This window comes from Uranotaenia lowii, chromosome 3 (assembly GCF_029784155.1).
Source record: "Uranotaenia lowii strain MFRU-FL chromosome 3, ASM2978415v1, whole genome shotgun sequence".
NCBI classification, from domain to species: Eukaryota; Metazoa; Arthropoda; class Insecta; order Diptera; family Culicidae; genus Uranotaenia; species Uranotaenia lowii.
Window position 1 is genome coordinate 67,558,905 of NC_073693.1, and position 72,089 is coordinate 67,630,993.

At 34.0% G+C, this 72,089-nt stretch overlaps 1 protein-coding gene across 1 annotated transcript; it reads left to right on the plus strand.

Moving 5' to 3' along the window:
- The first annotated feature begins 6,685 nt into the window (after nucleotides 1–6,685).
- Nucleotides 6,686–27,471, plus strand: LOC129750502 (basement membrane-specific heparan sulfate proteoglycan core protein-like). Its single transcript, XM_055745464.1, has 5 exons — nucleotides 6,686–7,460; nucleotides 7,820–8,086; nucleotides 16,017–17,232; nucleotides 26,596–27,010; nucleotides 27,079–27,471. The coding sequence occupies exons 1-5, from the start codon at nucleotides 6,755–6,757 to the stop codon at nucleotides 27,151–27,153; spliced, it is 2,679 nt and encodes an 892-aa protein (XP_055601439.1). The 5' UTR covers nucleotides 6,686–6,754; the 3' UTR covers nucleotides 27,154–27,471.
- The last annotated feature ends 44,618 nt before the right edge of the window (nucleotides 27,472–72,089 follow it).

Below are 72,089 nucleotides of genomic sequence, written 5' to 3' on the forward strand. Positions count from 1 at the left end.
TGCCGTCCGAGATATTTTAATCTAAGTACAAGAACTTTTTTTATTTTTCCAAAATTTCATATTTGGAGCATAGCTCAAAAACGGTTCTACTGAGATTTTTTTGAATTTCATTTTCAAATTCAGCGCCCGATTTTACATTGGAAATGACCTTTAGTTTACTGAGTTCAAAAATGCTGTAAACTAGTGTAATTGTTAATTTTTATTCATCTTCATTAAAATTCTTTTCTTCATTTTCAACTGCAGGGTTGAGAGAAAAATCCTGCTGTAGTATTTTGAATTAAAACAAAAAAATATTTAGTCGCGATGTAAAATGTAAATTGTTAATAACTGAAAAAAATCAATTTTGAATTTTGAAGAATTTTTACAATGGTTGATGGTTTAATTTAATTTGATAGAAAAAAAAATAATATTATTTGAAAAGTGCCAGTGACAGAAGTCAGAGATATGACCATGTAAAAAAAAATCCTCCAGTTATCAAATTAAACGACTTAAAAATTTCATTTATGAAGTTCAAAATTATAACTTCATGTTCAATTGTACTGTAAAGGAAATGTAGGGGATGAGTTATTTCGTAAATAATCAATTAAAACTGAAAAAACAAAAAATTTCAAGTTTTGTTGTTAACATTGAAAGAACAAAGCAAATACAAAGTTAGATAACATTTCACATTAAAATTAAGTTTAAAGTTGCTACTTCGAATCATTTTTCAAACTTTTTAAGATTTATTTAAAATTCATGATCGATTCATAAAACACGATTTTATTTAAAAAAAATAATGAAAAGTATTCACATTTCAATCGCAGGTTTAAAAGTTTAAAATTACAAACTTGAAGTATTTTGTCACTCTTGATTGAAATATTGGGTCCTAGAAAGAACAAAACGTTGAAATTATGTTTTTCTTATTAAAAATTTATATCTAAGGGCTGACGTGTCAAGTATACGAAAATTTAGAATTAAAACACGAAGACAAATTTGTGAAAGCTATTTCTAAAACTAAAAATGCATGACTAGAAAATTTAGCAAGTTAATTAAAGAATTTTAAAATAAAACTGTTCTATAAGTTTCAATAAATTCATTTGAAAATTTATATAAAATATGAAAATGGAAAAAATAAGTGTTATAAAATATTTAAGAAGATTTTTTTAATAAACCCGTTTCGCCATAAGCTTTTAAATAATTTAACTGATGACTCAAGGCAACAGTATTTTGTTGTTTTTGATGATTGATGTGGTAGTTAGCGTCCTGAACTCGAATTTGGTTTATCAAATTTGTTCGAATACTTTTAGTTTTGGTGATAAGGAAGTTTTGAATGTATCAGTTTCAAGTAAAATCAAACATTGATAACTGTTTAACCAACAAACCTATAAATTATTGGAACAAAAATAGTCGGTTACTTTCGATAAGCAGTTGGGCTACTTTTTTTAATCGTTAGTTTTAGACTCGATGGTAATATTTGAAAAATCTGATTTTCTATGGAACTTCAATGAAAATTCAAAACATGGATTTCAATTGGTTATTTCAATATAGGTTGGAAATTAAAGAAGTAATAGTTATTTAACTAATTCAGTAATGTTTGCATTTTTGAATAATTTAACGAACCGCAGTGTACCTAGAATATGAATTAAACATGTTAAAGCTTACTCGCTCCAAGCTTAATTTGATTATGAGCTTACCAGAAGGTCTCATGCCAATTTTCACCAAGATCTGACTCCATGGGAAGGGGTTTCTTGAGTCTCTTTTTTTTCGGGATTTTAAGCATCTTTGGCTTATTCATCCCATATTCTTGAGTCTCAAGCTTGAATAGGATTTAAATGTACTTGACTCGGGAGAATGAAAAAATTGCTGTTTTTTCATGAATATTTTTTTTCTTCACTGGCCGGTTGCTTTTTATGAATCTTTTTCTAACCTTCCAAAGCTGTTCGGGTCAATATGATCCGACACATTTCAAACGTCTTCATCATCCTTCCAATATACTATTGCAATATATTATTGGAGATTATTATGTTCTTCTTATCAAAATCAAGATCAAATCAACGGCAATGAACTTAATTCTAAATTAAGTAATTAGATACAGCGAAGCAAAGCCAAAGCTGGAAGTCCTTTCTAAGTAAGATTTCATTCTACAGGAAGAGTCGAGATAGAAGCCATAGTTTTCATTGGATCCCAACATATTTATACATTGTTTGATAGAGGTATTCTTGGCAATTTCAAAAATGAATAAAACACTAAAATACAACAAAGATTTCAGAAGTTATGAATTTTTCCAAATTAAATTGTGTTTGAAGACTTTTTTTCTTTCAAAACCAGTTTTTTATAGCCTGGTAAAAATATTGACTATATTATCAAATTTTAGTAATTGGAATAAATTACCAGTACAATGAATCACATATCATCGGAATCGGTTAACATTTATGGGCAGTGAAACGCCAACAGCTTGCAGGTAAAATTTATACTAAACAGATATTTTGCGAACAGCTTTGGAAGGTTAAAGCCTAAGCAGAGACAAATATTTACCCGAAAACTACAACACGTTTGGACATAAAACTATAGTGGTTAAATGATTGTATTTTTTCCGCAAATTGTCGTCTAACACGCAATGAGAACATTTCCCCACATTTTTTTGAAATAAAATGGAATAATGTTTTTAAAACAGTCACCTTCTTAGAGTTAAGATAGTTTCCATCCTCTCTCTATTCCAAAGCGAAGCGAACTCACGAGCTTTCATAAAAACATTGTTTGTATCTAAATAATATCATAGCAGCGTTTGGGTCCATTTGTTTGATAAAATTTCAAGTTGTGCCAAATAAAAAAAAAGGAAAAAAAATTCTACTTTCCTACTCTACCCTGAAAAAAAAGGGTCTCAAATTATTCGTACGCAAACAACCTCTCTTATAAAAGATGGTACCTTTTGATTGATAAATTTAGTATCCGGGCACTTTATTTCGGTGATAGTAACGTAGCTTGGATATGCAAAAATTTAGCAGCGTTGTGTTGTGTATAAAAAAGACTATCTTGCCTATTTTTTTTAAGATTTTCAATTTACGTGTATTTGAGATATTTACTTGGAAATTCTTCATTGTCGATTGGAAAACTCATGATTTGTTGCTTTTTATGAAATATTTTTGGCCCAAATGGTTAAGAGGTATAAGAGGCCACGTTAGGATGCTCACGAAGTTCAAACCAAGCATCGGAGTGGAATCTTTGATCTCAACTATGGTAAAAAATCTATGGTTATTGGGGATAACTTAATGCAGACCCCTTAACTATAAAGTAAATCCGTTTCCGGTAGGCAAAAAGTGTTGCTTGTCTAGTAGACACCCAGCAAATAACTTAAAATGAGCAGTTTCATGGATCGCAATCTGTGCAACCGGTTTCTACGCAATGTGACAGATGTGTTCTGATGAGCAAAGAAATTAATGTTAAAAACGTTTTTTAGAGATCAAATTCTTCGAGATGCCTTCTCATGAAATGGTTCCAACCAGATTCCAATTGATTTTTCAAGGTGATTCAAGGTGAATTTTTGTAAAATATCATGACTTTACAGAGGTTTTGCTTCTGTGATAAAAAAAAAATAGATCAATTCATGGCTTAAAAAAAAGTGTGCAAAGATAAAAAAAGAGAATTTATGATAATGTAAGAGTATTTCTTAAAATCAACGGTAAATTTTTTTCTATATATTTTTACAATAAATATCATATAAACACCTTCATTTTATCAATGGAAAGGTTTTCGATCAAATGAGTAGTTTTAAAAATACACACGTTTGTAACTGTCCGGATTCTAAATGATCATAGCCTTTGGAGAACCAATCTTTTCTCTTTTCTATCCACCACTATTTGAAGGAGGGAGGCGTTTCTTATAATCATACCGATTATTTCGTACAAAAAATTCCTTTCATTTAAAATTTGGTTCCATTGGTTAAAAATTCTTGAGCGATACAACAAAATGCCCTCCCCTGTCCTCCCTGCAAGGCAGAAGAGTTTATAACAATTTTAGAAATATATCTTGTACCCAAATATCGTCCCATGCCAAATTCGATTCCATTAGTTGATGAATTCCCAAGCTATGTCAACAAAATTGTATAAGGGCCACTCTCCCTTCCTATACATGTATTGCAAGAAGAGTGGTGTCTCAAATTGTACTGGAAAAATTTCTAGTGCTCTAATACTTTACCATGCGAATTTTCCTATTCTCTTCGTATATTCCCAATAGAAGAATAAAGGGGATGCGAATAACCATATAACCATTTCTCGTATCAAATGCTCTCCCATGCCAAATTTGGTTCCATTTGCTTGATAAATACTCAAGTTATGCAAAAAAATTGAAAGGGGCTCTTTTGCCTTTCCTATCTCCCTACTGAAACAAGGGAGTGGTACCAAATGTCGATAGAAACCTTTTTTGTTTAAAACATCCCTCCATGCCAAAGTTGGTCCTATTTGCTTGAATTGTTCTCGAGATATGCAATCATAATTGTATGGGAGCCTAGCTCCTCCCTTCCTATCTTCCCAATAAAAGACAGATAGACATACAGAAATACATATTCATTTACACAATAAGGTTTTTTACGCGGTTTTTTGTGCATTTTTTTTCTACATGGCTTTTTCTACGCGGTATTCGGGATTTAACGAAGCAGAGGATTCAGGGAGAGTTTTTTGGCAAAACTAAACTATACAGATTAGGACACATTTAGATTGGTAGTAGGCACATTTTCGAAAACAGTAATAGGATAATCGTCAAACAAATTATCATACAAAATGTAACAAATCAAAAGATTTTCAATCTTAAGTTGCATAAATATACAAATAAATATATATCGCGTGTTTTTTACGCGGTTTTCGGAATTTACGCGGTATTTGAGAGAAAATATTCTGAGTCATTTTCTAAAGAAAACAATAAGAATATTTTTGAGACCTGATACCTGAAACCTCATGTCTCATGTGTCAGGTCTCATGTCTCAGGTCTCAGGTCTCAGGTCTCAGGTCTCAGGTCTCAGGTCTCAGGTCTCAGGTCTCAGGTCTCAGGTCTCATGTCTCAGGTCTCAGGTCTCAGGTCTCAGGTCTCAGATCTCCGGTCTCAAGTCTCAGGTCTCAGGTCTCATGTCTCATGTCTCATGTCTCATGTCTCAAGTCTCATGTCTATTGTCTTATGTCTCAGGTCTCAGGTCTATGGTCTTAGGTCTCTTGTTTCAGGTCTCAGGTATCAGGTCTCATGTTCTTGTCTCTTGTCTTATGTCTCAGGTCTCATGTCTTAGGTCTCAGGTCTCAGGTCTCATGTCTCAGGTCTCAGGTCTCAGGTCTCAGGTCTCAGGTCTCATGTCTTAAGTCTCAATGTCTTTATCATGTCATTGTCAATGTCGTCATATCATGTCATTGTCAATGTCGTCATATCATGTCATTCATGTCAAGTCCTCTCTGACCCAGCTTCAAATTTTTTGTTTTCCGCAATTATCACGGTTTTTTTTCGGGAAGTAACGCGGTTTTTTTACGCGGAATTTTATTAACACGGTACACGTAAAAACTGCGGCCCAAGATGCTCCGCTCTCTCCTAGTTTGAATATTTTGGTTAATGTAAATGAACATTTAATATGTTTAGTGAGGTACTTACAAACGAGAATAAAGATAAATCCAAATATGTTTACCTGAAAGAAATTAAAAAGAGATATTTGGTTGAGATATCTTTCACTGAATGTATAAGGTTTTTAATTAAATAAATAATCGTTTGGCAATTTCCTATTGCTAAATCATTGAAAGGTATAAGGCCGATTATTTGAAAAACATGCCTTCGTAGAGTTCTTTAAATGAAGTTTCGTTTGTGGAACCTCTAAACATGATTTTATTCAATTGATCCCATACAAAAGTTTGTTCTTCACGCCTTAATCTATCATTTGGAGGTTGAACCCTCAGATTCCCAGAACATCATGCAATTTTGGGACACCCTAATAGCTATTGTTCTTATGAAATTTGATGGGCTAGGGAGCAGGAACAGGGAACAGCTTTATCCCCGAAACGTTCAAATTCCGGCTTTACGCATTTTCTTCAAATATTAAGATGCAATAATGTTAACAGCATTAAGAACTTAAAACAATTATAAAATTTATTTTCTATGAGTGTGTCAAATAAAAAAACTACCGTTAAAAATATATAGCTGTCATTGTTTTGCTACTAAATTTGGAAATACTTACATATCTACCATTGTGAGAGATAGTGTCAAAAGTCGGCTTCTTGAGCTGGAAGGAAGCATGCCAGCTTTAAAAAAATATTGATTAAAGTTTTTTTCTTACAATCAGATGCGTTGTTAATAAAATAGATTCGCTCTTGCACGCTGAAGCCTATTCAGATCAGACTAAAACTTTATTGAAGATTTTTTTTCTCTTTTTTCATCTTCTCTTTTTTCTATTTTTTTTTTTAGAAAAAAAAACAAACCTCATTCATTAACTTTTGAGGGAGGAGTCGCAATGGTCGGTCGGTAAATCCCGCACGATGACCATTCATACGTAGGCAAGCAATCATTTGGAAGCGGCGCAACATTTTCTGAGTATCATCATCGTTCTTCCTCATCTCATATGTTTCAAGGTTATCGGCTGAGACAAAACAAGACGGCGACGGCGGGTGAACTTGCTGAAGTTGAAGCGCGATGACGCTCAATGAAGCCTTTCCCGATTCACATTGGCAGTAGTTCAGTAAGATCTTAGCATCTCGGTTGAAGGTTTGTCTGTGCACGTTTGGATTAATCAACTTGAGCCGGCTCGTTAAGCATGGTCGGGGGCGGATTTTTGAAGAGCTTTTCGGTGCTAGCTTGTTGTTGTTGTTACCTTTTGGCAGGGATTGTGGGAGTCCTCAGTGAAAGTAGTGTAGTGTACCGTGACGAAGTTTGCGGTCAAGTGCAGGTGGATTTGGGCAATCGAATCGGGAATGGGGACCTGGCTGAGGAAGGTGAATGGCCCTGGCATGGGGCGATGTTCCACAAAAGAAACTACCAGTGCGGATGTACGTTGATTGGCGAGTGGCTCGTGCTGACAGCGGCCCATTGTTTGTACAATCCGAACTCGAAAAACAGATACAGGACAAAAGAGCTGCGGGTGGTCCTCGGATTGCATGGCCTCCACGAGAGCACGGCACACACCAGGGAGTACGGATTGAAGGATACCCGAATCCATCCGTCGTTTGACCCGAGCGGCCACAAGCATGACATCGCGCTGCTGCTGTTGGATAATCGGGTGACGCTCGGTCTGTTTGTGCGTCCGATTGGGATCAACTTCGAGGAGCCACCCTGGATTGAGCATTTGGCAGGCCATTTGGGAACCGTCGTCGGCTGGGGATTCACCGAACAAGATGCCGTGTCGGACGCACTCATGATTGCGAGAATGCCGATTGCGCGCTACACAGATTGCGTCGAAAGTTCTCCCGATGTGTATGGCCATTTGATTCACAACGGAATGTACTGCGCTGGAGCGAAGAATGGTGAATTGACTTTTCGTTTGGCAAAAGTTTATTGTTTCGTTTGAAAACAATCGGAACTGTGTTCTTGTACTGAATGCATAGAACGACAATTTTAATTCAAATGAACTCAGAGCAAAATAGGATCGGCAAAACTTAATCGTTTCCTCTATCCACAGTTCAGTTCCTAAATAATTCCAGTTTATTCCAAACACATATTTACTTTTTACGACGACCGTAAGTCGCTTTTATGACGGTCGAGGGCTAATAGAGAATAGCAAGATTCTCTCCACCAGCAGCATTCAGTTCAGTGCAAGCACTCCCCATTGACCCAGTTTTCTAGGCTCACGAATAATTGCCTCTTCTCCCGTTGTTGGTTTCAGGCACAAACGTATGCAATGGGGATAGTGGCGGTGGAATGTACATTCAGCAGCAAAACGGCAACGGTTACGACGGAGGTGGCCAATGGACCATTCGGGGAGTTGTTTCGTTTGCTCCAGCTAGGGAGGGAACCAATCTGTGCGATTTGCACAGCTATGCGGCGTTTACAAATGTTGCATTTTATAGCGGTTGGATTCGGGAACAATCGAAAGAGCTGCTAGATAGTGTTTCACTAGAAGAGGGCCCAAAGCCGATGGAGCCAATTGGAGGTAAATTGAAAATAGCAACATGTTATGGAATCCGTATAGACTTCGTAGACAAATCAGAGCATTCATAGTGTTTTAGGTTCATAGTAACTCTCATTGAAATTTTATAACGTATTTAAAGCAAAATTTTGGAATCATCTTCAAACGTATGATGATAGTGTTTTCATCAGAGATGTATCGAATATTCGGTTGGCCGAATATTCGGCGCTGAATACCGCCCAAAAACCGTTAGACCGAATATTTGGCTCACCGAATAGTTGATTTAAGCTAAGTATTCGGCCGAATAGGCCGAAAATTTATTTTTAAAATTTATACTCCAATATCATAATTATCAAATTTTCCTAATAAATTTGGATAATTTATAAAATATCGAAAAATAATGTTGAAAAATCTACACAATCATCAAAAACTTATGGTCTCAGTTAAATATCTTAGGTGATCTGACGATTATCGCTTTATATTTTGGTTATGGCCGGGATTCCCTGATATTTTTCGAAACTTCTCGGATTCTGCCAGTCTATATTCAAATAATTTGCAAAACCAAAAAAAACTCTAATTTCTTTTTGAAAATTTCAAGATTTTGTGTTCAAAAACGGTTTTTATACAATTCGAAAATGAACATATATTTTTATTTAATCCTTGGATACGATTTTAAAGCTGCTTTTGCGATACAATGAAACATTAAGTTTCAAGTTGTTTATTTTGTTCATTTTCTTTTTAAGTTTTTTTGACCTTGATTTTGTTCTGATTTGCCATTTTTTTTACAAATTTTTCAAAAAATTGTCCTGAATTGCCCAACCGTGTGGTTGAAAGTATGGCATGCTTTAGGTAAAAGCACAGACTGTTAAAAATCATAGTACTTTTCAACAAATATTTTGAAGATATCTTTCTCAAATTCGACTTGCACCTTATTCGATATAAAATAAGCGATTTTAAATTGCTTGGCACCAGTTTCGACGTGTTTTTTTTCTCAGATTTCACAGGAACCCATCTTTTTGATGACAAACGTCCTTGAAGCTACAAATCATCTGATGTTTTTCAGTTAAAGAGTGTCCACGATGAAATTGCCACACTATGAAACTGCTCTAACTTTATAACGAAGGCTGGGCTTTGAACCACTGGACACCCTTCATTGATGTTTTTTTTAAATCAGAGAGACCCCTTCTTGAAAAAGATCTAGTGTATTATCTGGTTGAAAATTTTTGAGTCGATTATTGAAGGAAGTAAGGAAGGAAGTAGTAAATGGAAATTGAAATAATCGCTTTTGTATTTTTATTTAAAGCCCAACAGAATATTCGCCGAATATTCGTTTGGCCGAATCGTTGAAAAGGTCAATATTCGGTATTCGGCCGTTCGCCGAGATACCGAATATTGACCTGGATTGAGCTAAACAAAACGGTACAATTCATCTCGAAAAAAGTAACTATTAGCCGAACCCGTTTATTGAGGTTCAGCTGTTTATCGTTCAGGAAGAAAGTTTTGCTTCGTGCCCAATATGTGAAAACCGGAACAGAATGGTTAGTGTTTTCTTAGATATATTTTAGTTGTGCGAGAACCATGACGAGAACCATAATACTTTGCTTTGTTCCAGATAGGCCCACAGTGCTCAGAGGTGTATTCCACGTTATCCTCCAGATATCATTCCGGAAAAGCCGGACCTGACCGGATTAGCCGAACGGAGAAGGGCAAGAGTATGTCAATGGAATGCAGGAGGATTCAGCGGTCATGGTGGTTCCGAATAACGCGAAAGCCGAATCGCCACGAGCCTGGCGAAGAAAGCACTTGCCTCAACAATTTATATATTTTATATTTTTATATATGTATATATATATATATATATATATATATATATATATATATATATATATATATATATATATATATATATATATATATATATATATATATATATATATATATATATATATATATATATATATATATATATATATATCTATATATATATATATATATATATCTATATATATATATATATATATATATATATATATATATATATATATATATATATATATATATATATATATATATATATATATATATATATATATATATATATATATATATATATATATATATATATATATATATATATATATATATATATATATACATATATATATATATATATATATATATATATATATATATATATATAAAAAGCAATTTCTGTATGTTTGTTTGTTTGTTTGTTTGTTTGTCCTCTATAGACTCAGCCGTCTTTAGAGCTATAGGTTTGAAATTTGGCATAGATGCTCATTAGGACCAGGAATGATGAAAAAGGTTTTCAGATTTTCGGATGACCTCTTCTGAAGGGGATCGTCCATACAAGACAAATATTGTTTTCGCAATATTGACATTACTTTTCGTCGGATTGTGTTGAAAATTTGCACATGAGTGTGTTGAAAGACGAGCAATCGATTTCAGTTGTCAAATTTTGTGTAAGGGGTCGGCCAAAGTGGTCGTCCATATTAACTGTTCGCTGTTTTCGCGATACTGACGTTATTATACATCGTATTTAGATGAAAATTGGTACACGATAGTTTTGAGTGACGTGCAATCGATTTAGAGTATCAAATTCACTGTAAGGGGTCGGCAAAAGGGGTCGTCCATATTAACATTTCAATGTTTTTGTGATATTGACGTTTTTATGCATTGGATCGGGATGAAAATTTGCACATAGGAGTTATGAGGGACAAACAATTGATTTCACTTATCCAAATTAAAGTCAGGGGTCGGCCAAAGGGGTCGTCCATATTCACAATTCACTGTTAGTGCAATAGTGTCGTTATTATACAACGGATTCAGATGAAAATTGGTACAAGAGAGTTTTGAGGGACGAGCAATCGATTTCGGGTATTAAATTCAGTGTAAGGGGTCGGCAAAGGGGGTCGTCCATATTAACCATTCAATATTTTTGCAATATCGTTGTAATTATACATCAGATTGGGATGAAAATTTGGACACGGTAGTTTTCAGGGACGGACAATCGATTTCAGATGTCAAATGTTTTGCCAGGGGTCGACGAAAGGGGTCGTCCATATTTATTAAATTTCCACTGTTTTAAGCAATATTGACGTTAATATACAATGGATTGCTTTGAAAATTTTCACACAGGAGTTTTCAGGGAGGTGTAATCGATTTCAGACATCAAATATTGTATAAGTGGCCACCGCAAAGGGTTTAACTTTTTGGCAATAATTGCGTTGTTATGCGACGATAATGTCCAAATTTAAACACAAGGGTTTTTTTTGGCACGATCAATTGATACCTGATTTCAAACTTAGTAGCAGACGACAATAAAGGGATCGTCCACTATTTTTGCTATTATTACTTAACAATGAATTTGGAAGTGCATCTGGAAAATGCTTGGCAATTGACTTTCATACAAATTGTCCATGACATATTCCAAGTTGAAAGCGAAACGGAGTTCGTATGGGATCAGCTAGTTTCAAATAAATATCTGTTTTTGAATGAATTTTGTTTTTATTTTTCTTGAAGAAACCAATCAAACCAACTACAATTTATCTTCCAAATCAGTGAATGGGAAAAAAGGTTTTATTTACTGTTTTGCTAGGTGAGTGCGATAAAGGTAAAATTTACCTTTTTGCTAGGTGAATGAAAAAAAGGTAAAATTTACCTCGAAAGAGGGGTGGATAATAAATCACCTCGCTTCTCGGTAAATTTTACCTTTTTTTTATTTTCCGTGCAGGATTTTTCAGAAATTTCAAATCAAACTAGAACAAATTTCAGCTCATGAAATGAACATTTGTCTTTACTTTAAGCTCTTCTTTAAAAAAAACGAACACACACATATAGGATCTCAGTGAAACTTCATGTTTCTTTGAAGAGATCAAAATTCTACCTTAAGACTAAATCGTACATCTTTCAAGGATATAATGGCTAGCATCTTACTAATGCTAACACCACCAACCCACAGAAAGAGTACTATGTATGCCGTGACCTAGACTTGATCTCATGACCTCTGGCTTAGAAGACTTGAACGCTATCCTCTAGGCCACGGTCGGCGGCTATTTTCCATGGTCACAAGAGTTCACTCTTGGGTTTTATGGCTTTTTAAAAACATTTTCTAAATATCTTGTTTTCGACATTTAGTTTCGACGTATAATAAGCTTCGTGTGAATGCGCGTACGGTCAGAAGTGAAGTGGATGTGTTTTACTTAATGCAGTGAGAAGAGTGGCAAACAGTGATGCCAGATAATCATATGAATAATTGTTTAATAGTTTTTTAGTTCTATTTACAAAGTTATTTGTAAATAGAACTAAGAACGCCTCTCCAGGCGCGGGGCATCTCTGTGTTTAACACGAAGAAGGCATAACTTTGCATTTGATCGTTTTGTTAAACCTTTGGAAGTTTTCAATGAAGCAACTATCACTCGACCGTCTGGTCCTGATAATAGTTTCGATGATATCAATGGTTTCGATGGTTTTCATCAGGTAAGGACGTAAGGATGTTATTGGTTATCCAATGAGAAAATGTCCATGTGTCAATGGGCACGGATTCTGAACATCCATGGATATCGGTCTCAGATTAAGACATCCTTCAATTTGTTTTAACAAAGTAAGCATTTCTTTGTGAGTAGGAAGTGATTCCAAGATACCTTTAAAGGAATGTGATTGAGGAGGAATGAAAATTCATTCTATTTCTTCCATAGTGCAGAATGATTGAATATCAGCAAAGATCTCTAAGTATCAATATATAGTCGGGCTGTTGTTCTCTCGAACAAATTATTGGTAACATCGACATAATGTTTGTGGTCAGGTTCGACTTGCTCACTGAATTTTCTCATTCCTTCATTTCAGATCTGGGGCCTGAGAAGTTCGTAGCGTTATCACAAAAAAAATGGAAGCGCTGCGTCCGCGAACTCCAGAGAATCGTCTCAGTGCTGCAAAAAACGCTGCACTTGACAATCCACTCACAAGTTTCAAAAGGATTGCACAAGTTCGAAGCTAAATAAACAATGCAAAATACGCATTAATCGTCTTCTGAGTGCGCACCTGATGTTCATGTACCTATATTGAAGGGTCCTTCAAAATCCACTATTTACACAGAATTTGAAAGGTCTTCAAGGTTGAGTCGAAATTCAGGAATTTGAGTGAGACTTTTTTCCGTTAAACATCCGGTATCTTGTTGGACTTGGCATGGAATGGTATCTATTTCAATACGAGAAGTTTTTCTATAATTATTTGAAACCATTTCGTTCTTAAGATTAACGATATAGGAAGGGGGAGGAGGGCTTCCATACAATTTTTTGCATAACCCGAGAATTTATCTAACATATGGACAAAATCTGACGTGAAAAATAATTTTAATATGGTTCTATGATTATTGAGACATCACTCTTCTTCCAGTGAGCAAGAACATGAAGAGGGGAGGATGGCCCAGTGCAAATTTATTAGCAAAAGTTCTCAATACATGTTGACATAGCCAGCAAATATGGCATGGAAAAAGCGCCAAGTGATTTAAAAAAAATATCTTTCTTGTAGTTTTTCCATGAAAAGTGTTGATCACTTACATTAAGTTTTTGAGGTTCAAGAAAATGTTTATTAACGATTCTACCAATTTACTTAAAATATCGTAACAACGTATTTGATAAATTTTCATAACACCTTACTACAGGGTCCGGCAATTGAACTACTACATTTGTAACGTTTTGACGGCTAAGAAAAAAGTGAAAATCTTCAAACCCAAATTCCTTTTTAAAATACAAGCTTACGCGCCAAATTCCAGAAGGAATTTGCCAGCACTTCGTTACTTTTCAATTTGCCCGGCTGCTAGCGGGAAGTCGTGAGTCCGCTGCTAGTTATTAGGAACTGTTCAAGTTAGATTTAGAAGAAAAAAAACATTCTAGAGTTACAACATATATATTGGAGTATTGGAGTAATCTAAACTAATTGGCCAAACCCTAAAAAAAAAAAAACTAAGTGAGAGCTCTCATGGATCAGCTTCCGGTCCGACAGGAGTGGCATCCTTCAGCTGAATCGGGATTCCTTTACGTAGTCAATAAACCGAAAAATGCCGATGGTGTTCTGCCAAGTCACGGGTTTTCGTAAATGATCATCAAAATAGCAATCCACAATAAAAAATTTACTTGGCCTTTCTGCATTCGCGTACTCGGGCGCTCTCACGATCAATCTCATGATCCGATGCCACAACGCCTTGGTCGTCCGGCAGTTTTCGAGACGATGCTCAACGTCACACTGGCAATATGTCATCACGTGATCAAACTTGATCGCACTTGGTGGCACCCGAACACACACAGCACTAACTGGCGACTGGCTGGGATAACGCCCGAAAACAGAATGACCCGATCGCAGCAGCTGGCGGTCCTTTTATCACTTTGAAACTCGTACGATCCAGTGGTGACGGCTAAGGAAAATGAGATAATGTGCAAAGATCTCGCCTAGCGATCTAAGGACTATCTATCAAGTGTTGATCATTTGAATGCTACTTCTAGCAGTGGTTCCCACGCCGAATTAAGAATGTTACACATTACTTCAACAGTAATTACTTCGTTGCACACGAAACAGTTTTGAACGACCCCTCGTCGCTTTGTTTACATTGAGTCTTAGCTATCATTGGATGTAAGTGGATGATTGGATCTCGAACAGAAACGTAGCGCTGTGGTCTCCTTGTTCCTAGCTAGCAATCTTCAGAAGGACATAATTCGTGAACTGTCCGATATAAGTGTGTGCAGAAGTTTTGTATGCCGTACAGTTTAAAGATACCTGGAGACCGGAAGTGCCATAAAACGGTATGGTGGGGGATGCCGACCTACACCTGCCATGGCGAAGGTCGTCAAGAAGAGCTTTAAGAGAAATCCTCGTCGTAGTGCCACTAAATTTGCAGAGGATATCGGATCGAAGTCTCCGTCGGATCCTGAAAGATAAACTTCAGACCAAACCCTACAAGATCCAAAAGGTTCAAGACCTTACGGTGAAGCAGAAACAAGAACAGGTAAAAAGAGCGAAGGCGCTGCTGAAGAGGCCGCGGCCACGGAAGTAAGGTTGAAGAATATCGTGTTTGCCGACGAGAAACTCTTCACCGTACAGCAGTTCGTGAATAAGCAGAACGACAGAGTTTGGTTGCCAGACAGATCACGAAACCATGCCGACTTGCTGACGGCTACACGACGACAGAAACCAGCATCGGTGATGGTTTGGGCCGGAATCACCCGTGATGGCCAAACTCCGCTGGTTTTTGTCCCTGACGGAGTGAAGATCAACAAAAATACATATCGGGAACTAGTTCTACAGAATGTCGTCGAACCGTGGGCATGTCGACATTTTGGTTCCAGGGATTGGGTTTTCCAACAGGACTCGGCGCCGACTCACAAAGCGAAGAAAACCCAACTTTGGATTGCGCAACATTTTCCAGGGTTCATTCCGAGCTCCGAGTGGCCGGCGAGTTCGCCAGACCTGAACTCTATGGACTTCACTGTTCGGAGTATGTTGGAGTCCGAAGTCTGCTCTAAGAAACATGAACGTGTGGAGGTCCTGAAGCGACATCTCGTGGCAGCCTGGGATAAAATACCACGAGAACACCTGCGACCCTCATACGATGCGTTCCTGGACCGTCTGCGGCGAGTGGTTAATCTCAAGGGCGAACAAGTCGAACTTTACCAGTGAATTTTGAAAAAGTTATTTGTTTTCAAGAGAAATTGAATGAATTTGAAATAAAATGTTGTTGTTTTGATCAATTTATATGTTTATTTCAATGTAGCACTTCAATTGCCGGACCCTGTAAAAAGTTCTAGATAGTTTTTCAGAACGAGCCGATTTAAAATAATTTTGCGGTGTACAGTTTTAAGTTGAAACATTTCCAAACATGAATGGGTTTGGGAAAAGATACCTTATGTATTCATTTAACCAACTAAAAATATATTTTCAGGTCAAATACAAGTCGATGATACAACTTCGACCACAACTACCTCTACAACAACTTCAACCACAACAACTTCAACCACAACAACGACAACCACCACAGCTCCAACACCTGTCGAATTTCCTACGGTTAGAGGTCCTCCAGCCGAGTGTCTCCAACAACAAAATCGTTTGATCAAGGTTGAACGTGATTCAAGCCTTTCACTTCTCTGTAATACCGATTCAACTAAAAAGGCCGAGTCAGTAAGGTGGTACCACCACAATTATGTTCATCAAACCGTGGATCTATCCACGCATCAAGGATTCTCGATAAATGCAACCAACGACATTCTAGCCTTGAGGCACTTGGAAGCCAGAAGCTCAGGAAAATATTTCTGTAAAGCCATTTACAACGATACCTCAGTTTCGTACGATAATCGAACCGTAGTCGTAAGTGGAGTCATTCCAAAATTTTCAAACGGAGCGGAGTCTTCGTTCATGAGATACAACGTACTTCTGAAGAGAAACTACTTAAATTTGAAAATCACCTTCAAAGCCGATGTGCTAAACGGCCTTCTACTCTGGAAATCCGATGAATGCGGACAGGCAATGTTTTCGCTCGCTCTAGTCGAGGGTCGAATAGAGTTCAATTTCCAGAATTCTTTAGGTGTTATGCGGAAAGTAGCTCTGTTAGATCATATCGTTCAATTAAACAACTGGCACACAATTGAGGTCTATTTATTCGGAGGAAGAGGTTATGTAGTGTTGGACAATCGCTATCTGTCTCTTTTTGAGGATAAATTATTCGTCTCGAAATGTTACACCGAAAGTATCTATTTAGGAAGTGCTCCCCAAGCAAATACTGCTGGATTTACGGGTTGCATAAACCAGCTGGTTCTAAACGATCACATTATAAACCTTTGGAAAGAAGCCGAAGAAAGCAGGAACATTCAACAGTGCAACCCATGCTTGGAGACTTCCTGTCTAAATGGTGGAGTGTGTATTGAGAATTTAGGACGAAAAGGTTACTCGTGTTTCTGCCAGCAAGGATTCGCGGGTTCAACTTGTTCCAGCGTGGGAGAGTCATGTTCGGCTGACAGTTGCTCTGCGGGATCGTGTGAAACAACCGAGCAAGGAATGCAGTGCCAATGCCCCTATTTTAGAACTGGGAAGCGCTGTGAACAGAATAATGTTTTGACAGGTGGTGCTTTATCGTTTCGGAAGCATGGATTTTCACAATACAAGTAAGTGTTCAATGAAGTCAAAAAATTTTAAACATTCCTAGGTATTTAAATGTTTCTTTAAAACTGCTCTTAATGTACAACGTTAAATTGCAGGCTATATTGACTTGGCGATAATTATTATGATTTAAAATTAAAAAAAGGAGGTAAATGAGAAAATAACGATTTTAATAAAATGACGGACTGACAAAGCAAATGCTTAAAAGATAATGATTTCAACGTGTTGAAATTGAGCCAAGAGCATTTTTTCTGGAAAGCTTCATAAATGCGTTTCAGTTCTGTGTCCAAGGTTCCCGAAATGACAGAAAAATCTCTACTTTCACAGAACTTTGAATAAATTTTTATCACAGAATCTGTGTCACAAAACACAGAACTCAAAAATTTTTTTTTTCCGTAGATAAAAATTTTGGATTTTTAACTATGAATCGAAAAATATGAAAAAAATTTGTAATGATGAGTAATTCAATTTTCTCAAGTAAAATGTAAATAATGACGCAATTTTTTTTAATGAAAATATTGATAATAGCATAATCGAAAAACCATCACAGAATTTTTGGGTAAAATCACAGGGAGTCGGATTTTTTTTTGGGCAAAACACATAATTTTTTTTGGCAACCATGGCTGAAACTCGTGCAAAATATGAGATGGCAATCATTTCGCAAATGATAGAGAATTTAATGAAGATCATTCTATCAGAACGTTTCAATGCTCTAAAATTTATGACTTCAGGTATGAGAATAAGGGTCGGCGTAATAGTGGCACGATATCCCAACAAACGGGAAAGTTGTGCTGAAAATTGCACTGAAAATCTGTCAGTGTTGCTAGTTTCTTTTCATGAAAAAGTACTCTGTATGAATGATTCTCGCTTCTCCTACCACTTGGCCGTCTTCGGCAAAAATTAAGCCAGAGAATTTTCCAGTAAGCTTCATTCATTGGAATTTCATATGCATCACGTTAGAACAAAACAGTCAAGAAAACCCAAAAAAGTGACATTCTTCGAACAAATTTTCGGGTTTCTCAAAATCGGGGTACCAAAAACTAAAAAAAGTAAACAAATTCTAACGACTGATTTCAATTCAGAACACCAAAACATTTCAAAATCATGATTATTCTTTTTGTATTTTTAATTTTTGTATTTTTTTTAATTTCTGAAGTTTTCTAATTTTAGTACTTTTTGAAAATTTTGTAATTTTTGAAATTTTTGTAATTATTATAATTTTTGCAATTTTCGAAATTTTTGTAATTTTTGTAATTTTTGTAATTTTTGTAATTTTTGTAATTTTTGTAATTTTTGTAATTTTTGTAATTTTTGTAATTTTTGTAATTTTTGTAATTTTTGTAATTTTCGAAATTTTTGTAATTTTTGTAATTTTTGCCATTTTTGTAATTTTTGTAATTTTTGCAATTTTTGTAATTTTTGTAATTTTTGTAATTTTTGTAATTTTTGTAATTTTTGTAATTTTTGTAATTTTTGTAATTTTTGTAATTTTGTAATTTTTGTAATTTTTGTAATTTTTGTAATTTTTGTAATTTTTGTAATTTTTGTAATTTTTGTAATTTTTGTAATTTTTGTAATTTTTGTAATTTTTGTAATTTTTGTAATTTTTGTAATTTTTGTAATTTTTGTAATTTTTGTAATTTTTGTAATTTTTGTAATTTTTGTAATTTTTGTAATTTTTGTAATTTTTGTAATTTTTGTAATTTTTGTAATTTTTGTAATTTTTGTAATTTTTGTTATTTTTGTAATTTTTGTAATTTTTGTAATTTTTGTAATTTTTGTAATTTTTGTCATTTTTGTCATTTTTGTCATTTTTGTCATTTTTGTCATTTTTGTCATTTTTGTCATTTTTGTCATTTTTGTCATTTTTGTCATTTTTGTCATTTTTGTCATTTTTGTCATTTTTGTCATTTTTGTCATTTTTGTCATTTTTGTCATAGTTGTCATTTTTGTAATTTTTGTAATTTTTGTCATTTTTGTAATTTTTGTAATTTTTGTAATTTTTGTAATTTTTGTAATTTTTGTAATTTTTGTAATTTTTGTAATTTTTGTAATTTTTGTCATTTTTGTCATTTTATGTCATTTTTGTCATTTTTGTCATTTTTGTCATTTTTGTCATTTTTGTCATTTTTGTAATTTTTGTAATTTTTGTCATTTTTGTCATTTTTGTCATTTTTGTCATTTTTGTCATTTTTGTCATTTTTGTCATTTTTGTCATTTTTGTCATTTTTGTCATTTTTGTCATTTTTGTCATTTTTGTCATTTTTGTCATTTTTGTCATTTTTGTCATTTTTGTCATTTTTGTCATTTTTGTCATTTTTGTCATTTTTGTCATTTTTGTCATTTTTGTCATTTTTGTCATTTTTGTCATTTTTGTCATTTTTGTCATTTTTGTCATTTTTGTCATTTTTGTCATTTTTGTCATTTTTGTCATTTTTGTCATTTTTGTCATTTTTGTCATTTTTGTCATTTTTGTCATTTTTGTCATTTTTGTCATTTTTGTCATTTTTGTCATTTTTGTCATTTTTGTCATTTTTGTCATTTTTGTCATTTTTGTCATTTTTGTCATTTTTGTCATTTTTGTCATTTTTGTCATTTTTGTCATTTTTGTCATTTTTGTCATTTTTGTCATTTTTGTCATTTTTGTCATTTTTGTCATTTTTGTCATTTTTGTAATTTTTGTAATTTTTGTCATTTTTGTCATTTTATGTCATTTTTGTCATTTTTGTCATTTTTGTCATTTTTGTCATTTTTGTCATTTTTGTAATTTTTGTAATTTTTGTCATTTTTGTCATTTTTGTCTTTTTGTCATTTTTGTCATTTTGTCATTTTTGTCATTTTCATTTTGTCATTTTTGTCATTTTTGTCATTTTTGTCATTTTTGTCATTTTTGTCATTTTTGTCATTTTTGTCATTTTTGTCATTTTTGTCATTTTTGTCATTTTTGTCATTTTTGTCATTTTTGTCATTTTTGTCATTTTTGTCATTTTTGTCATTTTTGTCATTTTTGTCATTTTTGTCATTTTTGTCATTTTTGTCATTTTTGTCATTTTTGTCATTTTTGTCATTTTTGTCATTTTTGTCATTTTGTCATTTTTGTCATTTTTGTCATTTTTGTCATTTTGTCATTTTTGTCATTTTTGTCATTTTTGTCATTTTTGTCATTTTTGTCATTTTTGTCATTTTTGTCATTTTTGTCATTTTTGTCATTTTTGTCATTTTTGTAATTTTTGTAATTTTTGTCATTTTTGTCATTTTATGTCATTTTTGTCATTTTTGTCATTTTTGTCATTTTTGTCATTTTTGTCATTTTTGTAATTTTTGTAATTTTTGTCATTTTTGTCATTTTTGTCATTTTTGTAATTTTTGTCATTTTTGTCATTATTGTCATTTTTGTCATTTTTGTCATTTTTGTCATTTTTGTCATTTTTGTCATTTTTGTCATTTTTGTCATTTTTGTCATTCTTGTCATTTTTGTCATTTTTGTCATTTTTGTTTTTTTTGTCATTTTTGTCATTTTTGTCATTTTTGTCATTTTTGTCATTTTTGTCATTTTTGTCATTTTTGTCATTTTTGTCATTTTTGTCATTTTTGTCATTTTTGTCATTCTTGTCATTTTTGTCATTTTTGTCATTTTTGTCATTTTTGTCATTTTTGTCATTTTTGTCATTTTTGTCATTTTTGTCATTTTTGTCATTTTTGTCATTTTTGTCATTTTTGTCATTTTTGTCATTTTTGTCATTTTTGTCATTTTTGTCATTTTTGTCATTTTTGTCATTTTTGTCATTTTTGTCATTTTTGTCATTTTTGTCATTTTTGTCATTTTTGTCATTTTTGTCATTTTTGTCATTTTTGTCATTTTTGTCATTTTTGTCATTTTTGTCATTTTTGTCATTTTTGTCATTTTTGTCATTTTTGTCATTTTTGTCATTTTTGTCATTTTTGTCATTTTTGTCATTTTTGTCATTTTTGTCATTTTTGTCATTTTTGTCATTTTTGTCATTTTTGTCATTTTTGTCATTTTTGTCATTTTTGTCATTTTTGTCATTTTTGTCATTTTTGTCATTTTTGTCATTTTTGTCATTTTTGTCATTTTTGTCATTTTTGTCATTTTTGTCATTTTTGTCATTTTTGTCATTTTTGTCATTTTTGTCATTTTTGTCATTTTTGTCATTTTTGTCATTTTTGTCATTTTTGTCATTTTTGTCATTTTTGTCATTTTTGTCATTTTTGTCATTTTTGTCATTTTTGTCATTTTTGTAATTTTTGTCATTTTTGTCATTTTTGTCATTTTTTTCATTTATGTCATTTTTGTCATTTTTGTCATTTTTGTCATTTTTGTCATTTTTGTCATTTTTGTCATTTTTGTCATTTTTGTCATTTTTGTCATTTTTGTCATTTTTGTCATTTTTGTCATTTTTGTCATTTTTGTCATTTTTGTCATTTTTGTCATTTTTGTCATTTTTGTCATTTTTGTCATTTTTGTCATTTTTGTCATTTTTGTCATTTTTGTCATTTTTTTCATTTTTGTCATTTTTATCATTTTTGTCATTTTTGTCATTTTTGTCATTTTTGTCATTTTTGTCATTTTTGTCATTTTTGTCATTTTTGTCATTTTTGTCATTTTTGTCATTTTTGTCATTTTTGTCATTTTTGTCATTTTTGTCATTTTTGTCATTTTTGTCATTTTTGTCATTTTTGTCATTTTTGTCATTTTTGTCATTTTTGTCATTTTTGTCATTTTTGTCATTTTTGTCATTTTTGTCATTTTTGTCATTTTTGTCATTTTTGTCATTTTTGTCATTTTTGTCATTTTTGTCATTTTTGTCATTTTTGTCATTTTTGTCATTTTTGTCATTTTTGTCATTTTTGTCATTTTTGTCATTTTTGTCATTCTTGTCATTTTTGTCATTTTTGTAATTTTTGTAATTTTTGTAATTTTTGTCATTTTTGTCATTTTTGTCATTTTTGTCATTTTTGTCATTTTTGTCATTTTTGTCATTTTTGTCATTTTTGTCATTTTTGTCATTTTTGTCATTTTTGTCATTTTTGTCATTTTTGTCATTTTTGTCATTTTTGTCATTTTTGTCATTTTTGTCATTTTTGTCATTTTTGTCATTTTTGTCATTTTTGTCATTTTTGTCATTTTTGTCATTTTTGTCATTTTTGTCATTTTTGTCATTTTTGTCATTTTTGTCATTTTTGTCATTTTTGTCATTTTTGTCATTTTTGTCATTTTTGTCATTTTTGTCATTTTTGTCATTTTTGTCATTTTTGTCATTTTTGTCATTTTTGTCATTTTTGTCATTTTTGTCATTTTTGTAATTTTTGTCATTTTTGTCATTTTTGTCATTTTTTTCATTTATGTCATTTTTGTCATTTTTGTCATTTTTGTCATTTTTGTCATTTTTGTCATTTTTGTCATTTTTGTCATTTTTGTCATTTTTGTCATTTTTGTCATTTTTGTCATTTTTGTCATTTTTGTCATTTTTGTCATTTTTTTCATTTTTGTCATTTTTGTCATTTTTGTCATTTTTGTCATTTTTGTCATTTTTGTCATTTTTGTCATTTTTGTCATTTTTGTCATTTTTGTCATTTTTGTCATTTTTGTCATTTTTGTCATTTTTGTCATTTTTGTCATTTTTGTCATTTTTGTCATTTTTGTCATTTTTGTCATTTTTGTCATTTTTGTCATTTTTGTCATTTTGTCATTTTTGTCATTTTTGTCATTTTTGTCATTTTTGTCATTTTTGTCATTTTTGTCATTTTTGTCATTTTTGTCATTTTTGTCATTTTTGTCATTTTTGTCATTTTTGTCATTTTTGTCATTTTTGTCATTTTTGTCATTTTTGTCATTTTTGTCATTTTTGTCATTTTTGTCATTTTTGTCATTTTTGTCATTTTTGTCATTTTTGTCATTTTTGTCATTTTTGTCATTTTTGTCATTTTTGTCATTTTTGTCATTTTTGTCATTTTTGTCATTTTTGTCATTTTTGTCATTTTTGTCATTTTTGTCATTTTTGTCATTTTTGTCATTTTTGTCATTTTTGTCATTTTTGTCATTTTTGTCATTTTTGTCATTTTTGTCATTCTTGTCATTTTTGTCATTTTTGTAATTTTTGTAATTTTTGTAATTTTTGTCATTTTTGTCATTTTTGTCATTTTTGTCATTTTTGTCATTTTTGTCATTTTTGTCATTTTTGTCATTTTTGTCATTTTTGTCATTTTTGTCATTTTTGTCATTTTTGTCATTTTTGTCATTTTTGTCATTTTTGTCATTTTTGTCATTTTTGTCATTTTTGTCATTTTTGTCATTTTTGTCATTTTTGTCATTTTTGTCATTTTTGTCATTTTTGTCATTTTTGTCATTTTTGTCATTTTTGTCATTTTTGTCATTTTTGTCATTTTTGTCATTTTTGTCATTTTTGTCATTTTTGTCATTTTTGTCATTTTTGTCATTTTTGTCATTTTTGTCATTTTTGTCATTTTTGTCATTTTTGTCATTTTTGTCATTTTTGTCATTTTTGTCATTTTTGTCATTTTTGTCATTTTTGTCATTTTTGTCATTTTTGTCATTTTTGTCATTTTTGTCACTTTTGTCATTCTTGTCATTTTTGTCATTTTTGTCATTTTTGTCATTTTTGTCATTTTTGTCATTTTTGTCATTTTTGTCATTTTTGTCATTTTTGTCATTTTTGTCATTTTTGTCATTTTTGTCATTTTGTCATTTTTGTCATTTTTGTCATTTTTGTCATTTTTGTCATTTTTGTCATTTTTGTCATTTTTGTCATTTTTGTCATTTTTGTCATTTTTGTCATTTTTGTCATTTTTGTCATTTTTGTCATTTTTGTCATTTTTGTCATTTTTGTCATTTTTGTCATTTTTGTCATTTTTGTCATTTTTGTCATTTTTGTCATTTTTGTCATTTTTGTCATTTTTGTCATTTTTGTCATTTTTGTCATTTTTGTCATTTTTGTCATTTTTGTCATTTTTGTCATTTTTGTCATTTTTGTCATTTTTGTCATTTTTGTCATTTTTGTCATTTTTGTCATTTTTGTCATTTTTGTCATTTTTGTCATTTTTGTCATTTTTGTCATTTTTGTCATTTTTGTCATTTTTGTCATTTTTGTCATTTTTGTCATTTTTGTCATTTTTGTCATTTTTGTCATTTTTGTCATTTTTGTCATTTTTGTCATTTTTGTCATTTTTGTCATTTTTGTCATTTTTGTCATTTTTGTCATTTTTGTCATTTTTGTCATTTTTGCCATTTTTGTCATTTTTGTCATTTTTGTCATTTTTGTAATTTTTGTCATTTTTGTCATTTTTGTCATTTTTGTCATTTTTGTCATTTTTGTCATTTTTGTCATTTTTGTCATTTTTGTCATTTTTGTCATTTTTGTCATTTTTGTCATTTTTGTCATTTTTGTCATTTTTGTCATTTTTGTCATTTTTGTCATTTTTGTCATTTTTGTCATTTTTGTCATTTTTGTCATTTTTGTCATTTTTGTCATTTTTGTCATTTTTGTCATTTTTGTCATTTTTGTCATTTTTGTAATTTTTGTCATTTTTGTCATTTTTGTCATTTTTGTCATTTTTGTCATTTTTGTCATTTTTGTCATTTTTGTCATTTTTGTCATTTTTGTCATTTTTGTCATTTTTGTCATTCTTGTCATTTTTGTCATTTTTGTCATTTTTGTCATTTTTTTCATTTTTGTCATTTTTGTCATTTTTGTCATTTTTGTCATTTTTGTCATTTTTGTCATTTTTGTCATTTTTGTCATTTTTGTCATTTTTGTCATTTTTGTCATTTTTGTCATTTTTGTCATTTTTGTCATTTTTGTCATTTTTGTCATTTTTGTCATTTTTGTCATTCTTGTCATTTTTGTCATTTTTGTAATTTTTGTAATTTTTGTCATTATTGTCATTTTTGTCATTTTTGTCATTTTTGTCATTTTTGTCATTTTTGTCATTTTTGTCATTTTTGTCATTTTTGTCATTTTTGTCATTTTTGTCATTTTTGTCATTTTTGTCATTTTTGTCATTTTTGTCATTTTTGTCATTTTTGTCATTTTTGTCATTTTTGTCATTTTTGTCATTTTTGTCATTTTTGTCATTTTTGTCATTTTTGTCATTTTTGTCATTTTTGTCATTTTTGTTTTTTTTGTCATTTTTGTCATTTTTGTCATTTTTGTCATTTTTGTCATTTTTGTCATTTTTGTCATTTTTGTCATTTTTGTCATTTTTGTCATTTTTGTCATTTTTGTCATTCTTGTCATTTTTGTCATTTTTGTCATTTTTGTCATTTTTGTCATTTTTGTCATTTTTGTCATTTTTGTCATTTTTGTCATTTTTGTCATTTTTGTCATTTTTGTCATTTTTGTCATTTTTGTCATTTTTGTCATTTTTGTCATTTTTGTCATTTTTGTCATTTTTGTCATTTTTGTCATTTTTGTCATTTTTGTCATTTTTGTCATTTTTGTCATTTTTGTCATTTTTGTCATTTTTGTCATTTTTGTCATTTTTGTCATTTTTGTCATTTTTGTCATTTTTGTCATTTTTGTCATTTTTGTCATTTTTGTCATTTTTGTCATTTTTGTCATTTTTGTCATTTTTGTCATTTTTGTCATTTTTGTCATTTTTGTCATTTTTGTCATTTTTGTCATTTTTGTCATTTTTGTCATTTTTGTCATTTTTGTCATTTTTGTCATTTTTGTCATTTTTGTCATTTTTGTCATTTTTGTCATTTTTGTCATTTTTGTCATTTTTGTCATTTTTGTCATTTTTGTCATTTTTGTCATTTTTGTCATTTTTGTCATTTTTGTCATTTTTGTCATTTTTGTCATTTTTGTCATTTTTGTCATTTTTGTCATTTTTGTCATTTTTGTCATTTTTGTCATTTTTGTCATTTTTGTCATTTTTGTCATTTTTGTCATTTTTGTCATTTTTGTCATTTTTGTCATTTTTGTCATTTTTGTCATTTTTGTCATTTTTGTCATTTTTGTCATTTTTGTCATTTTTGTCATTTTTGTCATTTTTGTCATTTTTGTCATTTTTGTCATTTTTGTCATTTTTGTCATTTTTGTCATTTTTGTCATTTTTGTCATTTTTGTCATTTATGTCATTTTTGTCATTTTTGTCATTTTTGTCATTTTTGTCATTTTTGTCATTTTTGTCATTTTTGTCATTTTTGTCATTTTTGTCATTTTTGTCATTTTTGTCATTTTTGTCATTTTTGTCATTTTTGTCATTTTTGTCATTTTTGTCATTTTTGTCATTTTTGTCATTTTTGTCATATTTTAAATTTTTGTCATATTTGGACTGAATCATATTGTTCCGTTAGTATTCTGTGATTACTGTTTTTTTTTTAGACTACCAATCCAGACCAATTTCGATCTGCAGTTCAGCTTTACTGCCCGGCAGCTGAACCGTGGCATGATGGCATACATTGCGGAAGATATTCGCCGGGTGGGCAACTTTCTGGCTTTGGTAATTAAGGATAATCGATTGGAATTGCGGTTTAGTGTGAACTTGGAACTGCACCCCAACTCGCTGGAATCCACAATCGTCCTGCAGCCAAACACGAACCATACGGTAAAGTTGGGATTTACATCCCGGCTAGTTTACCTCCAAGTCGATGAGGAACTAACAGTTTCGCAAAATTTTGCGGGGGAGCTATTTTCCATGGCCAGCGATCGGTATTTGTATCTGGGCGGAATCGACCGACATACGCTCATAAACCGCTGCCCGGAAATTACGGAAGGATTCGATGGGTGCATCCGAGAGGTAAGCAAGAGGAATCCAATTTTGTTATTGCAACATTTGTACCAAAATTCCGTGTGTTCAATTTCCAGCTCATCATCCCCGGCTTTCCCCTGGATATTGCGGAAAACTTTGTCATTGCTCGAAATATAGAAAACTGTACTTAACAATGAACCCCTGCAGCTCGAGAGCTTAGTGCATAACTTCTAATTTCATCCAGAGAACTTTTGTCCCACACCCCCATGAATCGAGTAATGACTCACAGCATCAGCAGCAGCAGCATCAGGAGCACTGCCCACAGATTGTGTGGATGTACAAAGTTTTTGGCCGATCCGCAGAGTCCCCGAAACAACGTCCAAGACGACGGCGGGTGAATGGCAACTTTCATTCGTTCCGTCCATTCATTAGTGCGGGGTAGGGCACTTTTTGCTGTTGCCTGGACTTCATGGTCCCGAGGCCAATAAAAATTAAACAGTCATTAAAATTATGATACACCTCAGCATTTCTCTGGATCCGGGCTGTGGCAACTTTCGTTGTTGGAGTTCCGTCTTTTCTCAGGGATTGGGGTCACTTGGGGTTTGGGTGGTCGTTTGATAGAATATGGTTCAGTTGGGCAGATTGCGAAATGGCCTGGAACCGACACACCGCAAATGGCTATATTATGGGTTAACCGTACCGTTAAGTGATCGGGATTGGTCAAATTTGAAAGAGGTGCGAGACGCTTCTGTCAGACTATTTAAAAAACCCTTGATAAAATGTAAATAATGTTCAAAGAATTCTATTTTTTTTTAAACAATACCAATAGTTATCTAATCCAGAAGTTGCCAAAAAACTAAGTTCCGCAGTCACATTTTGTTATCGGAATCACTTAAAGAGATAAAAAATCAGTTTGATAAAGTATACAGATAAAACAAAAAATGTAAATGTCAGAAGAAAATCTTGTATAAACCCTTTAAATTCTGATGGAATCCTATCTTTCGCTTAAAAATGCAGTTTTCCATAAGAATGACTTGTAGTAGGAGCATTATAACTCATTTGTTCTCCGTATTTTACCTTTATCCTTATTTCTCAACACTAAACATACTGACACTTTAAATACACCTACATATTTATAGCACCGGGGGTCAAATGACCCCTAACACTTTTTCCGCTAAAACTCTATGGTTTCTCAACCGATTTTTCTCAAACACAAATTCTAGATTTCGAGTTTAATAAATCTAAAGATGCAAAAATGTCACAAAAGACGCCAACTTTCTAATTCACTTCTCCATAAATGTCTTTTGTGAATAGAGATGTTTTGGCGATTGATTTATTAAAAAGTACGATTTTACTCCACGTTTCATGAAAGAAAATTTGCGAAAAAAAACAATAAATAGGAGTTTTATGAAATTAATTTGCGGCTTTATCGGTGAGGGTTAAAGAGTTGAAATAAAAAACGGATAGAAGATCAGAAGAAAATTCTAAGGTGGTGAAAAGAGCGAAGAGCATTTGAAATAGAAGCTTGACCACACACTAAATTCTTTGGTCCCGCACCAATTAACTGTATTGAAGAAGTAGTACCCGATAGAGAAGGCACTACGTTTTTCGATTCAGTTAATAACTTTGTCATTGCTTTGTCATAATTAACTGTATCGAAAAACGTAGTGCCTTTTCTATTGGGTACTACTTCTTCAATACAGTTAATTGGTGCGGGACAAAGAATTTAGTATGTGGTCAAGCTTCTATTTCAAATGCTCTTCGCTCTTTTCACCACCTTAGAATTTTCTTCTGATCTTCTATCCGTCTTTCATTTCAACTCTTTAACCCTCACCGATAAAGCCACAAATTAATTTCACGAAACAAATTCACGGTGATTTCTCTTCTTAATAATAAATAGGAGTTATAGTCATTTGAAGTTCAAAAAAGGTCATTTGACCCTCTCCGGGACGTTTAATATTAATTTTTCAACGAAAATTGGTTTAATTGGTTCACTGGTTTATTATCATGGGCACCAAACCGAGGACTGGCGTGGAATCGAAGCAACACATCGAAACCCGGATCAGCAAAGCCCGATTTGCATTTGCGAGTCTCCACAACATCTGGCGCTCACGACAGATATCTCTACGAACGAAAATTCGAATCTGCTACTCAAACGTCAAATACGTATTGCTGTACGGGTCTGAAACTAAGTGCACATATGCGACAGAAAACTGCAAGTATTTGTGAATCGCCGCCTGCGGAATATCATCCGCGCTTGGGGGCCTGACAATTGGATCTCAAACGTGGAACTACATCGCCGGTGCAATGATGCCACATTTCTATCGGTATTTGGAAACCCAAAAAAATATTTTATCGGTATGTAAATCCTAAAAATCGGTATAAAAATCGGTATTTGAGGTGGGTATTCTAAAATGCTTACATTTTCAACTTCTTAACGTATTTTTTTTTTTCAATAGAAGCTTGCAATAACCAGCAAGTCTCGGAACTCTTATGAATGTTCATTTTCAATTCCAAACTAGCTAAATGTGTTTCAGCATATATTATTGCATTTTCTTCGTAACTTGGTTCTAGGTAACACTAGTTTACACAAAATGACGGTTTTGAAATTTTAACAGAACTTTATTTTTGTTATCACTTGTACACTTGAAATCCGCACAGTTGACGAGAATCTTGGCTGGCAGCAAGTGAAGACGCTAAATCCGGATCGCAAGCAGCGGAACCACACATACCGATTTTCCAGTATTTATACCGATTTTTGACAAATTTTTCGACCTAGAATCGGTATGTACCGAATGCAAAACATACTGGCAAAACATACTTATTTCAAACCAATTTTGAAAAATTCGTTCAGACAGAAAGTTTTTTAAATAAAACTATCGTTTTTCATTTTTTTTTATTTTGAATTATCCTAGTGCTTCATTAGTCAGCAAGTCTCAGCGTATTAAATAGCATCTTTGTTATCTATGCCAACTGCCTTGAGATCGAATCTTGATCATCAAATAACATGGTAAGTTAGAGATTATAGCTATTTAGGAACCAATATAAGTGCACGTTCGCGATGAGTATTCAGTTTAAAGAGTAACATAAAAATGCTAATTGTGTTTAGAAGGAATAACAACAGCGGACTCTCACTTTAACAGAAAATATGAAGTTTTTAAAACGCGATACTACGCCAATGTCAAATCGCTAGCCCGACTTTGATTAATGCGAAGACTAATAACAGTTGCCAAAGTTTCTTATGAAAAAAGTGAAGTGAAAAAACAATATCTTTTCTACAATTCCACAAATAATTTCTATGAACAGAATTTCGAATGAACTAAATTTTGATTACCAAATAGTTAAGGAAACGGCATCATAAATATATTATAAAAAAAACTGTAAAACTAATTGATCATTTCACTGTAAAAATCATTTGACCTGTGTTTGATAAGTTGGTCATTAAAACTGTAATTTTTTTTTTGTTTTCTAATCGACGTTTTTCGGCAAGTTTTAGAAAATAAAAACGTTTTTACCAGTTGTCCAGACGTTTCGAGCTACTCTATTTTTTATGGTGTTTCAGCATTCTTTAAAAATTGCATGGAGAAAGATAAACTTTATTCATTTATAGAAGAGTTAAACGACGCAACTTAAATTTCTTAGTAATTCAATTTTTCGGTAAACTTAAAAAAAATTCATTTAATGTTCCACCAATAAAGCTTGTTTTGGAAGCTTAAAAAAATCGATATTCGTACCGATTTTTGGAATTTTCACACCAAATGCCGATTTCTTCAAGTTTGAGAAAACTGATTATAATGTGACATCATTGATCGCCAACAGTGCAGATCTTTTATCTAAGGCCAGGTAGGTAGATTATCGGTTTATCCAACAAAGTAGTTTTTTGCATGATCTATCCGTGAAAAAAATTTGAACAAATTTAAAAAGAAAATTATGATAATCGCCAATCTTGTATCTATAAAAATAAACACAGGAAAAGAGTTCCAAAAACTTTGCAATAATTCGCAAACTTTCAGACGTGACGTCACAATGTTTGTAAAACAATTTTTTGGTAAGTTGTATGTAGATTTTAAGGTTTATTGAGCACATTAAAAAAGTATACTGTCGTGAACGATGGAATGTTTCCATGAATCTTGGATTTCTTTTCTTCGATCCACAGTATTTTTTTTATCACTTTGCACTTTGGATTTCTTCATACAACCGAAATTGAACACAACAGTTCTCGTATACGTTTCTGTACAAACTGAATCTTGTCCGATGCGAACGGTTCCTGTACTCTTCTAACCACATAATCTTTAAGGGTCGTGCGTTTTTGCTCTCGCTCTTCATTTGAAGCGTTACTCGAAACATCGCATAATCAAGTAACACAATCGAAGAACTAGAGATGTACAATAATTAATGTTATTTGCCAAGTCAATACATTTTATTATAACCACCTTACAATATTTCCTACATATACTTCTAAGTGCAGAATTTAAAGCGCTTCAATTTCGAATCAAAAGTGTTTTCATTGAACAAATAGTTTCAAAATATAAACAATGGAAGTCTTGACGTCACAACTCGCCACTTTTTCCACTTTTCAGATTTTTCACCAAACCGTATTTTTCTGCTCTTTTTTGCGGCCAAACTTAATGAAAATGTCAGAAAAGTATCGGTTTGTTATAACCTGCGAATCCCTGGTTATGGTTTTTTAAATTTTTAATTCAATTTATTTTACAGTGATTTAGTTTCGTGACGTCACAACGCACCATTTTTTGACTCACGGTTTTGCAAACCGCTGTGAAATAATGAAATTTTATTTTGAGCTTCTAGAATAGAAATCAAACTATAATCATTCAATTGATACTTAATCAAGCAAAAAAGCTTAGAAACTAAACAAGGTCAGAGGTTTAACCAAATCCCCTCCAAATACTCCTCCCCCTGCATGAAGATTTTTTCCAAGTAAAATTTTCATTTTAACAAATAAAACTACAGTAGGTGTTGACAAATATGTCAGAAAATTGGGAATTTATTTCTGTAACACTCTAGGTCAATGAAATCACATTTAACGACATATAGGACGTTCAAAAATACAAACTTAATTAATATTGTATACTTCAAATTCCAATTCCGCAAATCTTTTGTTTTAAAACTAAAATCTTAAGCCATGTAACAAGTGTTTAATTCTCAGTATGGTCAACAGAATAATCAAATCAAAATTTAACCCTAATGTCCATTACTTCATAACTAATCACATTGGTTATAAAAAAAAATTGTTAATTTTTTTACAAATTTAATGGTGATATGAAAAAATATTTTTCGAAAAACCCATTGCAGTCAATTTTACTTTGTTTTACTTGTTCTTTCAAATGTTCGACTCTACATTCATAAAAGTTTTGATAAATTACACAAAATTCACATTTTTTCCAAGGTTCAAAGCATTTTGATTAATTTTCATAGCTATCCTTGAATCGATATTGTTTGAAGCCAAATTCAAATCATTTGCAGTCTTCAACAAAATTGTAAGATAAAATAATAGCTTTTATTAACTTCTTTTGTAAGTAAAATTTTTTGGGTCAGTATATGTATGAAATTATAAATAATATAAAGACAGCAGATTTTTGTTTTTGTTTTTCATGTAGATTAGTTGATTCGTCAGTTGGCAATGATTAATTCCAATCAAATCTGATAATTTTTTTTTATTTTTCAACTTCAACTTCAATGTTAAAAAAAATAATTTTTTTTTCTTCATATTTCGTTTAAAATTTTGAAAAACTGATCCGAATTTAATACTATTAAAATTATTTAATTTATGATTACATTTGTAAGTTTTTGTTTTCCAATTCTGAATTTTCGTGTTTTAAGCACATCATCTTTTTGGAAGCCAACAAATCCAAATTATTAATCAGAAAAACTTTGTTTGTTATTAACGTCCTTTCCAGGATCTAATATTTGGATGATGGTAACAAAATGTTTAAAGCTTTAAATATTAAACCAGATAATCTTGACTTCAAAATTTATAAACGTTTCACTTTTTTTTATCAAGAATTTCAAGTATTTTTTTGTTCATTTCTTTATTCATTTTTCAATGATTTTCTAATTCATCAAAACTTTATGAGTTGTTGAATTTTTAATGCTTCATTTTGATACGCAATTATAACAAAATGATTATTTGCTTAGGCTTTTAATATTTACCACAAAACTTTATTTTTTTTAATTTTTATTTTTATAAACTTCTTATTTATCATTAAAGATATCAAAATTCCAAATGAATACATTGTGGGTAGAATCATTCAGTAATAGATTGAAAATATTGTTTTATAAATAAATAAAGAAATTATTGTGAACCTCAAAAATGAGCTTTTTAAGCATTTTATTTTGATAACTGGAAAGATTTGAATACGAAAAACGATTGTATCCCTGACTTTGATCACTGACAATGTTTAAATAAATTATGAATGTTTTTTTTATAGGGTTAGTTGCCCTACTTTGGACCCATTAAACGGTGGTTTTTAAACAATCATGTTTTTCTCATGAATGGACGGGAGGTTTATATCTTTCAGGAAATTTATTTGAAGTTCATGATCTTATCTGCAAGTTTCAATAAAAATTTTCAACATAGGTTTCGCCGTTATAGAAAGATTTGCAAAGATATAGATGATCAAAATTTCCATCTTTGAACCTACAGTTCCTATTTTGATACTAAACTGGTGCCTTTCATTGGACCTAGAACAAAAATTCCCATCAAAAGTATGGTTTTCCGAAAATATATGACTACATTAATTAAAAATGCTATCTTCAATCAAGTATTATCATACAAAAGTATTTAAGATTTTTATCCATTAAAACACTTAAATTTTTGTTTAGAATATCTCAAACACTTTCACTCCCCGTCAGCTCTATAAGCATAACAATAGCTGAAACTTTTTTTATGTTTACTTACTTGTAGTATATTTGCGTAAAGCTGACAAAAAATGTTAGAAATGGTCAACATAGGTTCTGAATTATGCCCCAATTAATAATTTGCACTTTCGTTGATTTGTTGGTATAGAAACAAAGTTTCGGTGATGTCAGGTCTAAAAATGGAACATCAAAGTCAAAAGTCTCCTATTTTTGGACCCATTGCAAATTTTCCGAGTTGTCCATTGATTTTAATTTATTTTAGGAAAAATAGGTAGTATGGTTCATATTCTTCACAGTGAAAGTTATTTCCCCTTTTTTTTGGCTTGGACAGTAAGAAAACGTGATTTTTCCTTATTCACTCTAATCTCTCAAAACACGCCTCACTAATTGAGCTGTCTGATTTACCACTAATAAGGAGACACATTTTTAAAAACGTTGAAAATTCTATGAGAAAGACTTTTTATGGCAAAAAACGGTATGGTAGGATTCAGGAAGAATTAGAGTTCATTGTGTGCATAAGAGTATCTTTATCCTAAGCCAACAAAATGAATTGTTTACAATTTCCGGCATTTTAGGACTAAAGTAGGCTCTAGGTCCAAAGTAGGAGCACTCACCCTACTTTTTATCTAATAAAATTAAATTAGTTTTTTTTACTGTATCGAGAATTCAAATTGAAATATTGATTATTTATGTTTTTCAAATACTGAATTTTTAAATCAATCTTTCAATTTAGAATGAATACAAAAATGTAAGTTAACACTATTTTTATTAACAATTATCATCATTATGCTAAATAATTTTTCATCAAGTTATTAACCTGACCTAATAAGAAATTGATTTAAAAATAAGATTCTATGTTTTTTTTATATCTGGAGTTATATTTTATATACCCATTCTGCACTGAATCTTATGGGTTGATTCTAAAAATTTTATTTCGTTTTCTGGTGTTTCGGAAATATTGATTTCAAATTTGTAAACACGTCTGCTTTCAATTTATTTTCAAATAAATCTTTAATTTAGGAAAAGGAACAGCATTTTGGGTATTAACCGGAAAAAGCATTGATTTGAAACTTCTATTCTTGATAATTTTGAAGCACACCAGTCAAATGTACTACTATTTTGAACTTTTGTGATGCTGAAATTAATGATTTTAATCACAAGTCAAGTATTTTATTATAAATATACAGTGTTGACAAAATGATATGAAATGCGATGTATGATACACAATTTCAAATCAACCTAAGCTTATTTTGGCTGAAAATGACCGAAGAAACCGTCACAAAAATTGTTCAAAAGATGAATTTGCGAAAAAATGAGTTTCCTGGGAATAAAGGGTGATACGGTCAAAATTTGGTCAAGGGAAATGCGTGTAAATCGGTGAAATCGTTTATTTCGAAAATCAAATTAAATTTCTTTTTCAAGTTTAATTAGTATAAAATTCAGGAAAAATATTCAGCGGCGTACCACTCCATGGCATTTTTAGCGTAATGGCAAGATGCCAAATCCGGCCAAAACAGTAAGGAACAACCAAGTTTCTTTAGGAAAGGCAGCAGACGTTTTTTGAAACACTCTTTCACGTAAATTTCTTGGTTGGCAGTCCCGGAAGCTATGAAAATGCTGCTTTTCAAACCACAGGTACAGATGGCTTGCCAAACCAGATATTTCTTCGCGAACTTTGACAGTTTGCATGTGCTTGAAAATATCTGCTACCTTTCCCCTTCCTTTTGTCGTATAACAGTCCTGTCCCGGAAGCTGCTTGTCGGCTTTGACGTAGGTTTCGTCGTCCATTCCCACGCAGTCAAACTTCGTCAACATCGTCGTGTACAGCCTCCGGGATTGCACTTTGACCGTCGTATTTTGTTTATCATCGCGATTTGGAGTCACTACCTTCTTGTAAGTCGATATTCCGGCTCGTTTTTTTGGCTCAATGCACGGTTGTAGACGATACACCCAGCTTATTTGCGGCATCTCGGAGAGAGAGGTTGAGATTTCGCTTGAAACTACCGGCAACTTACTTTGTCGTCTCAGCGGCTTCCGGTTTTCGATTTCCCTACGATCCAGACTTCCTGGCTGTCGACAAACGTTCCACAAACACTTTAATAACACTTGTAACGGTTGATTTGGCAACCTTTAGCGATTTTGCCAGCTTTGCGTGCGAGTAGCTCGGATTTTCGCGATACGCGAGCAAAATTTTGTTACGCCGGTCTTCTTCCTTAGACGGCATCTTGACAACTGAAGAGTGAATTCCAAAATCAAAGTAAAGTCTGCTTCATTTAATATTGGAACACAAACAATTGCTTGTAGTTCAGTCATTTATTAACGAATTCATAATTTGTTTTTCATACAAATGTAGCATTTTCTTTACTCTTTCATAAAAAAAATTAAAAAAATTATTCATTGCTGTTTCGAAGAAATTCTCGTACTTTTCCCGTAATACGGCACATTAGGCGGCGCACACCCTTTTCGTCCACCGTTTTGGCGATTTGATTCCACCAGTTCTTCATTTGAGTCATGTTCCTAACAAGTTTTCCCTTTGCCTTAAGCCTCCGCTTCGTGATTGCCCAGTATTTCTCTATCGGCCGGAACTGGGGGCAGTTTGGGAGGTTGAGGTCCTTCGGTATTACGCTGACCCCGTTCGTTGCGTACCATTCCATAACCGTTTTGCTGTAATGGCAGCTTGCGAGGTCCGGCCAAAACATTACTGGACGGTCGTGGGCACGAATAAACGGCAGAATCCGTTTCTGTAGGCACTCTTTTTTGTAGACTTCTGTCATTGTCATTGTCTTGTCAGTGAGAAAGACTTTGGTTTTCTGTCCACAACTGCATATCCCCTGCCAAATCATGTACTTGCGGGCGAATTTATCCGCAAACACGAACTTAAATTTTGCAGGTACATCCCCCCGAGCCGTCGCCAAATAAAATTTTTGACCTGGGATTTGCCCAAAGTCCGCCTTCACGTAGGTCTCATCGTCCATCAGAATACATCCGTCGAGCTTGGTCAGCACTTGGTCGTACAGCTTTCGAGCACGGATTCTGGCCACATTGTTCTGCTTTAGCGTCCGATTTGGCTGTTTGCTGGCTCGGAATGACCTTATTCCTTCCCGGAGACGAATTCGTCGCACCGTACTGTGAGCGGCCTGGAACTTATTGGCCAAATCGCGGTCTGAAAGATTGGGATTCCTCTTGACGGCCTTGATGACTTTCCCACGCAGTTTCCGGTCGACAGTTCCACTCCGACGCTTCGAATGCGGCTTCCGAGCCGTCTCGTCAATGTTTCCTTGTACTGCTTGATAACACGCCATACGGTATTTCTGGGCATTTTAAGCTGTTTAGCTAGCTTCGATGCCGACAACAATGGATTTTCAAGAAAACTGTGCACAATTTAATCTCTCCGTTCGGCTTCCATGGCGGTTTTTTACAAAATGCTATCGTTTGGTGTTATGACATAAATACATGGTGAAAGGTAATGAATTTCCCGACACGTGGGTGAAAAAAGTTTCCAAATCCGTCCACTAGGAGCGCCACAATGAGCATAAGAATTTGTTCCAATATTAAATGAAGCAGACTTTAGGAGCAACATTCTACACACAAACACCTTCAAAATGAGGGGTGTTCAGGTTTTTTAAACGCAAAATTGAAAGAAATACGTCAAGTTGATATTGACCAAATTCTGACTGTATCACCCTTTATTTATGTATCTACTAACTTCATAAAAAAGCCGTAATCCGTCAATGGTTCTTTTAGATACAATCAATAATTTTCTAAAAATGCAATGCTAAGTTGGCAAAAGCTGACATATTTAGACATAGTTTGTAAAATAGTTTTTCATCACAATTTTTTAAAGAAAGCTGTTTTTAAGTATTTTTAATCTTGCATTTTTTTTTTCAATTTATGCAACAACCACCGTCTGATTGCATTCATAGCTAGTTAAATTAAGCGCAATTTTTTTCATCTTGATAAGAAGGGAAATGTAAATCCAGCTCTAGTGTCCCAATAACTTAAGTGCTATGTTGTTTGAAAAAGATACTTAAGAAGGCAGGAAACTTCCCCCAATAACAATTTTTGTTCTTTAAGAAACTAATAGGTCGGTTTAAATTGTTGTTATGAAACAATATGAGCCAATAACTACTTTGAATAGAACATCTACTGAAGTAGAGCTGTCGATGCAATAATCTTTGAACAATCATCTTGATAGTTTTACGGTTTAAAACAATTTTGAAAGCAAAATTTTCCATTTATTTTTCAAACACTTTGAATCATTTGTACTTGAAAAACCTGGACCGAGCCCATTCCGGACTAATTTATTCATTGAAAATTAGCCAGGTGGGCTCCCAAAGCCGTTTGTGAGCGATAAAAAAAAGTGCCAAACTTGCCACTTGCTGTTTGACTTGGGTCAACTTTCCTCCAGCTCCAGACGTGTTGTGTTTGTGTTCCGAAAATTTTTGCTGCATCCTCCCGAAGGAGGAATTCGGCTTCTCAAAAAAGTGGAAAGCAGACGGGTGTGGGAAGAACAACAATGAAAAAATTAAATTTCGCTGCCCTAGCTGTTTTGGTGCTAAAGTTGTTGGTGCGTTTTTCGTGTGTGATTGGATGCTCCGGGAAAAACAAAGCTCGCTCCTTTCTTGCTAAGTCGAAAATGCTTTTGGCCTTTGCACCTTGTGAGAAAATTCCAGATATAAGAGTTGCATATGAATATACACCAGCGTCTGAAGGAAAGAGTGTTACACATTTTCCCACGTTTTTAGATGTGGGTATAAATAAACCGAAAGTTTTGCTGAAACAAACATCTCCCATCTGAATTGCCGACAGTTTTGGAAAGCAGAAAAGACGAGGGATTATTTAAGCTCCTCCTGGCCAAAATAGCTGATGTCGGACTAAGCCAGGATCAACAAAGAAAGCAAATTTGTGCATATAAAATTTAAGTTGTGATTTTCACATGCAAAATGCTTTGCTTTTGAATTTCTATGAGGCTCGTGCTCCATTTTGAAAAAAAAAAATAATCCATAATAAAGTCCAAGGAATGAAAAATCATCGAAAACATTAAAACAGCAAGCAAAGTGTTGTGGTATTATATTTACACAACAGTAGATAAGCATGAAACAGGGATATTTGCTCAGATTTTCTGTGAAGGCTCAATCAAAAAATCTTTGTATTTTCAGGCACAAAAACCTTATTTAATGAAGGCAAAATTAAAATTCTTTCATAATTTTAAAAAATTAACTATATTTTTCGAAGCCGATAAATCAAAATTCAAAACACAGGCATCAGAAAAAAAAACTGTTGTGAAAAACAGCGTATACCAACCTCTCAGATTATCTGAAACACTGAAAAGTTAAAGCTTGTAAAATATCCCTGCGTTGTGAAATATTTCAATTTTAGGATTGGCTTTATTTCCTTATAATTTTTTAGACACTTTGATTCAGGCAAAAAACGATAATAAAATATTTCCGGACACAATAGGATGAGGATAAAATAAATTATCATTTTTGGCTGAAAATCATACTAAACAAGCTAAAATGTGCTGTTTCTAGATAGTTTTAATACGTGCCACTCGCTCGTTATTGTGCCATACTCATTGAACACTAGACTGAGTCGATTTAGGGTCATTTTTGAATTTCTCAAACCCTGGGGTCTAAAAAGTTTTGTCTTGGTCCAAAACTCATCCATGATTTTTTGTAGAATTTTTAAGTAACGTTTACATGAGTAAATTTGAACTTTTAGGTTTGTATGGGAAAATTGAATATTTTGTACTGAAAAATCAACATCGTTTTTGTTTCTTCTGTGGACCGAGCCAGCTGACAGTTTTTGTGCCAACTTATAAAATTCCTAAGAGCAATACCTCGCAAAACGCCCTGCAGGGATGTCAATTGAATTTATTGTTTATCAATGCGAAAAGACATATCCCCATTCAACACTTATTAACTCAAATAACTTAAAAAATCAAATCGTTTTGCACTCTTCAACAAATTTGTTAAATTGAATAAAACTTTTATTCATTTTTTATTCAGAAATATTTGTAATGATAAGTTTTAAATTTTCTCAAATTAAACGGCTTATCTTTTTTAGATCATTATGCTTCTGAAATAAGAAAATAATTGTTTTTATGCATGGAGGATAATAAACAAGTCCAGAATCAGTTTTTGTCTTTCATGTAGATTTGTTGTTTCATCAGTAATCAATGATTGATTTCCTTCAAATCTGATTAATTTTTACACTTATAAACGCCTTATCACCAAAACTAGAGGTGATATACAAAAGCTGATAAAAGATTAGAGTTCAGGATGCCAAATTTCTCCAAATCAATCATTCAATCATAGGCACCGAAAATGCTGTTCCCTTTAGTAATTTCCTTCTTAAATGTCAAAAAACTAGTTTTGTCATATGCATATTTTGTATTAATTATCAAGCAAATTTACCGAATTATATAGTCTTTCTAATCATTTTTTTAATTTTTTTTTTAATAAATGTTTCTTTCTTTATCAATTCTTAATTTTTGTGTTCTGAAAACATAATCTCTCAGAAGCCTATTATCCCAAATTTTTGATAAGAAAAACATTGTTTGTTCCTTTTGTCCTTTCCAGGATACAATATTTCATTTGACGACGACCAATCATTCAGAGCTAAAAATTTTAAAGTAGAAAACCGGCGCTTGTAATTCGTGAACTTTTCACATATGTTTATTTTTATAAATCTTCTTGGATGAATCGATTGATTTGAAAATATCGTTTGAAAAGTTCGAAAAATAATTCGAAGTGACAGGCTTAAAGCTAAATTTGATTTAATTTGTGCTTTAAATATTTACAACAAAACTGGTAAATCCTTATTTCAAGTTAATCAGTTTCATATTGATTATTCTTGGAATTAAATTCAGTCAGTAAAAGCTTTTAAGAATGAATTGGAAATATTGTTTTTCAGATACACAAATTGATTAGGCCGGAACAAATTTCAAATCCTTCATTCGTCATTCTGAGTTGGAGCATCACGAGGGGGGGAGGATAATAAAAATTAATGCAAAAAATCAATAAATTGGAAAAAATTGCACAAAAGCTTGTATGCAACATAACTGAATAATCATTGCACAAAACCTATAAATGAGTAATTTTTTATCGAAAAATTCAATAAAATTACGACACAAAAGGTAATAAAACTTCAATCATTCAGAACTTGCTTTTTGCTCTTGTTATTTTTCGGAGATTTGATAAATTTTGCGAAATTTTCATAAATTACTTCAAACTTTATCTATTCACCCTTCTTGTTTCCTAGAATAAACATCGAACACAGTCGTACCGGATAAATTTTTCAATATCTGTCCGCCAAATGCAACGTTGATATACAGTCACGAATGCCATGAAGATGGTAAAATGACTTTAATCGAAACAATAAAATCTGATTCTCTGCATCGATTCTTATGTCCAAAGTTTTAAATTCTGATTTTATTCGGGATTTTAATTCTCATTCGTTATCTAATGTTCCGAAAATACTGATTCCAAATTTGAAAACTAGACTGACTGAAATGACTTACCAATAAAAAATCATTGATTTGAAACATTGATTTTAATTAGTTTTGAATCGTAGCGGTAATGTTTTTTTTTTTGAGTTGGTGTGATGGTTATAAAGGGCGAACACGAAATTATTGCGTCACCGAAAATGTCATGCCAATTTTATTATAATGTTTATAATCAAACCAAAATTTCAGGGTAGTTTTATACATACATTTACTCCTAAAATCAAAAGAAATATTAGTCGATGGAGCCTTAAGTGCAAAGTGAACGCATTTTCGCTCGATGTCCTCCAGTCTTTACAGTGTCATCCGGTACCAATTTTTTCTGTTTTTTTCCATTTTCTTAACATGTTCTTTTCATCTTTGAATGTCTTCTAGCTCTTCCGAAGCTCCCGCTATATTATCGCCCAAAACTTCTCCTCCGGGCACAGTTCCAGACGGTTGGACAGGTTCCTGGTCCATGTCCTTTGGAACAAAATGGACAGAATTGTCCTCATACCACTCAAGGACAATTTTAGAATAGTGGCATGATGCCAAATCTGACCAAAATAGCGGAGCTTCGTCGTGCTACTGGTAGAACGGAAAAAGGCGCTTCTCGAGGCACTCAGATTTGTAGTAGATCTCGCCATTTACTGTGCCCTTTGTCACGAAAGGCTTACTCCTCAGTCCGCAAGACAAATGGTTTGCCAAACGAGATATTTAGAAGCGAACTTCGACATTTTCTTCTTCTTAAATTTGTCGTCCTCATTGAACTGGCTCTTGCCGGTGAAAAATTCCAACCCCAGAATTTGCTTAAAATCGACTTTTATATACGTTTCGTCGTCCATCACACAGCAGCCATATTTTGTCAGCATCTTCTCGTTGAGCTTCCGTGCCCGAGTTTTAGACGTCGATTGTTGCCGCTCATCGCGATTTAGGAAGTTCTCTACCTTGTATGTATAGAGTCCAGCATTCTGGACGTAGCTCTGCGACATGCCGATCTTTTTAGCCAAATCACGACTTGAGACGTTGGGATTTGCTTTAATCATCCGCTTCATCTTTCCCTCAGTCTTCATGTTCTCCGGTCCCGGTTTTCTTTGCCGTGGTTCAACGTCAACTACTCCTGGGACCGCTTCAACACTTTGGAGACGGTTGAATGGTGAATGTTCAATACTTTTCTCAACTGCCGGTGCGAAAGGTCAGAAGATTCCAGGTGTTTGGAAAGAATATGTTTACTCGACTTGCCTTGGTTCATATCCGGTTTCGTTGAATCGAAAAACACGACTTCGAGTTTGACAGCATGTATGAGACAGCATGTTTGACATCAATGAGAAAGTGTGCAAAATTTGGTTGATTTTTACCCAATGGTAAAAAAGTTATGCCCTGTTGAATGTGTCGCAATAACTTTGTGTTCGCCTTTTAAGTAGGAAAATGATTAAAAATATCAATTTCCTTAATTACAATGCTTTTTTGTTATTGTTTTTATATCCCACTAAATTTGAATTTTGAAAACCCAATTCGAAATATGCAATTTTTCTATCAGCTTTTGTTAATGAAATAACTTTTGAAAATATGTTAAAATTATTTAACCTTCCAAAGCCGTTCGCAAAATTTCCGTACAAATCTATTTTTGATAAATTTGACCTACAGTTTACGTACGTTCTCCTGGCCGCAAATATTGACCGATTTCGATAAATTTTAATACATTGTATATATAATTTATTCTAGTTTCTCAATATTGAAAAATAAAGTCGAAATATTTTACGAAATCACCAGTAGCTGATTCCGAATGAAAAAAGTCCCGAAAAAGAGCTCTTTTTAGAATGCCTATAACTTGAGACAGGTTCCAAATATTGCGCTGATTTTATAATACTTGGAATTGTCAAGAATAAGTCTATCCACGGATGTATAAATTTTTGGTGGTCCAAAGGAAGTTTTGGCCGCTATCCCGGAACTTCCGGTAGAAAAAATTCTTACTTAAAAAAAGTCACCCAATTTTGGCTTTGCATTGCTGTATCTCGCTTAGCAATGGACCGATTCTCTAAATTCAAATTTTAGTTTTTTTTCGTTAACTTTATTATTATTTTCGTAGAACATAGTTGGTTCCTCAAAAATCTCAGTTGTTAAGTATATGGTAATGAAAGTCACATCTTTTTTGTCATTTTTCAAACTCCGCCTCGTGTCGGTGGGTTTACGCGATTTTGTTAGCGTGATTTCTCTAAAATTTGAACTCAAATTGGTCACTTTTTATATACCTAGAGATTCATTAGAATCTCCTCTTTCGATTGACATGCATTTTGTGTGGTGTTTTGAATATTTGTAGCAACGTTTTTCGAATTTACTGAAAGCTGCCAGATTTCAACCAGTTTGGTCCACGTTTTCAACAGGTTGGTGTACAAATCTCGCACCCCTCACGTAGCTGCGGGAGAAACAAATCCTGTAGCTCTCTTTTTGTCGCTCACCAAATCTACCACCCAACCCAGCAGCAGGAGGAACTGCCGCCTCGCCGCGTGGTTTGTTGATTGATTGTGCTGATGCTGATAACGAAATGAATGCTTTATTGTTGTAGGAATTGCTTGAATCTTTTTTGATATAATATTTTAATGGATGGGCAACATTTCTAAAGTTCACGTCCATGATTTCAGATTCAGATTACAGATTTCAGATTGCAGATTTCAGATTTCAGATTCAGATATAAGATTTAAATTTCAAGATCCGATTTCAGATTCAGATTTCAGATTCAGATTTCAGATTCAGATTTCAGATTCAGATTTCAGATTCAGATTTCAGATTCAGATTTCAGATTCAGATTTCAGATTCAGATTTCAGATTCAGATTTCAGATTCAGATTTCAGATTCAGATTCAGATTTCAGATTCAGATTTCAGATTCAGATTTCAGATTCAGATTTCAGATTCAGATTTCAGATTCAGATTTCAGATTCAGATTTCAGATTCAGATTTCAGATTCAGATTTCAGATTCAGATTTCAGATTCAGATTTCAGATTCGATTCCGAGTTTATCAGTACGAGCGTAACGGCACGTTTTTTTATGCGGAATATTTTAAGCGTTTTTTCTCTGTGGAATCAGACTTTTGACGTAGTGGTTTCCGACTGCTATAGTCTTTTTATCCTGCCGCTATAATCCGATCTGGAGCTCTGTACTAGAGTGCCTAACTTCAGGCGTTTAACTGCTCGAAAGTTGGTGATCTCTTCCGCCTCCCTTTAAAGGTTGACTGGCAGACTTGCACAGCGTATGTTGAAGGTCTTTTTGATCGGGGAAGAAAAAAAAAAAAAACGAAACGTGGTACCTTCGCCCTTCGCGTGTTCGTTCTTTGCTGAGGGTAAAGGGCTGCACTACTCACGTCGTGAGTGGGTTGATACCCCTGTAGAGGATGAGCCTGTGATGTATAAAATAAAATAATAAAGAAAAAATAATAATGTAGAATCCCTCGAAAGCTTATAAAATGAAAAGGCATGAAAAACCTAAGTTCGTATTTGTCGCAGTGTAAGAACATATCAATGATTATTTAGTTTTGGTTGTGTCCGTGAAGCTGCGATTGGCTGGTGATGAGCGAAAGATAGAGAGCGCGAGAGGAACTGATTGAGTGACCGAGAAACCGAACCAACCGAAAAAGGATTGGTCGTCAGGCAGTTTTATGAGCAACGTTTTACAGAGAAGACGTATAATTTGGAAGAAAATTATATCGCGGCCTCGATAGGCGTACAGACACTACAATGGCGCAAATAGGAACGCTCCCTGTAAGTATAGCGGCTACAGTGTAGATAATAATTGTGCAAAAAGGAAGTTTAGCAGTTTTGTTGCTGGATTTTCGGAACTAGGTGATTTTTCGTAGTTCTTTTCACACGTGCGAGAATTAAGCTTGAAAATGCTACTAAAATATAGCTCTGTGAGGCTGGTGAAATAAGCTCCTCTGTGAGGGAGATCAGATGCAAAAAAAAAGCTCCGTGAGGCTGCAAAAAAAATCAGCTCTGTGAGGCTGCAAAAAAAAAAATCAGCTCTGTGAGGCTGCAAAAAAAAAGTCAGCTCTGCGAGGCTGCAAGAAAAAAATCAGCTCTGTGAGGCTGCAAAAAAAAAATCAGCTCTGTGAGGCTGCAAAAAAAATCAGCTCCGTGAGGCTGCAAAAAGAAAAAAAAGCTCTGTGAGGCTGCAAAGAAAAAATCAGCTCTGCGAGGCTGCAAAAAGATAAAATCAGCTCTGTGTGGCTGAAACAATCTGCACTGCAAGGCTGCAAAAAAAAAAACTTTGATGCTGGCAGAATAGGTTTTGCAAGGCAAAGTATGAGTTGTAAGGCTTTCTTATGTTAATCAATATCCAGAAATTGAATGAAAGTTGCAATAGTACCCAGAGAAGCATACAAAGTGCAGCTAAAGTTTTATTTTGAAGATGTTGAGTGATTCTTGCTAGTGCATGCGAGAGATTTTACAACCCGTCGGAACAATGATCTGCTCTAGGGTGACAAGTATTAAAAAAAACTTAAGTGGAAAAGAATTTATGAAATTTTTTGATTGTGGTCAATGTTTTGATAAGATATCCTACCCAAATTTGAAGGCAAAATCTGAGGTAGAATAAGAAATTCGTTTGAAAAACCGATCGATATCGATGTTAGGTCTTACATCTATGAATAAATCCGAATTTCAAAAAACGGATTACATAGTTGAGCCTGAAATTAAATTTCCAATGGAATTGGAATCCAGATTTACAAATTAGAATTTAAAAAAAGAAACATATCTTGTTTGTATAAATCGAACCAATGAGTCAGAAATCTATAATGTTGAAATTGAAGTCTGGTTATCAAATACAAATCTGGTAGTTGAAGTGCTAGGTTTTTTCTGAGATCTAATACTTTCGTGCGACATGTAGGCTCTAGGACTGAGGTTTATTAGTTTATGTAACTTTTGATTTGTTATCTTAATTTATAATTGTATTATAAATCTGAATCTACAAGGTTGAAAATGTTAACTAAAATGGTCTTGAACGAATAAGACGATTGGAATTACTGAAAAATGAACATTTGTTCCATCGCATGGATTGAAATCCACAAGGAACACCATTATTTCCTCGACGCCCCGGGCTTAAAAAAAAAAAGAAGAGTGGAACTTTGCAGCATATACGCTTATTGGTGGTCGTTTCGTGGTAGTCGTGATCGTACTTTCATGTGGTTTGAAAAAGAAAGAAAAAAAATGAGATGGATTTTCAAAGAGAGAGTTTCGAGATGTATCGTCGTAGGACGGCAGATGAGCGACAATCTTCATTGTGGGAAGAATGAGGTGAGGAACAAAACTGACAGCCAATGCGCGTAAAGAGAAAAAGCGGTAAAAGCAGTCCTCGCCAGTTTTGAGAAAAACTTTGCTAATGTTTTGACTGAGGACGTGTCGAAATTTTCAATATATCGAATCCTGCTGGGAATAATTAAAATGAAATAACAAGGCAGGTTTTTGTTGGGAAATCTAGAAAAATCAATTAAGAAATGAGATGTACAAAAATCTAATACTAACTAATCAGTTATTACATTGAATTTTCTACGAAATGACTGCCAACAAGCTGCCATTAAATGTCAAAAACATTAAATGTATAATCGAAAAATTTTAATTAGTGCGTTGACTATTGTCACTACCAATACCAATACTTAAAGAAATGGAAAGATAAAAATAAAAATAAAATACTCAAAGAAAAATGTCTGTATGGAAGTTTCAATCGAGGGACCAACCCGGAGCGAACAGAATCAATTCTCTGAATCTTAACATTTGTTTCTCACATTTGAATCTGATAGGATGTCTAAGTGTGTAAGCTGCTTCTGGGAATTGTTTCCAGTCCGAAAACTAATTATAAGATGCGGGTCTCTAAACTAAATTTTAATCTGCTGAAGTAAACTCTATCGTTGATATCCTATATATTCGAATATCCTGAACGTTAAGTTCAGTTCGAAGTATGAGTACCTAATGAAAATCGAAATGTAGTTTAGAAATCTTAATTCAAATTTTGTGTTTGAGTTAAACAAATCTTCATCTGTCAATTGAAACATGTATTTAAATCTTCTATTTAACATGTAAGTCTTGATGGAATGGACAAACCGTAATTTATTTAAAATATCAGTACATGTGGGTTAAACCTGGGAGCTAAACCAGTAAAATCAATTTTCAAATATCAATACTGATTATTAGATACAGAAAGATGAAATCTGAGTTGATAAAACTGAAACAATAACTCCATAAGCCTGATTCTTGTACCTGAATCTAAGTACTTAGTGTGACTCGAGCTGTTGTGAGTTATTGTTTTGTATCGAGATGTGAATTTGAACAAATTCCATGTTGAATAATTGTCAAACGTCGATCGGGTTAAACACAAAAAATTAATTTCAGTTCATATCGTAAGAAACCATTAAAGAAAAATTTTGATTCAATACCGAAATTGAAATTTGAAGTTTAAATCATATTTGAAATCTAAAATAGAAAACTGCAATCTTTACTGAAAACTTTTGTTTGTGTCCGAGGTTTGAATCATGAGATAATTTTAACGGCTTTTACTCACCAAACCGGTCATCTAAGGTTGGGTTCTCAATTGTGTGAGGTAAATTCAAATTAAAGTCTGTTTCCAAGATGTTAGTCTAAGAAAGTTAAAGTTTCGAGACAAAAAATAACCAATTTAACTTAGCTCATCTTGGCTAGATTGATTACCTTGAATTATTGAAAAAAAAAATGCTTCAATCATCACATCAAAAGAAAAAAATTCCTACTACTAATTTAACTTATTTTAAGATCATATATGAAATTATATCAATTAGAACTTTAACTGTTGAACTTGTATCGGAAGTAAATTTTCTAAGGATTTACGATAGACAACTGACGATTAAAAGAAAATATCAGAAATTTTTCAAAAAATATATCGAAATATATCTTGGCTTGATTTGAAGTGTAAGAGATATGATAAAATTTAGAGTAGGGGAGAAGGAGAATGTAGAGGATGAGCCTGTGATGTATAAAATAAAATAATAAAGAAAAAATAATAATGTAGAATCCCTCGAAAGCTTATAAAATGAAAAGGCATGAAAAACCTAAGTTCGTATTTGTCGCAGTGTAAGAACATATCAATGATTATTTAGTTTTGGTTGTGTCCGTGAAGCTGCGATTGGCTGGTGATGAGCGAAAGATAGAGAGCGCGAGAGGAACTGATTGAGTGACCGAGAAACCGAACCAACCGAAAAAGGATTGGTCGTCAGGCAGTTTTATGAGCAACGTTTTACAGAGAAGACGTATAATTTGGAAGAAAATTATATCGCGGCCTCGATAGGCGTACAGACACTACAACCCCGTAGTAGTGGAACCTTAGCCTCTTGCTGCTACGTGAGACACTAGGTTAAAAGGCATATCCTACAAGGACGTTATCCATTTTCGCTACCTCTTCTTACCTTTTTCCCCCGAGTTTGGTGACAGAAGAAAGATTAAACCGTAGCCAAATTCAACGCTAGCCTGATGGCTAGCGCGGAAAACCCTCCGGGGGGCGGCTCCCCACCGGATATCATTTATAGTAGATCGCTACCCGAATGGTTTGGTCCTAAAGATGACACAATAATCCTACAACTGAGTCCAACTGAAGGCAACAATCTCCCAAAAAACCCATTCACCATAAGCAAATCTGTCCAACTCGACGGTGGAAGGATCGAGTACGCTAAAACCGAAGCAAAAGGAACCAAGTACACCATCAAGGTTCGTGGCCGAAAATTAGCTGAAAAGATTATGAAACTGGATTCCTTGATCGACGGAACTCCTATCCAAGTGACACCTCATCCGCAACTGAACTTCACTCGTTGTGTCGTTACTTGTCGAGATGTACTAGATCTCGGTGACGAAGAACTTCTGGCAGAATTGAAATATCAAAATGTGACGAGTGTTCGAAGAATAACGAGAAAAGTACAAAAAGAAACAGTTAAAACTGCTTCCCTTGTACTTACGGTTGCAGGCATTGAAAAACCTGAGTATATTTATTTCGGCCTCCTTCGAATCCCAACACGTCCGTATTACCCATCACCTATGCTCTGCTTCAAATGCCTAAACTACGGTCATACTAAATTGAGGTGCGAAGGAAATGAAAAGTGTCAAAACTGCTCTCAGGAACACGAAGGAGATTGCCAAAACCCTACATTCTGCCTCCATTGTAAAAGAGACCACTCTGCATTGAACCGACAATGCCCTAAATACTTAGTGGAAGATCAAATTTGCAAGATGCAAATAGATCTAAAAATTTCATTTCCCGAAGCACGACGACTGTACGAATCCAAGCAAAAACAACCCTCATATGCGGAAATTAGCTCACCAAAATCACCCCTACAAGATGAACTCCATAAAAAAGACCAGGTAATTCAACAGCTGCGGAAAGAAATAGATGAATTGAAGACAACCTGCAAAACCCTTCAATCAAATTTTCAAAAGGCAAAAACATGGATACAAAGGTCCCAGAGCCTTGAAAGAAACCGTTCACAAAGCCAGGAAAATGATTCGTCAACGAAGTCCATCAAAATTGTTGTTGAACCACCAAAACCCGAAAATCCAACAAAAGACATCTACGCACAGCAATCAAATCGAAAAAGTCGCTCCTTGGCACCAACGGAAACCCAAGTCAATCGTTCCGTGACCCCAGTCAAGAGGATCCAAAGTGACCCCCAAAAACAAACACAGCCCCCACAGAAGAAACAAGCCACGATTAAACCCAGCTTAGAATCTGATAGCGCAATGAACATCGCATCTGAAACAGAAATCTCCGAAAGCCAGGATATGTTTTCCCAAAACTAATTCATCAAAATGGCCCTTCCCCAACCAACTTTTATTACCGACAAAACAACAACATCTTCAGAAGTATCACTTCTACACAGCCCTAGTTCGGTGCCAGCCGCAAATCTGGTTGTTCCAAGTCCTGGTTCACCCGGGTCGCTTGCTGGCACCAGACACCTGTGTATTTCACAGGCAAGTACCCCACCGAATATCCAACCCGAACATATTTCCGATGCACCGTACCTTTCAGCACCCACGCAATCAACCAACACACCGTTATCATCACGTCACCGCAGCAACAGTACCACAACACCCAGAAACCGAGCCTCAACCTGCGAAGAATCCCTTAGAACATCATCAGAAGTATCACTTCAACACAGCCCTAGTTCGGTGCCAGCCGCAAATCTGGTTGTTCCAAGTCCTGGTTCACCCGGGGCGCTTGCTGGCACCAGACACCTGTGTATTTCACAAGCAAGTACCCCACCGAATATCCAACCCGAACACATTTCCGATGCACCGTACCTTTCAGCACCCACGCAATCAATCTCCAATCGATGGACCGGCAGTAACACATCGTTACTCACACGTCGTCACAGCAACAGCACCACACCCAGAAATAGAGCCCCAACCAGCGAAGAAACCTTGGTCCTCCAATGGAACGTATGCGGCGCCAACCCACGCAGAGCCGAATTACAACAACTCATCAGCCGGTACGATCCCGTAGTTATAGCCATCCAAGAGCTTCGCACACCAAACCTTAACGGGTATGTAAAAAACTATCGCTGGTTTTCAACTCCTAGCGCATTTCCCTACACTTCGAGTGCTGGCCTTGGAATCCGAAATGGTATCCCGGCATCCCAAGTTAGCCTTAACACATCCCTGCCTTTTTGCGCTGTTACCATAGAAGCACCCATAAAAGTTACGATCTTATCCACTTACCTTCCGAATAACGAGTCTCTCGAGTCCTTAAAAACTGAATTCGAGAATGTCCTCGATTCTGTATCTCATCCTCTTCTGATTGTTGGAGATTTCAACGCTCACAATGCCATATGGGGTGGTGAACGTACTGACCGTCGTGGACGATTCATAGAACAACTTGCTGCCGAAAATGTGCTTATCATCTTAAATTCATTCGAACATACTTACTTCCATCTTCCTAATGGTACAACCAGTGCAATAGACCTATCCATGGCTTCCGTGTCAATTTGCAATCGCCTTTCATGGCAAGTGGAAAATGACCTTTCCGGCAGTGATCATTTCCCGATACGAGTAACAATGAACACATCACCAAAAAAGTTAACCAAACGCCCACGCTGGCTCGAAAATCAAGCTGACTGGCAGCTTTTCGAAAATGTCCTACTAGAAAAACTTTCCCACAACACGACACCGAATCTTGCTGAAATAACAGAAGCAATAGTTAAAGCAGCCGAAGCTAGCATCCCCCGTACAAGTGGCAACTGCTGCCATAAATCAGTACCTTGGTGGAATAGAGAAGTACAAGAACTTATAAAAGATCGAAGACGAAAGTTAAGACGCCTAAGAATCCTTCCAGCAGACGACCAACAACGCGCTAACGCTTTAAAAGAGTTCCAAGTATCTCGCAATGCGGCACGTCGTGGGATAGCGGAGGCGAAAAAAACGAGTTGGGAAAATTTTGTCGCCACTTTTACATCCGACACCCCCACAACAGTTATGTGGCAGAATTTCAATAGATTCTCTGGGAAACGAAAATCGCCCCGAATAGTACTCGAAACCCTACACGGAATAACAGAGGACCACCAAAAAGTTGCAGAAAGTCTTGGAGACCATTTTCAGTCAATGTCCAATCAACCCCAACTACCATTTCCACCGCCACCACGTACTAGCCGGAAAAATGAAAAGGAAATATCCGAGCTGAAAAGAAAATTATCTATACAGGAGTTTTTTTACGCGACGAAATCAAAAAAAGGCAACTCTGTTGGACCAGATAGCATAAGTAACGAAATGATACGACGACTACCCATTGCAACCAAAACGCAACTCCTCGACTGTTTCAACGAGCTGTGGGAGAATGGAACTTTCTTGCCATCTTGGAAAGAAGCCATAATAATACCCCTGGCAAAACCTGGGAAAGATCCTAAAAAAGCTGAAAACCACAGACCAATATCACTAACAAGTTGTATTGGTAAAACTATGGAACGCATGGTCAACCGAAGACTTGTTCAGTGGATCGAAGACCGAAATCTATGGAGCCACAACCAATACGCGTTCAGAAAAGGAAGGGGTGTAGAACAATATTTAACAGAACTGGAGGCTGCTTTAGACAATCCCTTCGAAAAAAAGCAACACTCTGAGTTGGCCCTACTAGATCTCAGCAAAGCATATGATACTGCTCAAAAAGCACCCATTCTCGCTACTTTAGCTAGATGGGGAATTAGTGGAAATCCATATAATTTCCTCCAAGACTTCCTAACAAACAGATCGTTCAAAGTACTGGTTGGTGGAACTTTATCCCAATTGAAATCCATAGAAAATGGAGTTCCGCAAGGATCAGTTCTTGCTGTAACACTATTCTTAATTGCCATGGAGCCGTTATTCGAAAGAATCCCCCGTGGAGTGCAAACATTCGTTTATGCTGACGACATAGTGTTACTTGTTTCAGGGGCACAAGTGAAAAGTGTTAGAAAAAAATTGCAGAACGCTGTGACAAAAGTGATCGAATGGGCTGACGGGATAAATTTCACAATTTCTTCGGAAAAGTCTAGCATACTTCATATTTGTAAGAAAAGAAAGCACAAAACGGTCCCACAAATAACTATTAATGGGAAAAACGTCCCTGAAGTAAAAAAAGCGCGCATCCTCGGTACAACGTTCACAAAAACCTTAAACTTTTCGTCCCAAATTTTCGAAACCAAAGCAGCACTAGAGTCTCGCCTAAACCTCTTACGTGCAATAGGCGGTCGACCATATGGAGGTCAAAGAACATGCCTACTGAACATGTTCAAGAGTATAGGTGAATCAAAAATATTTTACGCAATTAACACTTTAGGGAGAAAAGGCATCAATTCGCTAAAACCACTTATGCCCAACTATAATTCCGGTATACGCATCGCTGCTGGCGCTTTGCGGAGCAGTCCAATATTATCCCTTCATGCAGAAAGCGGAACTCTACCGTGGATTTACCGATTAATAGAGCGCATGACAACATCCACCATTCGCACTCTCGAAAAACCACATGCTACAATCACTCCGGCCTCACAAAGATCACTTCAAGCATTCCAATCACTAACTGGAAAAGATATTCCCAATGTTTGTAAATCCAGATCAGTTTGCACTCGACCATGGAATTCCAAAACTCCCGATGTAGACTGGTCGATCAAAAAAAGTTTTAAAGTAGGAGAAAGTAACCAAAAGGCAGTCCAATTGTTCAAAAACCACCTTCAACAACGCTATTCAAATCATCTCCAGATTTACACCGATGGTTCAGTTGCTAACAAACGGGTTGGATTTGGCATATCAAGTGGTAATCGAGAAATCTGCTATCAACTACCAGCAGAGTGTACTATTTTTTCGGCGGAAGCTATGGCGATATTATTCACACTTAAAACGATTGCCCACAAATCAAGATATTCGGTAGTCATTTTTTCTGATTCAGCTAGCGTTTTGGAGGCAGTGGAGTCTGGAAAATCTCTTCATCCATGGGTGCAAGAGATTGAAGAAAATCTCCACAAACTTAAAGGAACCTTGTGTTGGATCCCGGGTCATGTAGGTATCGATGGAAATAGCAAAGCTGACGAATTAGCTGAAAAAGGTAGAAGCGGTCCGAAAATGTCAACTGAGACTCCAGCACCCGACATCATCACATGGATAAGATCGGAGATAAGGCTTAAATGGGAAGATGATTGGCTAGGTAACCGGCAACTTTTCTTGAGAAGAATCAAATCTACCACTTTACGCTGGAAAGATAGAAACATCCCCCTAGAACAACGTGCTCTGACTAGACTCCGAATTGGACACACCATGCTCACACATTCTGAGTTCTTCACGAAAGGGATAACCACGTGCAACACCTGCAATCAACCACTTACAGTTGCGCATATTATTGGAGAATGCAGATTATACGGGACAGAACGACAGAACTGTGGAATTGGTCATGACGTATCGAGGGCGTTGGACGTGCTCAACGAGGACAACCTACTACAATTTTTAAGAAGTACCAAAATCATCCAAAAACTCTAGACATAAGTTAAAAATGTAAATTTTTCTAAAGAGGACGAATGACCAAGTTGGTTAAAATCCTCTATAAATAAAAAATATAGAATAGAATAGAATAGATTTCAGATTCAGATTTCAGATTCAGATTTCAGATTCAGATTTCAGATTCCGATTTCAGATTCAGATTTCAGATTCAGATTTCAGATTCAGATTTCAGATTCAGATTTCAGATTCAGATTTCAGATTCAGATTTCAGATTCAGATTTCAGATTCAGATTTCAGATTCAGATTTCAGATTCAGATTTCAGATTCAGATTTCAGATTCAGATTTCAGATTTCAGATTCAGATTTCAGATTCAGATTTCAGATTCAGATTTCAGATTCAGATTTCAGATTCAGATTTCAGATTCAGATTTCAGATTCAGATTTCAGATTCAGATTTCAGATTCAGATTTCAGATTCAGATTTCAGATTCAGATTTCAGATTCAGATTTCAGATTCAGATTTCAGATTCAGATTTCAGATTCAGATTTCAGATTCAGATTTCAGATTCAGATTTCAGATTCAGATTTCAGATTCAGATTTCAGATTCAGATTTCAGATTCAGATTTCAGATTCAGATTTCAGATTCAGATTTCAGATTCAGATTTGGATTTAAGATTCAGATTCAATTTCAAATTTCAGATTTTAATTTCAGATTCCGATTCAAATTCCGATTTCTGATTAAAGTTTCTGATTGAAATTTCAGAATATTTGTTACTTGAATCATAGATTTTGTGTCTCCTGCAGTAGACACTGCTTGAAATAAAAGAAAAGAATCATGATCACATTCAAAACAAATGTATCACTGAAGAATTCTAAAATTCAGAAAATTCAGAAAAGAATCATGAGAACATTCAAAACAAATGTATCACTGAAGAATTCTAATGATAAAATATCTAAAAAGATTCAAGAAGCTTATTTCAATTTGGAAAAATAATCTTTCTCTATTTTAAAATCAAAACATTTACTACGCAAAGAGGCATCAGCATCAGCACAATCAATCAACAAACCACGCGGCGAGGCGGCAGTTCCTCCTGCTGCTGGGTTGGGTGGTAGATTTGGTGAGCGACAAAAAGAGAGCTACAGGATTTGTTTCTCCCGCAGCTACGTGAGGGGTGCGAGATTTGTACACCAACCTGTTGAAAACGTGGACCAAACTGGTTGAAATCTGGCAGCTTTCAGTAAATTCGAAAAACGTTGCTACAAATTTTCAAAACACCACACAAAATGCATGTCAATCGAAAGAGGAGATTCTAATGAATCTCTAGGTATATAAAAAGTGACCAATTTGAGTTCAAATTTTAGAGAAATCACGCTAACAAAATCGCGTAAACCCACCGACACGAGGCGGAGTTTGAAAAATGACAAAAAAGATGTGACTTTCATTACCATATACTTAACAACTGAGATTTTTGAGGAACCAACTATGTTCTACGAAAATAATAATAAAGTTAACGAAAAAAAACTAAAATTTGAATTTAGAGAATCGGTCCATTGCTAAGCGAGATACAGCAATGCAAAGCCAAAATTGGGTGACTTTTTTTAAGTAAGAATTTTTTCTACCGGAAGTTCCGGGATAGCGGCCAAAACTTCCTTTGGACCACCAAAAATTTATACATTCATGGATAGACTTATTCTTGACAATTCCAAATATTATAAAATCAGCGCAATATTTGGAACCTGTCTCAAGTTATAGGCATTCTAAAAAGAGCTCTTTTTCGGGACTTTTTTCATTCGGAATCAGCTACTGGTGATTTCGTAAAATATTTCGACTTTATTTTTCAATATCGAGAAACTAGAATAAATTATCTATACAATGTATTAAAATTCATCGAAATCGGTCAATATTTGCGGCCAGGGGAACTTACGCAAACTCTCGGGTCATATAGACCCGAACAGCCTAATTACGGATTTTTTTGAGGGAGCACTTCCGGTGGTCACAGGAAGTTGCCTGGTAAGTAATACAGATTGTGTATTTCGTGATTCCCCAGGGAGGTTTTTAAAATAAAATTTTTGTGATTTTTTCTCGAAGAGTTATGATGATTTGAATGTGCGCTTTGGGTCATATTTACCCGAACGACTTTGGAAGGTTTAGAAAGTTCTGCACTTTTTTGACAAACTTGAAAAAAAAACATGAAATCCTTTAATCATGTTTTAAACCAACTATCAAGTTTCCTCAAGACCTAAAGCTGTTTCAAGTTCTGCAAAAAAAATCTAAAAAAATTCTTTTTGTTTACTTTACTTACTATTTTTTAAGCATAATCAGCGTTTGGTAAGTTTCTACAAATTTGCTTAATAAAATTAGGTTTTTTTTTAACTTTCTGCAGTAATGATGAACATACTTGTACCTAAATATATTTTTCTAATCCGTTAATCCGTTATCAATGAATAATTTCACTTAAAACTGACACATTTTAAAACTCCAAATCACCAAAACTAGTGATAGTCCGAATTTGACCCAATATTCGAGTTTAGGACGCCAAAATCTACCAAACAAATCATTAAAACACAATCACCAAAATGCATATCCCTTGAGTCATCAATGAAATTGTATTAATAAGTATTTATAATGATAAGTGTTTATTGGAAATAAATCCTTTAGTATTCAAAAATTTCTCTTTTTAATCTTGAAATGCTCAAATAAGTCATTTCATGTCAAATAAGTTGACCGAATTTTAAAAGTTTTTTTTTATTTTTAAATAAATTTACCAAATTTTAAATTTAAACTATTTGAATTTGAACCTTTTATTTTACCCTGTAGACATGTATGTTGTATGTTGGTTAACCAGCATGGGTACACGGATTCACCGCTGTTGGCATAATTTATGAAGTCCAATGCATTTAAAACACTACAACGGAATTTTTCAATCAACCCTTCAGTTTAAAATAAAGAAAAAAAAATCAAATGATGATTTAAGAATAACAATTATTATTATTTTTTCCCAACTATTAATCATGAATATTTTTTTACCTCATCTGACATTTATTCTAACTAGACTGCTTATCAAATATTTTGGAGCTAATTTTTAGTTCAGAATAAGAAACATCCTTTTTAAAAATTTTACAATGACTTACCGAAAATATCATTTATATCAAAGTTTCATTGTGATTTGTTTTGAAAGTTTTGATTTATTTATTCGTAAAATTTATTATTTTTTAAGTTTGTGATGAAATGATGTTAAGAACCTATTTCCTTAATTTTTGTGTATTTTTGATATTGTTATTATTTTTAGCTAAATTTGAATTTCAACTAGGTAGTAATAGTTGGTAGGAAATTTGTTTTAGTTTCTCTATTTCAAAATAACATCGATATATTTTACCAGTTTTTCCGAAAGTATGAATCCCCTTCATGCCTTTTCTTATACAAGCTTAACAGAAAATGTGTGCGGTTGAGTTAAATTGCAAATTTAGATATAGAATTTATGAAAAATAAATAATTTCAATCTCAGTAGCCACTTTATCAAATATAACGTGAACAAAAGTTGATAAATAGCTCTGAATTTGCCTGATGTGCATACGTTTTCAAATATTGCTGCGATTACTCACGCCCATAACCACCAAGCCACAAGATCACAACAAGAAGGGATTAGAAAAACTTTCAACCGGTTGCTGCAAATGATGATTGAACACATCATGCACATTAGACAATTTATCAAATATATTGCACATAAGACAAATTTTCTTTAGGATTTTATGCCTCCACCAATGGATTTTTTTGAAAAATAAATGAAGTAGGGATATTATATACAGTATAAGCTATCAAATGGCACAATTTTCTCCATTTTGAAAAAAAATGGCATGTTAGACCGTTTATCAAATATGGGCAGCAATGGATATATGGGAGAAAATTTCATGTGTAAACATTTAGAAGATTGGCCCTCAAAACTGATCTGCTCAAAATATCAGCTCATTCGGACTTAATTTAGAGGGGCCTCAAAGCGCTCAATGTTTCGGTTTTTTTGACGCTCAGAAACCAACAAAGGAGGGACAAAGGAAATTCGGAAAATTGAAATTTTAGTTTTGATACCCAATGACTTAGAAATGCATGAAACGTTGAGATCTGCTGGTTATCTAGAACAAAATTGTTGGTTAAAATTCGACTTTCTTGGACTCGGATTTCCAAAAGTCGGTCAGTTTTATGAAAAACTGATAAGTCCCAAAAGGTCGATTGTTGATTTTTTTAGGATAACACCAGATCTCGTCCACCCTTTGGTGATTTTTCACTTTTTGAAGTCGATTTTTGACTAAAAACATTTTTTTTGAGATAATTCTAGATTATTAGGTTTTATGCATTTTTAAGCCATTAAGAATCGAAATAAAATTTTTGATTTGACTGATTTCCTTTAGTTCCCCCTTTGGTGATTTTTTTAGGGTACTCCTAAATCGAGTCTGATTGAGTTGAAATTTTGCAGAGATCAGTTTTTTGGGACAATCTACAAAATTGATATGGTCGATTTTCGAAATTCGACATGACCCCTTTTGGATGAAAATTTCGGACCACTTATGATCCATTAATTTCAATAAATATTCAATGTACAAATAATAAACGGCTTTAATTAATTGACTCCCATCATCAACACTTGAATTTATCCTCAAATTAAGCTAACGGCTTGTTTATCGACGGCCCGTTCATCATCACCTAATGGGGTTATAGAACGTATACGATTGCTCCTGTCTGATCAAAAGTGGGAATGGGTGCTGAAGATTAATGTCAATAGCTTTTCGTGTGTTGTTTGCCATTTTTCTCACACTTTTCAAATACCAATTTTCAATCACCTTCCTCGAGAAGGTGGCCATTGAATTGAAGAGAGAAACCACCGGAGAAGAGAAAAAAAATCCCGGAAATACAGCCGTGTGTCTGCTGTATCTGTGTAGCTAACTGAATGAATGAAAAATCGGGCAATAGGAAAAATGTGTAAACGGATGAATAAACTTACCCATTCATCATCACTCACTCGTGTAGTTTGTTTTTTCCCCTTTTTACATTTGCAGAGCACATGTAGTACCACGGATAGAGGCACTTGATTGTGTGCCATTTTTTTCCACTTTAGTGCGGCTTTTATGGGCCGGAAATAAACGCGCATTGAATGATCCCGAGATAATTCGATACAGTGGGAATTATGCATGAGAGAAAAGTTGATTGATTGTAACGCCAATTTAACGAGCAATTGATTTGGATGAGTTGAAAATTTGAGAAGGTTTTCATTCATTCCATCACCAATTTTGAAAATGTTTTTACGCAGACAGTTCCACATTCATCTGGGGACCAAATTAAGAAAATCACAAAACGCTCGCTTTCAGAAAGAGAATGGCTAATAGAATTTCCCGCAGATAAGAAAACTTCCTCCCACAGAAATTCAATTATATTAAGTTATATTCAATTCATTTTCATCCTCTGGAGCCACTTTTCCTTTCAAAAGAAGCCGCTCAGAACTCATTCAGGCAAGCGATTTCTCCGACTTTCCTCCTCATTCTGGACCCATTTATTCAAATCAAGCCATATTTTCTGCCACCACCAGAGAAATACATTTTATATCCATACATTTCTATATACGAGCAGATAAGAAAAAAGCCGGTACGACAAACGAAGAAAATTGAATAGAAATTCATGCGAAATTGCTTCTTAGCGACTGACTGACTGGCTGACCGGAGCAGTTTTGTGCAACCAGCCAGCAACCCAAATGAAATGAGAAAAGTTGTGGGTTTAGTGCGAAAAAATGAATGAATTATTGCATTTGGGTTTTTGGTTGGAAGAAAAAGACTGTCAACATTGCTTTTGAAAAGTTTGAATAAAATGAAGGAACTTTCTCGAATTTTGAGCTTTGAAAAAATTTAAAAAATTAACTTAAACGTTTCTTAAAATAAAGTCGGATCCACATGTTCAATTTATCCCATTCACAATTATTTACATTTAAAAGACAAATGTTTACTAAAGCCAGTTGCCTGGGACATTGTGATTAGTGAAGGAGGTCATCCGTGGCACCCTCAAGTATGGCACACTTAAACACACCAACCTTGGAACATAATTTCTTCCCCCTTTTTGCCCGGAAGCCTCTTTGTCAGCCGGCAAAAGAGGTTTCCAGGAAGAAGTACTGCTCTGATAGGTGGTATGGAAAATCCGGAAATAATACCGTCTAGTTGTAGGAACCAAAATGAACTCCAACCGGGGCTAATAGACTGGGTAGTTTGCTTAGTGCCGGCAGCAATACTGTTTCCAAGTAGCAATGTTTCTGGGAGCCGAATCGGTAAATCACAACAGTGTGATTTATTTACTCTAGCTTCTCTAGCCGAGCGCCTTCAGCAGAAGTCATTCGTACTCACTCTTGGAGTAGTCGGTTGAATTGGTGAGGAAATTAAACAAATGTTGGTTGAGGTTTTGAATCAAAATGAGTTGGGTCGAGAAGGAAGCTTATAAATCAAATGCAAATTTGGAAATTGCAACAAGCAATGTTTTTGCTTTTGTTGCTTGATCTGACAGACGCCAGCAAGGTGTATAATCACAAAGAAATTTGTTAAACGAAATTTTGACGGTCGCCATGGACTACAATTACAGCATACATCCATCAAAAGGTTCTTCAAATTAAATTTAAAAAGACAATTTTTTTTTGTTTCAATTGAAATTATTCGCGACTTTACATCAAAGTAGTGGATGGCGGACAGTCAGGAGGCATCATGCATACCAACTGAATTAACAAACATTTTAATTTTGGAATTTTTCTATAGGTATCATAATTTTGTTTTTCTTAAATGACTATTTAGTAAGCACGCGTGATTTAAGCTTAGAAATTTAGTGAAAACGAAGTTATACTCCAAATATGATATTTTGGATGTAATAAAAATGAGAACTTGTACATAGTTCCAAGTATTTCTTACTGCATAACATTAAATTGAAATCATTTTTTTTTTTTGCTTATTAAAGGTGACTAATTTTCTATCGAGCATATGAACTTCAATTTAACGTATAATCTACAGTTTTGTTGATTTGAGTGAATTTGTGAGAAGATAAGTGATGAAAAACGCATTTTCATAGTAAAAATTTTGCTACATCAACAGTTTTCGACTCGATGGTAACATTAAACAGATCTGACTATCGGGAGAGGTTGCCTTGAGTCTCAAGCGTGAATGGAAGTTAAAGATATTTTGCTCGAAAGGAGCAACAAATACTGATTATTCATTAATAACTGTTTCCATTAACGAAAAGAATATTGCGGTTCAAAGATTATGCATTGACCGCAAATTTTCGTCTAACACGCAATGAGTACCTACATTTAAAGCATTTCGGTTTTAGACGACAATATGCGATCCAACTCAACTTCAGGGCTTTTGATACAGCTCAGTTGGCAAGTAAGTTGCTTCCTGAGCTGATGTCCGTGAGTTCGAGCCCAAGAGTAAACATCGATCACAGATGTACAGAATAAGTTTTTCAATGACTGACTGCCAATTGCATCTTTGATATAAGTCGCGAATGACATAAAGATGTTAAAACGACTATAATCGAAAAAAAGGTCAAAACACAACCTTTGAACCGCAATATCTATTTTCTTTTAAGTCCAATTGTGTTGAAGTCTTAGATAAAAATATTTTTTATCAATATTAGCTTCAGAAATTTATTTATTAAATGCAACCGGCATGTGGGAAAAAGCTATCAATGAAAGCAACCGCCCAGACACCATTAACCGCCCAAAATCACTCTAGAATGTGTATTTAAAAAAAAAAAAGAGATATTTTCCCCAAACTATGACGTCTATTCTGTGTCAGCATGAACTTTCTACCATTTCACTAAGAAAAAAACATCACTTAAATATGCTAAGGTTAACCAGAAATTAAATATTTTGTTTTTCGATCCCGGTCAAATTTTGAACTAAACATTACTGCGCTCGTAGAACATAAAGGTCTTTCGTTTGCTCTAAAATCGACTCTGAACGATAGTTTTATTTTCGTAAAACAAATTTGCTTTCGAAAATTTTCGATATTTTCATTTGTTGTTGTTTTTGAAGTATTTAGTGACGGGCAGTAATTGGTGTATAAACAAAAGTGCTGATTTCTAAAGACCAATTATTATTATAGTTACAGTAAGGTATGAAGTTCAAATAATCGATAGAAAATTGAATAGATTCTATATATGTATAAGTACCTACTGCCTGCAGTAAGCTTTTTATAGCAAAGCTCCAAGAAAAGATCAGCAAACTTCGATTTCTTGGAGCAATTCTTATGAACCATGTTATGCTTTCCCGAAAAGAGGGTATGCGATGTTGCCATGAATAAAATTTAAAGAGTGAGAAAAGTAAATCAAATGTTCTTGGGTGATAATTCTGTCAAACTAAAGAAAACTGTAATGACCAATAAGGCGCCTAACACTTTGTAAAATATGATCAATTGGTGTAGTTTCGTTTTTGAGCAAAATGGAAGTGCAAACTGGCCATGTCGTAGTCAAGGAATCGAGTGCGTGGTTAAAATGGTGTCGAAGGCTTCAAACAAGTTTTACTTTTTTGAAAAAGGCATGGATTTGTTCGATCACAACAAACTGCATCATTGGAAATGCTCAAACTTTATTCAAAATGCGTTTTGTACAAATAATTGTAAGTTCATATTTGTTCTTAATTAAAATGCGAAGCAAAAAAGAAAGTTCTTCCTGATCTATCTCGAGTCTCATGAAGATTATTCCGTTCTGATGAAATGATCTTCAATGCTCTAAATGAATAATTTTTTAGTTAAAATAAAATTTGTGGAAATTAGACGGAAAATCTGTCAGTGCTGCTAGTTTCTTTCCATGAAAAAAATAATGCTTTGTTTGGGAGGTTATAAATATTTTCTCGTTACTAGTAGGGGAATGTTGGGTAAGACGGACACAGCAGGTAAAATGGTCACTTTCAATATTTCAAAAATTACAATTTTTGCACAAATCTAATGATAGGAATATGTTTGCCTAAGTGTATCAACACTTTTGATACCCTTTTTTTTATTTATATCACGCAAGGTTTCCTAGTGGTAAACAAAACAATCAAAAACTTTGAGGATCCATTATTTGATGTAATTTTCACTACTCAGAAAAAAGTTCATAACTTGCAACATTTTCGAAAACTTCAACCATTTTTAAAGTGGAGTGTTTATTAGGCTTCTCCTCAACCATCTGGAGGAAAATCAGCGAATTTCGGTCAAAGGGCTTGAACAACAAACGGTTTGAAAAAAAAAAGTTGCTTAGACCAAGCCCACCAATAGTTGCTAAACCTCGAATCGAGTACATTCAGCAACATAATTACACTAGTTTACAGCATTTTTGAACTCAGTAAACTGAAGGTCATTTCCAATGTAAAATCGGGCGCTGAATCCGAAAATGAAATTCAAAAAAATCTCAGTAGAACCGTTTTTGAGTTATGCTCCAAATATAAAATTTCGAAAAAATTGAAAAAGGTCTTGTACTTAGATTAAAATATCTCGGACGGCATAACAGTAATTTGAAATCCCTCTTTTGCATATTGAAGGTGAATAAGTTATCTATCGATCATCTGAACACTGTTTTTGCGTTTGACCAACAGTATTGTTGATATTAGTGACTTTATGAGAAAAAAAATTATAAAAAACGCATTTTTTTAGAGATAATTTTGTTTTAACGAAAGTTTTAGACTCGATGGTAGCATTTAAAAAATCTGATTTTCTTCTGCGCTTAAATTTCAATTTAAAACAAAGATTTCAAGTGGTTATTTATCAAAATCGGTTGAAAATTGAAGAAGTTATGGCTACTTTACCATAACTGAAATTTTTGGAGTTTTTAATAATTTAACGAACCGCAGTACACTTATCATAGTATAGGAAGAATGGAACATGATAAATCTCACTCGCTCTAAGTCAAAATTATTTATTAGCTTACCAGAAGGTAACATGCCAAGTTTCAGAAAGATGTGACCATAGGGAGGGGTTACTAAAATTTTAAACGTAAATAAAATTTTGAGGTATTTTGCCCGGAAGGAACAAAAAATACTGGTTTTTCATCAATAACTTTTTTCATCACTAGCTGATTGTTTTTTTATGGTTGATTTTCTTAAAGCCTAAGTTGAGACAAATATTTCACCCGAAGACTGTAACTCGATTGGATTTGAAACAGAAAAGTTATTGCGGTTCAAAGATTGTATTTTGGTCGAAAATTGTCGTATAAAACGCAATGCGTAAAAAGTACTCATTGCGTATTGGACAAAATTTGCGGCCTTTGAACCGCAATAACTTTTCTGTTTCAAATCCAATCGAGTTACAGTCTTCGGGTGAAATATTTGTCTCAACTTAGGCTTTAAGAAAATCAACCATAAAAAACAATCAGCTAGTGATGAAAAAAGTTATTGATGAAAAACCAGTATTTTTTGTTCCTTCCGGGCAAAATACCTCAAAATTTTATTTACGTTTAAAATTTTAGTAACCCCTCCCTATGGTCACATCTTTCTGAAACTTGGCATGTTACCTTCTGGTAAGCTAATAAATAATTTTGACTTAGAGCGAGTGAGATTTATCATGTTCCATTCTTCCTATACTATGATAAGTGTACTGCGGTTCGTTAAATTATTAAAAACTCCAAAAATTTCAGTTATGGTAAAGTAGCCATAACTTCTTCAATTTTCAACCGATTTTGATAAATAACCACTTGAAATCTTTGTTTTAAATTGATATTCAAGCGCAAAAGAAAATCAGATTTTTTAAATGCTACAATCGAGTCTAAAACTTTTGTTGAAACAAAATTTTCTCTAAAAAAATGCGTTTTTTATAGTTTTTTTTCTCATAAAGTCACTAATATCAACAATACTGTTGGTCAAACGCAAAAACAGTGTTCAGATGATCGATAGATAACTTATTCACCTTCAATATGCAAAAGAGGGATTTCAAATTACTGTTATGCCGTCCGAGATATTTTATTCTTAGTACAAGAACTTTTTTTTTTTTTTCGAAATTTCATATTTGGAGCATAACTCAAAAACGGTTCTACTGAGATTTTTTTGAATTTCATTTTTGGATTCAGCGCCCGATTTTACATTAAAAATGTTGGTCAGTTAATCAAGTTCACGATTTTTTTGAAATTTTGTAAACTAGTGTTATCAACCCGTCATCGCATCAACAGTCGCTAACTTGATTCGAGAATAGCATTCGAGCAGTAGGCTGTTACAGGATTCGTTTATGTAGCAACCCGGTAGCAACGCAGCCGGTCGTCGCTATTAGAAAATAAACAAATACAAGTACTAACCTGGATGGCAACAATGGGTGCGAAAATCAGTAAGTACATAAAAACGCAACCAATCAAAACATCTAAAATACCGAACGAAATAGCAACGCCCGGTGGGTTTGGTCTTAGACCAAGCCCACCAATGATTGCCAAACCTCGAATCGAGTACATTCAGCAACATATCTATCAACCCATCATCGCACCAACAGTCGCTAACTTGATCCGAGAAAAAGCATTCGAGCAGTAGGTTGTTACAAGATACGTTTATGTAGCAACCCGGTAGCAACGCAGCCGGTCGTCGCTATCAGAAAATAAACAAACACAAATTCAAACCTGGAAGGCAACAATGGGTGCGAAAATCAGTAAAAAGATGAAAACGCAACCAATCAAAACATCTTAAATACCGACCGAAATAGCAGGTCTTAGACCAAGCCCACCAGGCGTTGCTATTTCGGTCGGTATTTTAGATGGTTTAATTGGTTGCCTTTTTATCCATTTACTGATTTTCGCACCCATTGTAGCCATCCAGGTTCGTATTTTTGTTTGTTTATTTTCTCATAGCGATGACTGGTTGTGTTGCTACCGGGTTGCTACATAAACGCATCCTGTAACAACCTACTGCTCGAATGCTATTTCTCGAATCAAGTTAGCGACTGTTGGTGCGATGATTGGTTGATAAATATGTTGCTGAATGTACTCGATTCGAGGTTTACCAACCATTGGTGGGCTTGGTCTTAGGCGGGTAAATCGGACACCTAGAAGTCGGCTAAAACGGACACATAAGTTTCTCCAGATATTTCAAATTTTTCATCTGTTTGATCCTTTATTTGCTTTCAAAAGACCTTGGCAAGAGTAACTTTCGGTCAAAAAGCATCTATCATCTCATACAGGCCATAAAAATAGGTTCCCCGGTGAAGAAAGCGCCTATAAAATTCGAAAGTCCGAAACCACACTGTTTTGCTTCTGGACTCGAACCAGCGGGTTCCATTTTGGTTTAAAAACGTTCTCGAATACTTAACTCACAAATATATGTTCTTTTACAGCAATTTTTCCAAAAAAATGTACCTTTTCTCAAAAAAAGTGCAATTTGCAAGCATGTATTATGCCCTCATTCTGCGTGAGGCGTGAGGCGACGATAGTCGAGTCACCAGAGTCGCTCGTTTCCAGGAGTCGCTATAGCTGAGGGACGTCACTTCGGATGAACTTTGGGAATGAACCTCTGTCACTTCACTTACACCGACTATCAGAATCAGAATCAGAATAATCAGAGTCCCGTGACGCGTAAGGTGACGGTAAGGTGACTCGAATATCGTCACCTCACGCGCGACGCAGAATAAGGGCTTTTAGATTGCTATAAAATCAGTCTCGATGGCGAAAATTTACTAATGCCAATGATTAATGCGATAGCAGAAAACCTAAACTGCCCATCTACAAGAAAACTTCGATAAAAAAAACAAAATATGAATTTATATTGCGATTCTACCTAAGGGTGTTCGTCTTATCCGATTTTCCCCTACCGCTTCGCCGTCTTAAGCAAAAAAAACAGCCAAAATATTGGAATTTTATTTGCATTGCGTGTGACATTCGCTGAACTACTTTCGTATTTTCCATACAAAATTTCGAATAGAAACCCTGGATCATTTTGTAAATTGCGAAAGTTGTTTCATTTGTTTCGACCTAAAATAAAACTTTTATGGCAACAAAGTATTTAAAATTCTGAAAAGGTTGCACCTAAGATCATGGTTACTTGGATAATAAAAAAAATTGATTTTCTCTATCTGTTAAATTTTCTTATGCCAATGAAAAGTTATAAAAAATATTCTATCAACTTTATTGAATGCAAAATAGACTTATATAAACCCTGCATAAAAAATCTTGCAAAAACTTTCGCGAGCCAATTTTTCAAATCTTTATGATCATACACAACTCATTTTTTTTGTTTCCGAATCTGAGTATATAAGTAGAGTAAGGTGGGGTAAAAGTAAGTTTTGAGATTATCACAAACTGAGTTCAGCAAAATTCAAAACTCTGGCGTGGTTTGATAATGATTTAGAAATCTTACATCCAGACATAATTTTTTTTGTAGAAGTTGAAAATACTCCAAAAAATGAGGTAAAGTAACTTTTTTGCAAAAATGATGTAATATTCAAAATAATGCAAACATGTTCGAGCGAACAAAATTCTGGCTTTCAATGAAAGTGTTTATTGATGATAAGTTTTAATCGCCGATAAATTTTTTTTATTAATTTTATATGTTCATTGACACGTGCGGCGAGATGAAACGCTAGGTAGAAGAATTTGTAAAGGCATGAAGCAGGCGGCGGCAACGCTATTCAAACCGTATGGAGCACATCTCTCAGATTTCCCCTATTTTTCCCCTCGTTTTGACAGATTTAAGCTTTTTTCCTCAGATATAAGCTTTCGTCTCCTATGCTCTCAATGCAAAAAAAAGCTTAAATCTGAGGAAAAAAAAGCTTAAAACGAGATTCACGACCACTTATTTAAAAGATGTTGGTCACACGATACATAGACAAATCATGTAACGTTGCCGCCTCGTGTGTACGGCAAAGGCGTACCACCACACTTTCATGCTTTCCAATAAAAAATGCCCTAGACTTAGAGTTTCAACACCTATCCAAACTTTATCCTACGAAGCTCATCTGATGCTTGCCTATCCGCCTATTCTTCATGCCTTTACAAATTCTTCTACCTAGCGTTTCTATATAAAATATAAAATTAATAAAAAATGAAAGTGTTTATATGTCTATTTAGTTGTGTTCAACCACTATCATATGCCGAAGAAAGAATTGCATTAATTTGTCTCTGCTTTGCACAATAAACTTTGAATCACAAGAAACCTTGTTGGGGTAACAGTACGAACTGCAAATGGGGCAAAAGTACGTTCGATATACTGGGTTCTCTGAAGTAAATGTGAACGGAAATTTTTTGGTTTTTTTTTTTAAATGCATTGGAAACCTCAACGCATATTTTTGTTTCTACAAAGACCTGCTTGTGCGAAAAATTGCTCCCTTCGTATTTTTCTAGAAAAGAGATGAAAGTCTAGAGAATCAAATGCTGTTTTTGTTTTTCTGGAAAAACAACTGCAAAATTTTCTAAAAATAGAAAAGCACTAAGGTCGTACTTTTACCTCACCATACTCTATATAAGTAAAATAATTATAAATTACACTTTTGGGTAAATTCATGAACTATGCATCTTGTTTGGTCATTTGGTGACCAAAAATTCCTGGTTATCCACCATGGGTGCACGGATTCACCGCAGTTTCTGCCAAAGTATGTGCTCACACGCATTCTTAGATTATTAGGTTCGACAAATCTCCAATGCAACGCGTACACCATAGCCGGGCCCCATGGCTTCGTTTTGAACAGTTATGGAGTGAGTGTGTTTGTGTTTATGTAGGTTTATTTTGGAAGAACGAGTCAATCAGGTGGGCTAGTTTACTTACAGGTATTCCGGACTCCGTGTATATACCTGGCCAGCTGGCAACTGATTGAACATTCTAATTATATAGGCAATTATAGGGGGAAACACATCTTACCTGTCGGCCACTTATGGGATTTGAACCCAAAAGTTTTTTTTTGCCGATGCTGTTTCTTAACTGGTCACTTATGTTAGATTCGATCAAGCGTTTAAATGTTGCAGTTGAGACATTAAAGTCAAAGAGAGCATAATGGCGTAAGAAGCTAATTTTTGCGGAACGTAAGGGGTCGTTGCTGCCATAGCGTGTATTTCTCGATTGACGAAAAATACTTAAGGAACGAAGAAAACCATACCAATTATCTTTTTCATTTTAAAGTACCCTAAACTGGGGCAACTTTGATCAGCGGGGTAACTTTGATCAACATGAAATTTTTGCAGATAATCATCATGAACTAAGAAGAAAGTTAAAATATCTGAAAACTGTTTACTACATTTGAAAGCCTATAAATTGAGTTACAAATAAGCCAAATTTGGTTCTTATTAGGAGATTTTTTATATTACTTCAAATATAAATTTCAAATATTAAAATAACTGCTTTTATTAAAGGCTCACAAACAAACATCTCTCCTGATCACATTCAAGCATTAAGGAGCAAATGGGTTGTTTCATGTGAAAGTTCAACTTTTTCCTTGGTTCAGGTTTAGTTCAAGTGTTATTTTTATGGTCATTTTATGATAATTATTGGATATTGAAAAAAAACGGTCATTTTCCATGAAAAAGCCCGTATAGAAAAAATGGCTAAAATCCCTATCAAATGGTTAAGTTTGAGAAAAAAAACATGGGAATAGTGCGAGGTCTTAGGGAATTGCTAGAAGGTAAAATTTCATTTGTTTTTGAGGCCAAAAATTATTGAGAAATGTTTATAATTGTTGCCCCTAAAAGTATGCGGCAACATTGTCCATCTTTTGAGTATATTTGTTTTTGAAAGAAAACGTTGAAAAATTCAATTGCGTCCAAACTAAAAATTAATGTTATCAATGTTTTTAGCCTTCTGTGCTAAATGGCATCAAAACAATAAATTTGAAGATGTTTAGGTACCTATAAACCATAGTGATCAAAGTTACCCCGAAACTCGAAATCTGGTTTTGTAACAAACATTTAATTATAACCAACAATGTCGTTTGAATTTACTGCAATCAATGATCATGTTTAATACTCATCACCTCAGTAACTGTTTTAAAGCTTTAAGGAGTTACGAAAAAGCAACCCCATCCAAAGTATTCAAAAATGAATGAAAAAAAGGTCATAGTTCCCCCAGTTTACGGTATATATGACACGAATGCCACGAAGATGGTAAAGTGTCACTTATAAAACTCAATAATAAGACAAATAATTTTAAAGTATATAATATACATGATAGGAAGTGAAGAAAAAACGTGACCCAAAATACCCCACACTCCCCTACATCAACAACTTTAACTAGATTCAGGTTTCATTTAACCATTTGGGAAAATTGAGAATTCGTTCAAAAGCCATATTCTAATTATAACTTGCCAAACTATATTATTAAGAAGAGAAATCACCGTGAATTGGTTTTATGAAATTAATTTGCGTCCGTTCGACACATGTGCATTCACACGGTCGAACCATCCATAATTAACTGTATCGAAAAACGTAGTGCCTCCTCTATTGGGTACTACTTGTTCAGTATAGTTAATTGGTGCGGGACAAAGAATTTAGCATGTAGTCAAGCTTCTATTTCAAATGCTCTTCGCTGGGCTTGTGATATAGCTCAGTTGGCAAGTCTGTTGTCTCCTGAGCCGATGTCCACGAGTTCGAGCCCAACAGTAAACATCGAACACAATTGTACCGGATAGTTTTTCAATAGCGATCCGCCAACTGCAACGTTGATGAAGTCGCGAATGCCATAAAGATGGTAAAACGACTATAATCGAAACAAAAAAAAAATGCTCTTCGCTCTTTTCATCACCTTAGAATTTTCTTCTGATCTTCTATCCGTCTTTCATTTCAACTCTTTAACCCTCACCGAAAAAGCCGCAAAATAATTTCTTTGCCAAACTATTTTGAAAATATACTTCATCAGCTTTCATCTTAAAGAAACTTTGCCAGGCAATCTACTCATCGGCAATGTTCCTACCATAAGTCTCTCCGGATTCTATAACTAAAGTAAGATCTTTAGCAAGATTTGTGGTCTTCTAGGTATTTGAATGATTTTTCATTGAACACTTAATCTACCATGTTTTTTTAAATAAAAAACTTTAGAAATGTTCCGAATTAAAAAGGAAGTAACAAAATATTTATCCAATTCGTGGAAGTGTTGGTTTCATAAATCAAAAAATTAGAAAGACAAAAAATCACTATGTGATAGTTTCAACTAAGTTTTGACAGTCAAAAAATGATTTTCACTGATAATACCTATAATAGGACTCCCATGACACATCCAAAAGTGAAAACTTGGAAAACTTTGAGTAAGTCTTATAGAACAAAGATAAATCCTATTATTTTTATATGTTTCTGCACCAAGAAGAGAATTCTACTAACATGTTCTGAGAATGATTACAAGGTTGATGGAACTTCGTGGCACTATTCATTTGAAGTCTTGGTTTTCAAGAAACATAATCAACTAGTGTAAATTTTTTAGAGTAACCATGATGAGCAAAAACTTTTCTTTTCTTTATCTTTTCTCAAATCCTGTATTGAAAATAACTGGTCCGAAAATTTACTGCCCAACTAAACGCAGAGTTTACAAGCGAAAATTTCCACCTCAACTCTTCTCCAAGTAACATACTCGTTATTGTTTGGTAGCATATGCATGAGCATATCAAAAACTCTTATAAACAACAAAAAGTTCGCAAGAATAACCAAGGCGAAACTTTCCTTTAAGCACATTGCCTTTGAATTTTGCTGTTACTGCTTCTGAGCAATGGAACTTATAAGCTTTGATAGCACTTGGAAAGTGTCCTTTTTGCTGGAGCCATCATGATTTCACAAAAAAGAAAGTGTCCTATAACTGTACCTATAGGAATGAAATTGCAAATCGACGTCATACCACATTCCATTGAAAAGTGAACACTGTACG

Bases quoted from the DNA above. Each gene is read 5' to 3' on its own strand.
- LOC129750502 (XM_055745464.1), top strand. From the start codon at position 6,755: ATGGTCGGGGGCGGATTTTTGAAGAGCTTTTCGGTGCTAGCTTGTTGT. The intron at 7,461-7,819 runs GTGAATTGACTT...TGTTGGTTTCAG, and splicing joins CTGCGCTGGAGCGAAGAATG to GCACAAACGTATGCAATGGG. The intron at 8,087-16,016 runs GTAAATTGAAAA...ATATATTTTCAG, and splicing joins GCCGATGGAGCCAATTGGAG to GTCAAATACAAGTCGATGAT.